General features: G+C 45.5%; 1 protein-coding gene and 2 long non-coding RNA genes across 3 annotated transcripts; 2 read left to right on the plus strand and 1 right to left on the minus strand.

Moving 5' to 3' along the window:
• Positions 1 to 9,355: 9,355 nt before the first annotated feature.
• Positions 9,356 to 14,584, minus strand: LOC135318889 (GDP-fucose protein O-fucosyltransferase 2-like). The gene is made up of 3 exons (XM_064477377.1): positions 14,354 to 14,584; positions 12,729 to 12,965; positions 9,356 to 9,840 (listed from the first exon to the last, which is right to left on the minus strand). The coding sequence occupies exons 1-3, from the start codon at positions 14,544 to 14,546 to the stop codon at positions 9,827 to 9,829; spliced, it is 444 nt and encodes a 147-aa protein (XP_064333447.1). The 5' UTR covers positions 14,547 to 14,584; the 3' UTR covers positions 9,356 to 9,826.
• Positions 14,585 to 19,325: 4,741 nt separating this feature from the next.
• On the plus strand, positions 19,326 to 23,521 carry LOC135318839 (uncharacterized). Its single transcript, XR_010377222.1, has 3 exons — positions 19,326 to 20,029; positions 20,377 to 20,537; positions 23,416 to 23,521. It is a non-coding gene; the product is annotated as an uncharacterized LOC135318839 (long non-coding RNA).
• Positions 23,522 to 28,621: 5,100 nt separating this feature from the next.
• Positions 28,622 to 41,982, plus strand: LOC135318840 (uncharacterized). The gene is made up of 3 exons (XR_010377223.1): positions 28,622 to 28,743; positions 31,828 to 31,952; positions 41,881 to 41,982. It is a non-coding gene; the product is annotated as an uncharacterized LOC135318840 (long non-coding RNA).
• Positions 41,983 to 71,564: the final 29,582 nt, after the last annotated feature.

Below are 71,564 nucleotides of genomic sequence, written 5' to 3' on the forward strand. Positions count from 1 at the left end.
ACCCTTGCCGAATGGTGTAAGATCAGAGATCATGTAGTCTGTCTTACGTCGCAAAGGTAACAATTCTTCTTGATGAGTCAGCAGACTGTTTCCGATGGCCCGGGGTCTGTGCCAGACATTAGCTGTCTAGACAAATACCACACAGCCCCCATCCCTCAAGGAGATCACAGTGTGTCATGGAAGAGACAAATTTAAATAGGTTTTCAAAACAATGTGTTAAGATTCACTTGGCATCATGTTTACTGTATGTTCAGAGGGGCTTTTGCACTGCCTGGGGCAGGGTTCTAGAAGGTAGGGAAGGTGTCAGAGAGGAAATGCTTTCTGCACTGACATCTGAAAGATTCCAGCAAATCTGTAGACCAGGAGAGTGCGTGGTGGGGACGGGATTCTCAGCAGCTTGCGTGTCTCGTGCAGAGGTCTGGTCGTGTCTAACAGCACTTTGCAATTAGGGAAGGAAGGTCAGTGAGGCTAGAGGCTGTGAGGAACTAACGGAAGCTGAGGCTGAAAAAAAGCAGCAACTAGGTTATGAGAAGGTGTGACGTTAAATCAGGGAGCTTGGACTTCCTCACTTATGCAGCGGGGAATTCTTTGGGGTTTTAAGGAGGAGAGTGACACAGATTAGCCATTAAAAGTGAGCAAAGTGGATTGTTCACTCTAAAGAACAGCACTGGGGAGAGTAGCAAGGGGTGGGAATTAATGCACTGGGGAGTGAGGGGCGTGGACTTAGTTGGGGGATATTAAGGAATAGAATTGTAGTACTGACGGGGGTGAGGGATTGGAAAAGTAAAGGAAAACTCCCAGATGTATGGCACGGAAAACAGATGGGATAGTGATGCCATTGTTTGAAGAAGTAAACCTACTACTGAGCGAGTGTAAATTCAAACACACAGAGCTTGAGATTTTTATGGGCTAATCAATTGGGAATGTCTACTTGTCAATTATAAGTATATTTCTGGGACTGAACTGAGATGTCCTTGCTGGAAAAGATTTGACAGTTAATCAGTGGACAGAGAGGAGTTGAAGCCATGGGAATAAATGCCACCCACTGACATTTTATCAAAGAAAAGGGAAGGAGGGCACTTCTGGTTCAGAAAATATGGCAGACCGGAAACTTGAAGACCCACTCACTAAAGACACATAAAAACGTAGGACACAATGCCGCCAATCTTTTATTTATTTATTTATTTTTTTACAGGCACCTTTATTGTGGTATGATTCCTGTAAATTAAATTACACATATTTCACATGTACTATTTGATGAATTTGGTAGATGTCTACACCCAGAAAACCATCACCACAATCAAGATAGCTAACATTTCCGTAACTCCCCAAGAGGGACACTTTTCCAATTCCCATAATTATCCCTTCCCATCCACTTCTCTCCCTGGTAACCGTAAGTTTGTTTCTCTATGTCTGTGGGTCTGTTTCTCTTTTGTAGTTAAGTTCATTTGTGTCTTTTTTGATTCCACATATAATTGAAATCATATGGCATTTTTCTCTTTTTCTGGCTTACTTCACTTAGAATGACTATCTCTACGTCCATCCATGTTGCTGCAAATGGCATTATTTTGTTCTTTTTAATGGCTGAGCAGTATACCTTTGTATAAATATACTACTATATCTTTATCCAGTCAGCTGTCGATGGACATTTGGGTTGTTGCCATGTCCTGGCTATTATAAATAGTGCTGCAGTAAGCATTGAGGTGCATGTGACTTTTTGAATTAGAGTTTTCTTCTGACATATGCCCTGGAGTGGGAAGGCTGGATCATGAGTTAAGTCTATTTTCAGCTTTTAAAGGAAATTCCACACTGTCTTCTCTAGTGAAAATGCAGCCCATTTTGTGAAAGCAGACCATGCTCAGAAAGTAACTGGTATTTCTAGGGGCCAGACATGAAGTGCAGTGAGTGTGGCCTGTTCAAGAATAAGAGGGCAGTCTGCCAGGTCTGGAGGAGAGTGACAAGGGAAGTGTGGTACAGGTAGGATTCAGACCACGTGGGGACATGACAGGCTGGGATAAGGAGCCTGGACTTCCAGTCATCCCTTGGTAATCATGGGGCACTTGTTCCAGGACTCCCCCCAGACGTCAACATCCATGGATGTTGACACCTCTTGTATAAAATGACATAGGACTTGCATGGGACTCATGTACATCCTCCCATCTACTTTTTCAATATATATACAAACTTTTTTTATTGAGATATAGTCATTTTACAACATTGTATCAAATTCCAGCATACAGCAGAAGTTTTCAGTTATACATGAATATACACGTATATTTGTTGTCACTTTCTCTTTTGCTGTGTCCTCCTGTGCACTTTAAATCATCTCTAGATTACTCACGGTATCTAATACAACATGAAAGCTATGTAAGTAGTTGTCAGTGTATGGCAAATTCAAGTGATGCTTTTTGAAACTTTCTGTTTTTCCACGAATATTTTCAAACCACTGTTAATTGAATCTGCTGGATAGGGAGCCCCTAGATATGGAGAACCCCCAAGCTCTTCCTTTCCACCACCTAAATTTCCACTGCAAGCACTTAAGGGGTCCAAACTTAGAAGAGCACCATCTACCTGCTGGAAACCCTGAGGAATTCCTTCAGCTTATGTAGCACAGGAGAGAATGTATAGGGACAACTAGTCAGAAAGGACGGCCTGCCTGGAGAGGAAGGAGGAAAGACCGCAGTGGAAGCCAGCTCGCACCCTTACTGGAGCTAGCTGATAGCAGTGAGGGACGCCGAGGAACTGGAGGCACGTCACATGGGGGGCGATCCTGGCCACCATGTGCAGGGTTCGCATAGCTGGGACCCAGTTTGCAAGATTAAAATAAAAAGGGGGGAGAGGGGCTGCCTCAGCCCCGGGATCCTGACAACGGCCACAGCGCCGTGACCCCAGCTAATGCAGCTCCCCTAGTAAGCCAGAAAAAGGAAACTCTGAGCCAAGATATTGCAGATTCCACCGCAGCCACACGGATAACTAGATCTCTAAGCTGACAAAATGTAACCAATGGAAACAGGAATCTTTCCTTTTCTCTTCATTTGGACCTTTGGTCAGGGAGCCACAAATCTCGGATGGGAACCATCTTTAATCCAATAGAGAGCTCACTTTTTCAGGAATAAGCATGGAGAAAAAGAGTGGGGTGATGGTTTAAAGCGGAAGTCAAAGTGGAAGCCCATCTGAGAAATGGTAAAAACATGCATCTCAATGAATCCGAGTTATGGCGAAAAGAAGGAGGAAGGTTAAGGAAATCTCTATCCAGCAGACAAGACTAGCCAGTCATAAAAAGACAGCACTTTAAATCAAGAAAACTGTTTTTGTTTTTTGGTGATGAAAAACAATGCCATAATTTAAAACAAGGCTTGGGCCATCAACAACACCCTGAGAGTTGTTGAGGAGGAGAACATAAAGCTTCATATAGACATGAAAGTGTTCCAAGTCCATTTTTCAAAAAAACTTAGCCAATCATGTGTCCAGTTGATTTGAAAATCCCGATAAGTAAATAACTCAAAAGTGGGAAAGACATGGTATTAAATAGTGATAGTGAGCAATGAAATCCAAGAAGTTTATACTTATATTTTCATTGTTAATATAACAAACTGAAAGCAACTCTCAAAATGTAGTAACTGGAGGACACTTACACACACACACACACACACAAACGCACACACACACAATCTGGAACAGCAGAGAGGTAAAATATGCTAAATTTATCATTATTGTGGAACAGGATCTAATAATTATTTCATTTTTGATAGTGTTATAGGAATACTGGTCCAATTACATAGAAAGTTATGAACTTAGAGATATTTATAAAAATTTAGAGAGAATTTTCATTAAAAGGCAATATAGCTTCCAAATCATTGAAGAGAAAATTAACAATAAAAAAATTAATCAATCCAGCTAATATGGAGTAACAGAGACCATATTTACCATCCTAAATTAAACCACAAAATGGATACAATATATGAAGCAATGATTTTTAAGAGAGGTGAAACGATCATCCACTAGGACCCTGTCCTGCCACCCCCATAACAAGGCTGCTAGGCCTCCTACTGCCATCACCAATAATGTCCACCAAGAAACGGCATTTCCTTCCTCTGCTCCTACTGCAGAGCCAGTCCTGAGCAGTCCTTTTCCAGATTTTGGCAGACAGCTCCCAGAAGTGCTCTCTTGGGTCTTGTTCCCTTTTGGCCACCAGCAAAGGGATCAAGGATGAGCAGTAAGCCTCCTTACTCATCCAAGACCTAGGAACCTATCTGATTTCTGAGCAGGGCTTCACTCTTGTCTGCTGTCTGGTACTCTCTGCCCGGCTTCCCGAGTCCCTGGATTGGGCAGCCTGCACGCTGGCCACAGCCCATCAAAATCTGTTCCCCCGCCATGAGGCCACGCGTGATCATGAGCAGGGCTCCAGGCCTCTGCAGCAGCGTGGCTTGGACTGCGTCCTGGCCCTTGGCGCGCGAGTTCCATGCCCTTGGTTGAGTCAGTTAACATCTCTAAGCTAAGTTTCCTCATCAGTAAAATGAAAACATATCAATATGGTAAAAAAAAAAAAAATCAGAATCGGGGCGGAATAAATTTCTGATGACTGAAGATTTTTTAAATTTTGAATTATACAGCAAAAGACATCATACAAATTTTACTACTTCAGAATTCTAAAGGACAGCTTCTACTGTTAAAACTAATGCATGAACGTACACACAAACACACGTGCAGACACACTGACTCTGATCCACATACATCCCTACACACACACGTACATGGACTCATGTACCACACACACACATAGCATGCACACAACCACATATATCCCCAGGGGCGCCTGTGCACAGCCACACACACACTCACAGTCATGTACCACAAAATTCCCCAGGTGCGTTCGTGCGCACACACACGTCATAACCACCTTTGGCATTATTCTAAATCAATTTACAATTGAGGGTCTCAGTGTCCATTGTTTTATCCTCTCAGAAGATCCTGACTTCGGAGCGTGAAGCAGGAGCCCTTCGTCGCTGGAGACGGTCTTTGCCACTTACAGTCTCAGTAGAGCCAACATAAATGCTCTGGACCTTTGGAAGTGCAGTTCCAGAGCATACCTGGGAGCTCACATCCTATATATCTCAACATTTTAAGTGCAGTAGGTTCTAAAGTCCTGCCTTTACAAATATATATTTATTATAAGCAGGAAGGCCAGGTTCAAAATTAGAATTCCCAGACACAGGGGAGTCCTGCAAAGAAAGTGAGCGTGTGGGGAGAGCTGATTCCCAGACTCTGATCACTAGCCTGACCCTTTTCTTCCCAATGCTGGGTCCATCCCTTGCCATAAGGGGCCTTGGATGTGCACAGGGGGACACTCAGATTTCACGTCCGGGCTCTGCCTATAACCTCCATGCAAACAGCTGCCCTTTAGTCTCTCTGTGAGTCCTGGGTATCTGAAATCCGGGGAGAGCCAGTGCAGGCACTAGAAATGGGTCAGGGGCTGCTGAGGCAGGGCATTCGGGGTCCTGGGTTTCTAGAGCACGGGGTGGAGCCAACGACCATGTCCCCTTGGTCCTGCTGACGCCACCCGATGGAGGGGGTGGCCAGAGGAAGTGTCAAGGCCAGGGGGACAGTCTACAATGCAGGACCGAGGGCAGCGTGTCCCCTTGCAGGGGTCTAAGGCGAGAAGCCCTAAGGAAAGTTCTGAGGAGGCTGTAATGTATCATCATTCCCATTAATTAAAAAAAAACAAAAGCTTACCACAGGCGTGCGTGGGAAGGGTTTTGTTCTAACAAGGGAATGCACTTGCCAACGTCTGGCCATAGAGGGCTGGTGGGCTTGCCAGGTTGACGAGGAACCGAGAGGCCATTATTCTCCACTGGGTCTAAACACTGCCTGAATTCCTCCAGGTGACACTTAAATGCAGTGAGACATGGAACCCTCTCAAGTTGTTAAAATATTCATGGTGAGCCATGCAACTCTCTCCTCATTCTTGGCTACGAAAGCACGATAAACACAGGTGGGAATATCATCAGCCTGTTGGTTGGTTCACTGTCCATCTGGTGCCCCCTCTTGTAGGAGGCTTTATCACATCACCCAGGGCTGATCCATCTCACGATCACAGCTGATTTTCTGCAGGTGGCATCACTTGCTGGTGACACGAAGGAGACATGTTAGCCACCTCCCAAACACTGAGGCTTCTCCTGGGAGGAGCCTGCAGACCACCAGTCCAGCCTCTGCACAATGATGCTCCTCAGTGTCACTCCCGGCTTGCTGCCCTGGCCTCTAACTCTGGCCAGGACCTCGCTGGATTGTCGATAAATGTCACCCATGCACCACGTCTAAGCTTCGCGTCCAGATGTGACCATGGTTCTTCTTTTCTTCCCATCGATGGATTGTTTGATCTTTGTGTAATCGTGTCGGCAGGAAGGCCAGTACCGCCCTCTTGAGGTCTCCCAGAACCGCCTCTCTCTGTAACTGTCCTAGCGCCCCAGGGGATCGGGTCTGAAGCCTGGCACTCAGACACGAGGATGACAGCTGGAGAGATAGGAATCCACTCCTGCTGTGGCTTCTACTGAGGCTCGATGTGGCCATAGAAACGGATCCCACAGGCCCTGACTTCACTTGACTCACTGCAGGGATGCTCCCAAACTGCCCCATTCCCCCCAGAGACCGAGGGCTTTCGGCTTGTTCCCGAAAGCCCCACCCCCGAGGGGGCACTGGGTCCAGTGGAGCGTCCAGCCTGGTTCCCCGCCAGCCCTTAGGGCTTTTGTGGGGCCTGGAACATCAACTACCCTCCCCTTAGGGGCCCGTTTGTCCTTTCCAGCCAACAGACCTAGGTCATAAGCACTTTAACTCACCTGAGGGTGTTTTCCTCACTTCAGGGGCAGTGAAGACGGGGCTTCTTCACACTCCAAGTGCCCCCGGTCTGGATGCAGACAGTCTGGCTCTCCACCCAGTCCTGCAGTTCCCGGCCACACCTGCTGCTGGTCACTGAGTCTGTGCTGTGTTCTCTTCCAGGACAAGAGGTGCACTCTGCCCCCAACCCCGCCCCCACCAGCGGTGGCAGAGGCGGCGGACAGGCAGGTGAGATGGGGCCTGAGACAGTGCCCACAAATCAGTGCCCCAGAGGCCGCTGGTGACTAGAGGGACCACGCGGCAGAAGCCAGCATGGGAAGGGAGGAGGAAGAAGGTTCAGGATAAGGAGATGAAAGGGGGAATGGATAGCACCGTGAGTACCTCGACCATGAAAGGGAAGAGAAAAGACAGTGACAGCTGGAGCGGTGTTGGTGTTAAAAGCTGAGGGCTTTTTTTAAAAATTTTATTAATTACCAATATATATTGACAGATTTCTTATTTTATTAAAGATTATGTGCCATGTCATATAACAAGATATAGTATGTTATTATTTATTAAATAATACATAATAGAAGATATACTAGCATATTATGTTCTGTTTATTTATTAGCAGATAGTATATAATATATATGTAGGTGTTTATATACATAACATATAATTCATGCATCTATGTAATATATAACCCATAACAAATAATGTAAGATTATCATTAATATATAATATAACAAGATTACATAACAATAATGATGTAATATTACCCATTGTATGTCTTGGTTCATGACACATTCTCATCATAGATGCCTGTCAGAGGTATTTATGTATTAAAATTAATATTAAAAGACACAGTTATGAACATATCACCCAGCATCATAACAGGAATATTGACAGAGACATACTGTGTCCTCTTTCCCTATCCTGTTCTTGGCCTCTTCTCATAGGAAATAACCATCATCCTGACTCCTGGCTTACCCTTCTCTTGTGTTATTTTCACACACACAATATTTAAGATCAGTTAAAACAAATGCACTGCAGGTACATGCAATGAAATGGATGAATCATACACTCTATGTTAAATTGAAAAAGTAAGCCCTAGAAGGTGGCCTATAGTTTGCTATGCTTTTAACTGTGTATATATATGACAACTAAACTCACTAAATTAAGAACAACTACAGCTAGAGTCCAGGTGGGAGAGAGACAGATAAAATTTGATGTGAGCAGGTTTGCTGCAGGTGAGCGAGATCCTTTCCAGTAACATTTCATTCTCTCTGAAGCAGGAGGCAAGGCCATCTGCTGGGAGTCAGGGAAGAGACAGAGGGAAGCTTCAAGGTGTGCAGAGAGCAGAGAACGTTAACACCACTGAGTGATAAGTGGGGAAATGTGCTCACTAGAGAAATCCTGGAGGATTGCCTGGCAGCGCAACATGGTGGGAATTGATTTGTAGTCTTAGAAACCTGTGCTGGGAGAGCCTGCTGCCTGCAGGCTCAGAACAAGTAGAGCTGGGTGAACCGAGATGGAAGTCGGCCTGGTGAGGAACTGAAAAAGTCAAGGCTCAAGGGGGTTTTGTCTCTCATAAAGAGAGTGCTGACTGTGGATGCAGAGCTGGAAGGTGGGGAAGTGGAAGTAAGAGGAACGAGGACAGGCAGGAAAGCAGAGTCAGTGCATGATGCCCCAGTGAGGGTGAAGGAGTGCCAGGGAGGCTGGTGGAGAAGCAGCTTGACGGCTAGAGGTGGGCACTTAAAGGAGAGGGCATGGAACTTGGGTGGAGACACGCCCGGGTATGAGCCCGGGGGTAGGGTGAATGGGGGGTGGCTGGCTCAGGCTGACGGAGAAGAAGACCCTAAAATGACCACACTGGGTGGAGGAGGGAGAATGAATTTTGACGTCTTGATGGTAGGAGGGGAGGCAATACAGAGCTGGTGGTCCAGGTGCTCCTGACTGAGGCAGATGAGCAGGGAGGCCAGGGTGGCAGGCACTGATAGGAAAGGATCCGTGTTTTCCAGGTGCTCCCACGAGGGGAGGAGCAATCATCTGAAGGTGGAAAGTGAGCACAAGGAGGCCAACCCAGGCTCCTGATCAAACGGGGGGTGTGAAGGTGCAAATCGTCAACTCCAGAGATGGTGGCCCAGGAAGCAGGGACCACGGGTGAAGTGAGGGGGCACTCAGAGAAGAGAGGGAGAAGAGTCTTCTGGGTGTAGGGGGAAGAGAGGCCCCAGGACAAAGGCGCACAGGGGCACAGTGATGAGGATGGACTGGCTCTATGGTGACACTGAAGGGATGGCTGTATCTTTGTCCTGAGGGCTTAGGTTGGGGGGACTACTGGCCTCATGAGGATCCCCTCTCAGCAGCCTGGACAGACGCTCCCGCTCCTGAGGTCTGTGTGGCCACCACTGTTCCCGGAGGGGCCCTGCCTCCATCTTTTCTTATCAGACTTTCCTGCCCAGCCCCCGACTGCCAGCGAGGGAGCCTGGGCCTCGAAGCTGCTTCCCGTGGAGGGACACAGGCTCCTCGGAGAAGCAGGCTGATCTTACTTTTCTCCATAACCCAGAGCCTAGCAAAGCGCCAGCCCATGTGTGGGCCATGTAGGGGCTCGGATACTTACCAAACTAACTCAAAGCAGTAGAATAGCAGAGCCAGAGGAAGTGATCACTGAGCCCACAGAGTTCACTGCCCACACCCCCATTCTACAGATGAGGAATCCGAGACCAAGCGGTGAAGCAGCCTTGGCCAAGGTCACGCTGCTCTTAAATGCTGGCCTGTGTCGGGCATGCCAAGTGATGTGCTGCAGTGAAGGGGCTGAGAGGGGGCTCTGGGGCCAGACATCTTGGGTTCAATTCCCAGCTCTGCCATTTATTAGCCGTGTGATTAATTAATGTCCTTACCTTTAAAGTGGAACTCATAGTGGTGCGAACTCATTGGGTTGTCATGAACACAGCGTTCATGGAACAGCAGGACAGAGTTCTGTAAGGGTTTGCTATTGCTTTGGTTACTATTATTATCACCAATTGAACCCTGAAATGAAGAACAAAGGCAGCAAGAATTTTTATTTTAAAGGATTTTAAAATCCTCTGATGAATGCTTCATTTCATCTATTCAAGTTTGCATTTGACACTTATTAACAACTACACAATGGATGACTTTTGAGGCACTCTTGCTTCATGTCTTTAATTCTCACTAATGACACAGGCTATTTAACAGGCAGCAGTTTCTTTTCCAGGAAGAGGGACAAAAGGTTAAAATGTCTCAGTGCCTCTCGGTCCCCAGTGAGTTGGTTGTGACCTGTCAACCCAGCTTTGGGGAAGTGCCCGCTCCCTCAGGGCTCACTGCGCTGCCCCGCGGCCTCCAGGGGGCGCTGTACCCCCACACGAATCCAGTCTCTTTGTTCCTATCTTTGTTTCATATCCCTCAAGGACTGCCCATGCCCCAGGGCCCCATCTGCCCCGCCAGCCTCGCCTGCTGGAATCCAGGACACTATCCTGGGTCTCAACCATCCTCTGTTCATATGACCGCCCCACTACTCTACATTTTGTCCTACAAGTGTGGGCTCCTGTGGCTCGCCACACAGCAGGGGTCTCCCAGTCCTCCACCTTGGGTAACTGCATTGTCCTGCACAGTGCCTAGCGAACCCGTGTGGTGGCAGGAAGAATACAGAACAACAGGTGCTCAGAGGGGCTGCCTTTCCCACTGCAGGGGCCCTAGAGAGCTTCCTCCCGGCAGGTTATTCACAGGCGCTGAAGCTGTGGAATCTCGATCTCACCAATTTAAAGGGCACCATCACTAATTACACAAGCAATCATTTCTTCAGTAGCAAAAGGAGAAAAGACTTTGTTCCCCACCTCCAACTTTTTTCCTCCACCTTCAGATGTTTCTCATCTCTGGACTAGGGTAGAAAGCAACTCACAGAATATTATTTTTCAATGTTTTTTCCCACTCTGAAGATTGCTTTCCCAGAACCGATGAAGGCTAGAATGGACTTAGCTTTCCTGGACTGAGTATTCAGAGGCCTGGGGTGGGAAGGGGAGGGGAGAGGGGAGATAACTCAGCAATATTGAACCTAACAGAGACATTACAATGTTCTATTCTAAACAGAAAGGAAGCAGGGTGCTGTAGAAACAGGAAAACCATAGTTGGAAATGCAATAACGAGTTACAAGAGAATAAACATAAAGATGTAAAAATGAAAAAGGACATCAAAATAAAAAAAGGTGGGAATGGGAAAGGGGAACAAGAAAATATAGATTTTTTTCTTTCTTTTTTTTCTTCATTATTCTTAGGATGTGTTGGAGCCTAAGCGATTATCAGTCTAAAGAAAATAGATATAGTAATGGGTTGATATATTTGAAGAATAAGGTAACCACAAATCAAAAGCATACAATACAGTCACAAAAAAACCAAAAAGAAACAAACTCAAAATGGCTTAAAGACTTAAATATTAGACAAGACACTACAAACTTCTCTCAAGAAAACATAGGCAAAACATTATTTGACATACATCTCAGCAATGGTTTCCTAGGGCAACCTAAGCAACCCAAGCAACAGAAATAAAAGCCAAAATAAATAAATGAGACCTAATTAAACTTATAAACTTTTGCACAGCAATAGAAACCATAAGTAAAACAAAAAGACAACTTATGGAATGGGAGAAAATATTTGCAAAAGATGAGACTGACATTGGCTTAATTTCTAGACTATATAAATTGTTCATACAACTTAATAAGAAAAAAATAAACAACCAAATCCAAAAATGGGCAGAACAGCTAAACAAGCAATTCTCCAATGAAGACACACAAATGGCCAATAGGCATATAAAAAAATGCTCAGTATCGCTCAATTATCAGAGAATTGCAGCTCAAAACTACAATGTTATCATCTCACACCAGTCAGAATGGCCATCATTCAAAAGTCCACAAACCATAAATGCCGGAGAGGCTGTGGAGAAAAGGAAACCCTCCTACATTGTTGGTGGGAATGTAGTTTGGTGCAGCCACTGTGGAAAACAGTATGGAGAGTCCTCAAAAGACAAAAAAAAAAAAAAAAAAAAAAAAAAGACTTATCACCTAGTCCAGCAATCCTGCTCCTGGGCATATATCCAGAGGGAACCTTCATTCCAAAAGATACCTTCACCCCAATGTTCACAGGAGCACTCTTTACAATGGCCAAGACATAGAAGCAAACTAAACGTCCACTGACAGATGACTGGATAAAGATGTGGTATTTAGATATAACAGAATATTACTCAGTCATAACAAAGAAGGAAATAAGGCCATTTACAGCAACATGGATGGAACTGGAGATTATCTCACTAAGTGAAATAAGTCAGACAAAGTCAGATATCATATGATATCATTTATATGTGGAATTTTAAAAAAAATGATACAAATGAACTTATTTATAAAACAAAAACAGACTCACAGACTTGTAAAACAAACTTAGGAGTTTGGGATTAACAGATACAAATTACTATATGTAAAACAGACAAACGACAAGGATTCACTGTAGAACACAGGGAACAGTATTCAGTATCTTGCAAGCTATAATGGAAAAGAACCTGAAAAATAATAGACTATGTATATTTACAACTTAATCACTATGCTGTATACCTGAAACTAACAAAACAGCACAGGGAGTGAGTCCTTCTGGGACAAGGCCTCTGTGGCAGTGGCCTCCTTGTCACCGCTCCATCTCACCAGGAGGCCAGGGTTTTCAGAGGTGAGCGGACATAGAGCTCATACACTTCAAATTGATTTCCCGAAAAAACTATGGAAAAACCAAATTCACCTGCAGTGTGGGAAACATGAGCAGGGCCCCTAAGCAGACCGACAAACCCAAAGTAAGATGGCCCGTTGTTCAGATCGGAACCAGAACAACGACCACCTGGCCCCAGTTAAATTACCACCTCACCTGCAATGAACTGCTCGTACTCAATGTCAGGGATGTTTCTGTTGAGACTTGGGAGGTCAAAGGAGTCGGACCAGGGATCGGGGCTCTGCCAGTGGTAGAGGTGGCCCCAAGGGAATAGCACCAGTACCGGCTCCTCCATCTTCAGCAGGGTCTTCAGGAGGAAGGCAATGTGGATGCAGACGTTCCTACGGAGGCTGAATCCCTCTGGAGGGTTGACGTCACACAGAAGGTACCTGGCTGGGAGCAAAGGAGAGCGGGTCATCAGGGCCAGGCCTCTGCACAGGAATCCCGGCTTAGATAGAACAGATACAACGGGAATCCCTGCACAGCCCATGGCCTACAATCCAGACACATTCAGCAGCTTCTGGTTTGTAAAGTGGAGGCACTGCCCACCCATCTCCATGTGGCCAATTACTTCAAGTCCGGGAGCAGTTGTGGAAGACATCTTGGCATCCGTCTAACACCAAGCACCTGACTAGCACCTGAGCACCCGTTCTCCAGGGGCTCTCAAACTTCTTGTTCTACAGAACCCTATACACTCTTAACAATTACTGAGAACTCCAAAAGGCTGCTATTTATGTGAGTTAAATCTATCAATATTTCCTGTGTTAGAAGTTAAATAAGAAGTTAGAAAAAGTGTATGAATTCACTTAAAAATATTAACAATCTACTGTATGTTACCATTAATACTCTTAAACAAAATATAATTCTATTTTTCAAAAGAAAAATCATTAGTGAGAAGAATAGCAGTGATTTTAATTTCTGCAAATCTCTTTTGGACTGGTGAGAGCTGAATTCTCCTATCTGCCTCTGCGTTCCCTGTTTTGTGATATCACAGGCCAGGTTTTCCCTGGAAAACCCCACAGGAACTCGGGAGAGCAAGAGTGTGCAAAAGGCAGGTGACATCCCGGCGTTTCTATGAAAATGGTTTTGCACCTCAGGGGCCTTGGATACACTTTGATAACTGCTGCCCTATCCAAGGCGAGACTCTTCTACACAAGAGCAAGGCAAGGGTCCTGGATTCTGTAATGAGTTACCGCCACCACACCCCTCCCTTTTCTGTGTGTTTCTCACAAACTCCATTACTGCAGATGAGGATGTAATCCTCAGCTGGGGCCTCTAATCCCAGAAGGCTGCTAACTTCAAGAGAGAGGGTCCCATCTACCATCCCTACACCCCGCATAGTTTATTTTGAGTCAAGCCCTAGATAACTACTTATCGGCACAGACCCTTGTGTCTTATTCCTGAGGTTGACTGAAGGAACCAACATCTGGATGGAACTGAAATTTCCCTGCAGATAAACAAGGCTGATAAACCACATCATTCCAACATCTGACTCTGGGGCTCTTCAAAACCCGGGTAAGGACCCGCTTCATCTAAGAGGGGTCCTCCGCCTGCCCGTCCCGGTGGGTTCTGGGAGGCCGCGGCCACCAAGGGCTACCCAGACTTGCGGCCCCAGCCCCAGGGCCTGAGGGGGAGGAAAGCTTGAGTCTGTGCCCAAGCCCTGTCCCGCCCCGCCCCAACACACTCCCCGGCACCACAGCCCTCCCCGGCCACCACCCCAACACCGATCCCACCCTGGTTCATGTCCACCGGCCCCGCCGACGGCGCGGATGTACGTTTACCATCTGTGAGACGCCGCCCCAGACAAGATGTCGGCCGCCTACTGACCAGGCCAGAACTAGTCGCCTGGCCGAGCAAGCCGCCATCCCCAGCAGCAAGCACCGCCATGGTCCCGGGCAGCTGCACACTTCCGGAGCCCGCTGCCCGCCCCAGAAGCTCAGGCCGGCCCGCGCGGAGCGCGGCGCCTGTAACCATGGCAACGCCGCAGGGCCATCCTCTAGCGCTTGCGTCGAGTGTCTTCCCGAGTCTAGATGTGCTAAGGCAGAATTTGCGGAGCCAATGGGAGCCAGGGCGCGGCCAGGACGGAGGTGGGGGAGGCTTATGGGGCAGCCGGGCGGGGCCGCTCGGAAGTCCTGACCTGCAGGTGGCGCCGGGCGGAGGCTGGGGCGGTGCTGCCAGCAGTGGGCGGGGCAGTGGGGCAGCGGGGCAGCGAGATGGGGACACCCTCACCTGTCCCTGTGTGGGGATCAGCCTGGGCTCCGTGGCCTCCGCTTGCACCGGACGTGGACCCAGGCTACCAGTGGGCAAGATAGAGGACTGAGCCCAGGCACGCACGGCTGGCCAGGTAGGGCACCTGAAGTGCAGATCCGCCAGGCCCGCTGCCGGCCTTGAATACTCGCTGCTAGGCAGTTTCCAAGAAGACGGGATCTGTCATAAGAGGGGAGGTAGGGCTGGGGTGCCAGATGCCGGTTAGGTGCAGTCTGACAGGAGAGCCATGGTGAGAGGACTCAGAGCGGCCCCTGTGTAGGCGGGGCTAAGAGTTTGGGGTATAGGGTGGGGGTGGTGTGTGCCTTTCTCTGTGGTCTCCTCACTCCAGAGCAAGGGGCTCTGCTCCCCCCACCCCTCACTGCACTCCCTGCCTTCCCCAGCACCATCTGGGGTGTGGTCATGTCGGGGCAGGGAAGGCCCAGGCAAGGGGCTCATTCAGGGGCAGGGGCCACTCTGCAGGGATGCTGGACCTGACAGCGATGTGGTGCTTCGGAACTCCCCTGGGCTGGGTTTCTAACCAGTGGGATGGAAGGGCCTTTCCTTCCTGGGGTGCAGTTGGGGGAAATAGATCCATCATGAATGTCAGCCCTGAAAATGGAGGCTGCGTTACATCCATTCCTGGAAAGAAAAATCAGGCCCCTCCAGTCCAGGTGACTCAGAAAGTCATTCAGCAATGTTTGGGGTCCCCAGTTTACGTTTTCAACTAGAGCTGAGCTGCTCAGGAATCCAGATCTCTGTCCGTGGCTCCAGGAGTAGGCTTTCTGTTGGGCGACAGGATCCTCACAAACACGTGTGTCTTTGTGGGTCACTCCCCTCTGACAAGCTGGGAGGCAGGGTGCAGTTGTGGGAAATCGTGTTTCCATGAGGAGAGGGCCACCAAGTGGTGGGGGCACAGGAGACAGTGAGAAAGAGTCCCGCAGCCTTTCTGGAATCAAAAAACTGGCAAATGTGAAGAAGTGCATAATTTGTTTTATTGAACAGGCTGCTTATGTACGTTTGGAGGGCCAGGTTCAAGGACTCTGCATCCCTCCAGGACAATAGCCTCAAGAGAAGAACAGAGCAGGAGGAGATATGGGGTTTCTCCCAGGAATGAGGCAGAACAGGGATTTCTGCAGATTTGCAAGGAGACCCCGACCACTGAGCACGGGGTTACAACCCCACATGACCCCTGTCGTGTTTGGCTTGGGCTCTGGGTCTGGCCTGATCATGTATTCTTCCAGCTGAGTTCCAGAAACTCAGAGGGTAGATTTAGAGAGGCTGCGTTTGGAACCCGGTGTGGAGACGGAGGGTCGTTTATCCTGAGTCCCTTCAGCCTATTCACTGTAGCTCAGTTCCAACACCACCCAGGCCCCCAGGGTGGCCGTGGAGGGAGAGCAAGCCTGGCAGGTGACCCAGGGGTCCCACTGCTGTTCCCCTCCTTTATCTTTGTTCCCTTTCATCCCGGAAGGTGTGATTGTCTCATGTCATGGTGACAAGCCATCTCTCCTCTGTCAGGTGGGGTCCCCACCCCCACTCAGCCTTCTCTCTGCATGGATGATGAAGGACCAGGCTCACTTGAAGTTCTGAGCTTGAGCAGTAAGGTGGAACCAAAGAAACCAATGGAAACAAAGAAACAAATCATTGTGGCAAATCTCCCCACCACAGAGAAGCTGCCCTGAGTGGAAGGGTGGGTGTGGGCATGCCCATTTGTTTCCTGTCTCCCAGTGCTCTTCGCTTTCTTATTGCAGACCTGCATGGTTACAACAAAATGATCTGCAAAACTGAAAATATTTACTCTCTGGCTTTTACAGAAAAGGCTGACCAGCCTCTGGTTCCCGTACCGGTCAAGTGATAGGAGTACCTTTCCAGTTTGGAAACATCTGGGCAGGCCCAGGTTTGCAAAATTCTTTAAGAGTAGTTATGGAGTTTTGCTTCTAAACATTTTTACGGCTGTATACTTAACTGTGGTTGTGCTGTGTAATTCTGAGCCAGGATGTTCTCAAACTGTTTCTCATTTCTTATACCAGACACCCCTAAATTCCAAGGGGAATGGGATGTTAAGGAAGCCATGGAGTTTAGGAAAAAGATACAGATTTCATTTCCATTTAAGCATCGATGTATCTCCATCCTAGGCAGTATCGGTTCTGTGGTATTGATAGGGGAACTAAATAGCAACCAATTTTATAGAAAATAGTGGGTCATTGGGTACACAAGTTCTTCTTTTCAACGTTTTTGTAATGTTTGCAGTTTAAGATGACCACTCCTGAGAAACAGGCAGCCTCTTAGAATGAAATAGCATTTTCCCTGAACCATACTAAATTTTTATTTCGTAGACAGCAGGAAGGACAATCACACATTGAACAATTGGGGACCTCAAAGATAAATGTAACTTTCTGAGAGCACACTCCCCCCGTCTCCCTCTGTTCTTTTCACTGTCCCATTGTCCCTGAAGGCTCTTTCGTATCTTCTGCTCATGACTCCAGTAACTCTTCCTCCTCTTTCCTCAGCTGGTAAGTTTACTTTTCTACTTTAACCAAGCAAACTGAAGCCAACAGAAGAGAACATTCACCAGCAACTCCTAGCACATCCGCTCACCTTCTGATGTCTGTGACCTCACTCTCGCTTCCCCACCTCTTATTACAGGTGACATCAAAAGCCATATCATCCAAAAGTCGCCAGGGGGCCCATCCATCCAATCTTCTCCGGGCTGTCTCTCCCACATCCATCCTCTCTGTCACTACCTCATCTATTTTGTTCTCCTGCTAGTTGGCTCCCATCAGTATATAAAAGTCCATCCTCTTAAAAGAAACAAACAGCACTCCTTGACCCTAATTCGCCCCCACCAATTGCCACCCCATGTCTTTGCAGCAAATCTTTAATGAGTAGTTTAAACTCACTGTCTAAATATTTTCTTGAGCCATCCGCTTTTGCACCCACTCTGGCTTTTCCCCTGATCCCTCGCTCTATGGAAACTTCTCTGTCAAGGCCATCAGTGACCCCACGTAGCTAAATATAGTGGTCAGTTTTTAGTCTTCGTCATGCTTGGCCCTTTGGCAGCATTTGACCCAGCTCTTCCATCCCTCCTCCCCCGTGTTCCTGCTTTACTTGACCTCCAGCCTATCGCTCTGCTTTCGATCTTCTGGCTGGTCTTTTGCCAACGTCTCCTCTTTTTTCCAAACATTTACTGCTAATGTGCCCCGGAGTTGGGTCCTGGGTCTCTCCTCAATCTCTCTGCTATAACTTTGGTGGAAGCAACCAGACTTGGAAATTGACATGCCATCAATTTCTCGATTTGTCCAAACTTCCTGATTTGCCCTTTCCATTTGGAACTCTCTCCCTGATACTCATATTCTTTTTCTTTCACTCATCTTGCTTTCACATTCATACATATGTTCTACTGTGTAAATTACTTTTCCAAATTTTGAATCAGTCCATACATATCATGTAAAATGCTCAGATCTCTATTATTTCCACTAAGATGCTTATTCTATCTTAGAACTTTTCTGCATTTCTGTATTTATGTCAATAAAGTGAATAGTATTTCTACAAGCCTCATAGTTAAACAGTGTGTTTGTTTGGGGCTATTATGTAACATGAAATAATGATACATCAACATAGTCCTTTTTCATTTAATTTTATGTAACACCAAGATGAGGTTTTTGCATGAAGACTGGTTTTATTGAAATTTTACCTACGTTATGGACAGTCAGTTTATGTGAAAGCCCTCATTTCTCCTCTTTTCTGATATATTTTCCATTTGGCTATTATAACATATACATTGGCATGAAATAAAATTCCAAAATCATTCACATAATAAAATCAATACATTTAAATTATATTTTTTAATGTTAATAAGAAAGAAAAAGAAACCCAAACTCCTCTACTTATTAGGCATTTCTGTGGCAATATCTAATAGACTCCTTAACCATGACATTGAAGAACTGAGCTGATTCCTACCCCTTTCCACCTGCTCAGCCCCATCTTGTCCCATCCCCTGTGGATGGAGAGGACATCCATCCCATTTTCCAGGTCCAGATATTGGAACCATGTTCTTTCTCTCTCTTTCACTTACACACACACACACACACACACACACAGCAAATACAGCTTGTTAGAAAATCCTGGCTACTCTGAATTCATTAACCACCTACTCCCTGTTCCCCACCCTCCTAGGAGCCACCTTCAACCCCTTGTTGGACAACAAATAGCCTCCTTCTTCCATCTTTGCTTTTCTACAATCTCATCCACACAGAGTCAGAGGGAGCCTATAAAAGCATACATTGAGGGGGTGGGTGTAGCTCAGTGATACAGTGCATGCTTAGCATGCATGAGATCCTGGGTTCAAACCACAGCACCTTCACTAAAATAAATAAATTAACCTCCTCCCAAGAAAACCCAAAACAAAAGCATAAATTGGACATCACCCATCCCATCAAAACTCACTAAAAGGATCACCATTCCATTAGGAGCCAAAGTCGTCCCAAAGTCTTCCAGGACCCTGCCTGCTCTGCCTCTCCGCCCACACTCTCCCCATCACTCTGGGGGCCTCTGGCTCCGGCTCTTCCTTCTTCCTCCGGATCTATTCTGCTTCAAGTTCATTACTCCGTGAGATCTGCCAGGATTGTCTTATTCCCTCCTGCCTGCCTCCCACCCCACCACCATCACCTGAGTTTGCTCATATCACTCTTATTTTTCCCCAAGCTCTTGCTACCCCCATCATGTTGCCTGTTTTCTCTGCTAAAACTCTGAGCCCCCAGTGATGGGGAGTCGTGTCTATTTTGTTGACTAATAAAGCCCAAGAGCCTTGGGAATGGGTATAGTTACTAGATTCCCATAAGTAGTAGGAGCTTATACAGATTTGCTGAATGAATGCAGAGGTCCTGGTCCAATTCGATGGAGCACTTCTGTGTCCTGCTCAAAGATTAACTCTCCTTTCCTCCTGAGAGGGGGTGACCACTTCCTTGGTGATCAAAGGCAAGATCTATTTTCTTTATGCTGTTAACCTTAGGCGGGGAGACTGGGGGATCTTCATTTATATTTTAAAATTTGATTCACTCTGCAGTTTGTCTCCTGTCTATGTATCCTTTTGAGAAACCGTTTATGAGTGATCATTCTTCCATCAGATTGAACAGGATCCAGGGGGAAGTACCAAGCCTGTCCCATCGGCCATCCTGTGTGTCATGTCCTGTGACCCAGTGGATGCTCAGCATGTATGTGAACCAACAGGAGTGAGTGAAGAGATGGGAACATCTCATTATTGTGGTGGCTGCACTCTGTCCGATGCCTTGAGATTTGGGGAAGGGTTTACAACTGCGGAGGCGAGATGTCAGGTCCTGTGTGCTCTTCCTGAGTGCCCTGGCCTTACCCATTCCCCCAGGCCCCTCTGGGCAGCCAAGCCCAGGAGCTGGGCCACCGGCAAATGTGCTGATCAATAATCCACCTCACCCAAAGTCCGGGGGTAAGAGCGGCCAGCACAACTGGTTGTAGACTCTGAAGTCAGGTCCTTGGAGGAATTCCTCACTGAACAATGTTTTGGACCTTTTATTTTTCTCTATAGCCTCCAGCTGAAGAAACAGATTGCCTTAGGTACATGAAAGGTGAGGACACCTACTATCCCCATGGAGCCCAGTTGGGCCTGGGAGTCTGCTGTTTGTACAGCCGGTGGGCTCGTGTTGCTTTGGGCATCCCTGTGCCTGAATTCCTGCAGTACACTCGGTGGTAAGAACGGGGGTGCCTGGCAGGGAGGGAAGCGGGTCGGGAGACTACACAGCTGGGGAGACGTTAACCTGGGGTGAGCGGGAGCCGGCTGATGCATGGAATCTCGGTGCAAGGAACTCTCCAAACTCAGAGAGGTTCCCACTCCCGCAGGGTCCCTTTGATCAGGGTGCTAGGCTGTCAGCACTGCAGGGTCCCTGTGAGGATCACGGTGCCTTCAGGCAGTGGGAATTAAGGGGTCCAGTGGCAATTAAATTGACTGTGCACCCAAAGCCAACCCCTCTCTGTTTCAGCCTGATTCCTAATCTGCAAAACTGGAATGATGTTAACCATCCCGCAGGTTTGTTGATGGGCTGGGACACACTAGACAGCCAGGAGCTGGAATTCCTCTGTGCCCTGATTGTTATCCTTCCTTCACACTATTTACTCTCACAAGTTCAGTCTCTCTGTCTCTCTCTCATTCACTTGTAACTTTCTCTCCTGCTCTGGTTTCATTTGATTCCCACCCTCCTCCCAATCCCCAGATGAGTGAAATTAATTTCTGTGTGTCAGTTCCAAATTCCTGGGAAAGATGCTCTGTCCTCTCTGGATTGGTTGTCCAACCCATCAGTTGCAGTCAGAGGAGTGAGTCCCTCTGTGACCAGAGGAGGGGCTCTGCCCAGCCCCCCAGCCACCAATGTGGGAGCACATAGCTCTCCGAGGAGGAGGTACTGGCTGTGACTTGGTGTCACTAAGTGTGAATTTATCTCTCCTCTTGCCCCACCTTCATCCTCCTAAACAAAGATGAAAATTATACACTCCCGAGATTTGTGTCATGGAACACTCAGGGTGGGGGCTAAGAGGGCTGCATTCCCTGCTGAGTGTAAGGGGCTACAGTGATTCCCCAACGAGAGCTTGTAAAGGAAACAGCACCAGCCCCACTGGACACTTAGTGTGCTGAGTCTGCGTGACATTGAGCCAGGCTTCTGACCACAGCTCAGGGGTCTGGTCCGACCGGTTAGTCTTTGAAACCAACCAGCTTTGGATTCCTCAATCCCTCCCTGAGGTTTTACCTGAACCACGAGCTTCTGTATCTCTGAAGACAGATGATGAGGACCCTTCACGTAAGGCATTTGCACAGCCCTGTGCGGGAATTTGTGCTGCACGGTCTGCCCGGCGAGCTGACCAAAGTTCGTATTTCACTGATCTTAGAAATAGTCTGGTTTCCTGATGCACTGTTTCACTGAACAAGCAACAGAAGCCACCTCTGGCTGATAAAAACCAAAAAGGGACTTAATGAAAAGATACTGGGAGGGTGCATGGAGTGGCCCAGACCAGAGCCGACCCTGGGGCCGTAGGAGATGTTGGGGAGCCCCAGGCACCAGGCTGCGCAGGGTGCTACCGGGCCCCCTGCTGCCCCAGCAGGGACCCCCCCTCCTCCTGACACTCCACCTCACTGCAGGTTCATGTCCCGGCAGGGCCAGGTCACACTGAAGCCACCAGCACACACCTCAATGGGGGAGTTGGCCCCTTCTCAGCTGAGGGCGTGCCTGGTGTGGGGAGAGGCCCAGTTAGAGGAAGACGGTTCCCCTACTGTTCCGAGTTAATGCGCAAGTCAGTGCCCATCACTCAGGAGAGCCGGGCTGGCCTGACCTCATTGTGGTGACTAGGCCGTCTGAGTTCACGTATTACTTTTTAGGTTGGAAGGCCCAAGAGGGAGAAAAAGTGGAGGTTCTAGTACTTATTTTATATTTCCCATGTACCAGGTGCGGTATGCAAGCCACTTCAGACAAGGCCCATAACAACCACATTAATAGGCCACGGAGAAAGTCGTGCATTCAGGCCTCTGCAGCCCCGAAACGCGTGTCCTCATCAGTTCCGTAGTTACCAGTGGAAGTTGTAGGGATTTATGGGACTGTGTGCTCCTGTGGGGCTGGGATGTGTGTGTTTAAATCCACATCTTCAGAAACTCGGCCAGAACCACAGCCACTGATTGTCTGCATGGAGGCGGAGGAGGGGAGGCTTCCAGCCTCTGGTCCAGCTCGTGTGGAGCTCAGAAATTGCTCCTTCTGTCCTGAAAACAACACCAGAGCTGAGGGAGCTGAAAACCCACTGCTGTTCTTAGACCCACAAGAAAACTGAGGGGGAAAGCTGCTCCCAACCCAGAGAGGTAGCCGGGCAGGCTTGGAGAGTCACAGCTCCCAGGGCAGAACCCGCTATTGTAAGAAACTAGGGGGCAGGCAGATTTAACAGGTCCCTGAGGCCAGCTGGAAACAGCGTGGGGAAGTCTGAGTGTGACAACTTCAGGGGGCCAGTCAGAGGGGCCCCCTGCTCTTTTTCATGCATTTTACTTCGAGGACAGTACCCTGTTCTCAGAGTGAAAATCATAGGAAAACTCCTCATGCTTCCTGCCAGGAAAGGATAAAATAACTCTAATGAAATACACCCAGAACATTCTCTTCCATTGTGGGGGTTGTGTTTTTTTTTTAAATGAGAAATTATTTTACCAGAGCCTAACCAGCCTGGGGGAAGGGAAATCCCTTCTGTCTCACCCAAATTGGGGTGAGGGGAAAGAGACACACTTGTGGAGGTCACAGCTCAGGGCACAGGCTCAATGAGAACTAATCACAGGAGGATAGATGCCCTGCTCTGTTCCACTACCCCAACACCTTACCTCCATGTCAGTAGGGCCTCTGTGTAATAACAGGAATAAAATTAAAAGAAGTTAATGTCTCAGGAGTGTCTAGGGAAAACCCAAAGACAGCGGGCGGATGAAAACAAGGACACACAGGCAGCTTTAGCCTCTCACACCAATGGCTGTAGCAAACTACACACGGCCCATCCCAGTAGATAAACAGAAAACCTCACAGAAAAAACTATTTATTTTGGTTCTCTTACCCAGTGCATTCCATGGTGCATCCTCACCTAGAATTGAGTGGAAGCAAGTCCATTTCAGAAGGGACATAACTGAAGAGGAATGGCTTTCCAGACTCTGAAGGGCAAAGAAACACCAGCCTGGGTTAGAGAAAGGTGAGGGGTGGGGTATGGGGTGGGCTGCCTTCCCCAAATAAGGAACCTTCCTGAGGCCAGCACAGTGGGAGGGAGGGCCATGGGGTGGAAGCAGATAGACTTCTTCCTGAGAACTGATGGGATGCCTCAAAGGGACCATTCAGGTGCCCATTCAGGTGTCTTGACGGTGGGAGCCAGTTGGTCTGCCTCAGAGCCCAGGACTGAGGTGGGTGCATAGCAGGCAGGTCTTACTTAGCCGGATCCATTTCACTTCTCCGAAGCCCTGTGTAAAACATGAAGCGTGAACGGCCTGGTGAGCACAGCTCTGCCCTCAAGACCGGTTTCTACTCCTCTCTTCCCAGAGAACAGCATCTCTGAGCCCGTCCTGGGTGACCTCACAGAGATCACTCTAGTGGCCCAGGCTAGTGACCGGGAACATGTACCTTCCTGCAGCCAACCCCAGACGTCCACTGATGCATCATATACTGGCAAATATGTGAGTTCCTGTGCATTGGTCTAACAGCAGAGACTCTGCCACAGGCCCAAGAGGTGGTGTGTGGGACATACAGGGGTGCAGGACTGTAAGCAGTGCAAAGGTGTAAGTGGTGGCAGGGGTGCAGGGGCTGCGGAGGGTGAAGGCAGTTCAGGGGTTGTGGGGGTGCAGGCAGTGCAGGGAGTGTCAGGGGTGCAGAGGTACAGGGAGTGTAGGGGTGCAGGGAGGTGCTCAGGCAAGTGCACATCCTCGCAGTCAGCCTGACCACGGGAGGCTAGTGCAATGGTTTGGGGCGGCGGAAGCGGAGGCGGCGGCGGGTGGGAGGCTGCCCGGGCAAGCCGGTCGATTTCTTCTCTTCCCTGCAGCCTGGCCTGGGGGTGCCTTGGCCGCCGGAGATTCGCCAGATGTTGGACTCCAAGTAAGCTTGCTCCTGGGAGGTGGGGCGGTTAGGTCAGCAGGCGGCGGCAGCGGTAGGGGGGCGGAGCGGGGCTGCCCCTGGCGAACTGGTGGAATAGCTGCCTTCTCCCGGCTGCCGGGCCTGGGAGCAGCCTCTGCTGCCCCAGGTCGCCGGACACACCTGTCCCACTCAGCTTGCTGAGTGGGGAGTGGAGGCGGTGCCGTTAATGTGCGGGGACCACGGGGTTAGGGGGGCTGCCGCGGGGGAGCCGGTCAATTCTCTCCGCACTCCCCCGCGGCGGAGCCTGGGGGCGGCCTCCGCTGCCCTAGAGGCGGGACGCCGGTCTCCAGGTGAGCTTGGTCCTGGGAGGTGGGAGCAGCGGCGCCAGGGGGAGGGGGTCCTTTCCAGGGAGCTGCTCCATTTCTTCTCTCCCCCGCGGCCTGGCCTGTGGGCGACCTCTGCCGCCGGAGATTTCCCTGAGGTCCGACTCCAGGTAAGCTTGCTCCTGGGAGATGGGTGCGGTGCGGTCAGGGAGCTGGTAAGGTGGTGGCTGCGGGGATAGGGTGGCTGCCCCGGGGTAGTTTGTGTATTAGCTCCATGTCTGCACCGCATGGCCTGCAAACGGCCTCTTCTGCCCCAGGTCCCGGGACACCCCTGTCCCACTTAGTTAACTGGGGGCGGGAGGCAGGGTAGTCATGGTGCAGGGGTGGCGGGGTTCGGGGGCCTGCAGATGGGAAGCTGGCCCATTTGCTCCCATCTTCCCCGCGGCTTGTCCTGGGGGCGGTCTCTGTTGCCCTGGGTTACGGGACACGTGTATCCTAGTCGGCCTGACCCCGGGAGGCTGGCGTGGTACGTTGGGGGTGGTGGCAGCAGCGGTGGGTTTTCCCATGAAGCTGGTCCATTTGCTCCCATTTCCCCTCATGGTTTGCTCTGGGGGCGGTCACTGTTGCCCCAAGTTCACCGGACGTCCATCTCCAGGTCAGCCTGCTCCCTAGAGGCGGCCACCGAGAGGTCAGGGGGCAGGAGCGGTGGCTGATGCGGGGGGATGGGGATGCCTTGGGGAGTTGGTGGATTGGCTTCTGTCTCCCTGATGGCCTGGTGTGGGAGTCGTCTCTCCTGCCCTAGATCACCAGACACACCTGTCCCATTCAGCCTGCTGGGAAGGGTCGCCCTGGGCGGTGCCTTTAAGGTGCGAGGGTGGCAAAGGCGGAGGTAGAGGACCTGCAGCGCGGAGCTTGTCAATTTGCTCCCCTCTTCCCCGCGGCCAATCCTGGGGGTGTCCTCTGCTGCCCAAGAAGCTGGATGCCCGTCTCCAGGTCAGCTTGCTCCTGGGAGGCGGACGCGATGAGGTCGAGGGGCAGGGGCAGCCGGCCGTCGCAGCTTCCTAATGGGGCCACTTCTTCTCCTTTCCCCTGACCTGGCCTGGGGACGGCCTCTCCCGCCCAAGATTCGTCTGACACACCACACCAGGTCAGGTTGCTCCTGGGAGGTGGGCGCGGTGAGATCAGGGGGTGGGGAGGAGAGGGGTGCTGCTTATTGTGAGCTGGAGGATAACCTCCCATCTCTCTGGAGGCCTGACATGGGGGCGGCCTCTGCCGCCCCTCGTTCCCAGGTCACACTTCTCAGGGTCATATTGCCCCGGGGGTGCGTTAAGGTGCGGGGGTGGCGGGGTGATGTCGAAGGTATGGAGCCTGCCGTTTGGGAGCTGGTGGTTTAGCTCCCATCTCCCCAGCAGCTTGGCCTGGGGGTAGCCTCAGTTGCCCCAGGTTGCAAAGCACAGTTTCCCTGACAGCTTAGCCACCTGAGGTGGGCAGGATGTGCTGAGGGGGCAGAGGCAGCTGCCAAGGCAGCGACGGAGGGGGCTGTCCCAGGCCAGCTGGTCTATTTGTTCCCATCTCTACCTTTGCTGCCCTAGTTTCGCAGGACGTCCTTCTCCAGTATTTCCTTCTCCTGGGAGGTGGGCGAAGTGCATGCAGCCCAAGGTCTGGGCTCTCCCCTGGGGAGGGGCAGAACTCTATTGTTCTCATTTGTCTTTATTCTTCAGCGAAGGGGTTACTGGACCCAATTCTTAATTCTGAGAATGTGTAGCCTATGTTAAGGAAGAGCTGCTGGACAGTGTGGTTTCTAGGTGGGTTTTCACATCAGCTGATGCCCAAGGCAGGCAGGAAAGCTATTACTCAGAGCTCCTTAGTGTGGAGTTGGGGGGTGACCCTGCTGTCCTCACCATACTTTTTAAAAATGTGTCACTCCCCTTTTTTTCCTAGGTGACATTTTAGGTTATTGGGTCACAGATTCCTGGCACAATCATCCCTGTACTCAAACATCTTTTAAACTTGGATGAAGTGATAAGTAGGGGAAGAAGATGATTTGCTGAAAGGTAAGAATACTTAAATTTGCATTAAAGCTACATTCTGTCAATCTTTCTCAAATGATTTTTCTCGGATTCAAAATCCACGACCTAATGAATGTTGTACTCCTGTGTAAATCATTGATCTTCAGATCACATTTGTTAAATGGTCAATGAGATTTGTTAAGTAGATTATTCCTGAAAGGAAAAGCTCAGGCTTTTGAGAATTCCTTGTCTGATGTCACCCTGGCAGTCACAGTAGAAGACAGAACTGATATAAAAATCCCTCAGCTGCCTGAACTGCAAAGCTTCTGGGATTACTGATCCCTGAAATGCAGGTGACTCTTGATGATATTCTGGGGCTTGGTTTACATGATCAGATTCTTCCAGTCCTGTAAATGGGTTCCGTGGCCCCAGCCCCGGGAGAGCTGGTCATAAGGTCCATATCGTGAGGGGTGGGATGGGAAGGCAAGGTCTAAGAGCTGGAATCACTGAGATTCCACACTCGCTAAACACAGACTCCAGAGCCTAATTGTTGGCAGGTTCTGTTCTGGATTTGAGAGTGTGTTCAGACATGATTCTTGCCCTTCAGGGGTCACTGCCTGGGTGGAAGTAACCTTTACACAAATCTGGGAAGGATGGCAATTAAGTAGATGGGCTGTTATGGTCCTCAGTATGCCCAGGCTCACTCTTCCAGGCACTCTTGGGACTAATGAGAGTCACGTTATTCACTCATTCACTGATTTATTACCCTTGAATTGATCATTTGTCCCATAGTAAGTGAAACAAGGGATCAGGAACATGAATTTTGTCCCCTCTCCCATCACTGATTGTATCTGTCAGCCGGGCGCCCTGTGTATGCATTGTGAAATAGTGGTATTTTTTGCCCAATGGGGCAGCACTGACAGTTCTGAGAATCAGGGGAGTCTCGTGGGTAGGACAGAACCGTGACACACAAGGCAACACGCCACCATGTGAGACAGCATTGTCGATGCTCAGGTGACCCGATGTAGACCGCGGTGCTAAACCTGAGCGTGTTCAGTGATCTTGGCTGCTCTAAAAATACAGACTACAGGTCCCAAACTCTGGAGACGCTGAGGGTCTGCACCTCAGAATTCTGCATTTTAAGAAGCACTTTAACTAATTCTGATGAAGATGATCTGAGTGTCCCAATGAGAAACACTGGGGTGCGATTCAGCAATACTGAGGATTCTCAGGGAACGATGTCTTTTCAGGTTGGTCCAAGGTCCCTCACTTGAGACTTTTGCCTTGGGTTTAATTGTATGTGTTCAGAAGTGATGTCTCTCATTTCCAGTGCTTGTCAGCATGCTCTGTGCAGGGACTTGCACTCAGTAGATGGCAAAAACTATGATTCTTCAGGTCACCGAGCTAGAGTGTGAGTGATCTTTTATTTTGGTTTTCTTTATAGCAATGCAGAGTCTCCCGAGAAGAGATTCAGTCTGAACAGCTTTGTGTCAGACTTTGGAAGACCGCTGGTGCCCAAGGTGTTCTCTGGCAGGGCAATGACGAATCTAGGTCCCTCTTTCACTGCTACATCAATCATGTGGGCCACTTGGACAAGGCCAAATTTGCTATCCCAACCATAGCCCTTGACAGAGATATTCAGCTCCAGGAAGCCATCAGATGCAGCAGGTGGCCAGAGGAAGAGGCGAACGGGCTCATAAAATGTGACATCCCCAACTTCATCAATACGGACCAGAACTCTTCCTTTGGGGAAGATGATCTCCTGATTTTGGAACCACCAATTGTTCTAGAAGATAAGCCAGTTGCTCAGACCTCACACATAGACTTGAATTGAGAAACGTGCTTTGTCAAGTGTCTTTCTGAAGATGTGAATTTTGTCTTTGTATGGCAGGAATTCCCCTTTCACAAAATTGTATGTGTTTGTGTCTGAGAGAGAGAAATGGAGACAGACAGAAAGACGGAGACAGAAGAGCACCCCCTCAGAAGAGAGCTAGTTAAGGTGAGTTTTGTGCCTTTAAAAACATTTGGGGTTTTGGTGGGAACAAAGTATTTACATTGTCTCATTCTCCTAGTTGGAAACCTTGGCCCCATACTCAGTGTTAGCGGCCTTGAATGGGGATTGGCACGGTGCATTTCATCTGGCGCTGCCACATCCATGCTCTGCCTTTAGCACGTTGCTTTGCCTCTCAGGGCTGCCACCCTTTTAACTGTAAGGAGAGGAGTCTGGAGTAGGTGATCCATCCCAGCTCTGCTGTTTTGCAAATTTCTGATTTCGTATTCGGATGAGGCTGGGATACACCCAGAGCAGTATAAACCAGGCCCTACCTCCTGTCTCTTGCTGGGGCATCCCTTAGGCCTGTGCCTTCTACCCAACCCTTTACTGAGCCCAGCTTTTGTCAGGAGCCCAAGAGCCTACCGAGATGGCAGGGGACGTCTCTCGTGGTCACGGTGGCCATCATTTCTATTGGTTGTGCTGAAACAGCTCTTCTGAGATCCTCCGGCCACCCTTGCTCCAACCTGAGGACAGCCCTACCGTTTCTTTCCTAGGAGGAGGATCAATCCATGGTGCATTTTATGACAATCCTGTCCCCAGGAATGCACGGAAGGTTATCAGCTGAGTGAGGTGAGGTGCCTCTGTTTCTCTGCGTCCCTGTATCTCTGTCTGCTCACAGTGCCCTGCCTCCGGCTACTGAGCAAGAAAAGTGCTATTCACCATGATGGGTGTTTTGCAGATGTGTAGGTGTTGGTCGTGTAGCTCATGTGTGGGCTTTGAGCTGGGATGGTGAAGAGCTTATAAATACCTCATCAACATTTATTCGAGGTGGCCTGGTGCCACACAGACTTGATTAATGAAGGCATCAAGCCTACACACTGGTTTGGAAACAACTTGGTTTTGATCAGTCACACTGCATGCATGACTCACTGCTGATCTCTGGGTGGTTTTTTCATTTTAGATTTATTCACCCAGTGTCTTGCTTAAGCTGAAAAATACTTTTATTTCACCAGAATATTCTCTGATTCTTTGTTTTCACTCATCCAGTTTTTTAATTCCTTTAAAAATGTTGTGTTTATAATGCCTCCTTATTTCTATCATCTCTAGGTTCCCAGTGGCCTGAGCCATGGAGCAGACTTTATGTAGGAACTGTACCACCAAAAGAAATCCCCTCGCCATAATATCTTTTGAGGAAAATATTATTCTTTAAAACTCTAACACTAAATCGTAGAAGAAAGCATGGAACATTTCTTGTAGTTAATACATGTTCATGCAAAAAGAAATTTGATATTTTCATTGAAAAATGTTGACTTTAATAACTTTTACTAATGTGAATATTATTATTCATTATTTAATTAACCAAATAATACCACAGTTATTTATTATTAAGATTGAAAACTATTTACACAGTCTCTCAATTAGAAGACTGAAGTGTATTTAAAAGATGGAAAAATACCCATGATGACACCAACTTTTTTATTAACTAAATATCAAGAACTGTGCAGGGTTAAGATTTGACCCCCTGCAAGCTGCCAGGTTAGCATGAGGTAGTCTGTGGATGCTGCCAGAACACAGGACACTCCCCCAGGATCAGAGACAAAGGACTTCCTGCCGGCACAGCAGGCAGCCTGGGGTTCATGTTCATGTTGCTTCCTGAGCTCTTTTCCTATTGCTGTTGTAACTAAGGACCACAGACTCAGTGGCTTAAAGTAACACACATCCATTGTCTCACTGTTCTAGGGTGCAGAAATGCAAAGTCAATGTCAGTGGGCTAAAACCAACGTGTGGCCAAGGCTACGTTCCACACTGAGGCTCTTGGGAGGGATTCATCTTACTACCTTTCCAAGCTTGCAGAGGTGCTCACACTCCTTGGCCCAGAGCCCTGTGTCACTGTGACTTCTGCTGCCACATCACATCTCTGTCTCTGACCAATCTGCCTCTCTCCTCTAAGGACCTCCTTGATGACGTTTGCTTCCCACAGTGATCTGCCATCCCAAGGTCCTTGACAGTCACACCTGCAGAGTCCCTTTTGCCATGCACAGTGACATTCCTAGGTTCTAGGGATCAGACCTTGGACATATTGGGGGCCATTATTCTACCGAGTTCTTCCCTTTGGCCCCACTGATTCTTGTCCATCCCACATGAAAAATGCATCCACCTCATCCCAACACCCACCAGAGTCTCATTTACTACACCATCAACTCAAAGTCCAACATGTAGTCTAACTATTATCAGCTCAAAAGCCTAAGTATTTTCATCCTCAACACCTAAGTCAGGCATGATTGAGACCCTGGGTGTGATCTTCTCTGTTCAAATTCCTGCAATGGCTTCTCATTTCACTCAGTGAAGAAGCGAGTGTCCTTATGGTGACCTTACAGCTTTCCTCCCCCTCCCGAAGCTGAGCTCATCTCCGGTTTTCTCCCTGGCTCACTCCGCTCCAGCCACACTGGCCTCCCTGCTGTCCCTTGGGAATATCAGACATGCACCCACAGGCCTGTTGCCCTGGCCGGTCTCTGTCCAACTCATATGCTGAAGTCCTGAACCCCAGGACTACAGAACATGACCCCACTTGGAAATAGGGTTGTTGCAGATGTCATTGGTTAAGAAGAGGTCATTAAGTTGGGCCGTAATCCAGTATGACTTGGGTCCGGATAAATAGGGGCAATGTGGACAGAGAGACACGTGTACATGGGAGATGACGTGATGAGATGTGGAGAGAAGACGGTTGTCTCCAAGCCAAGGAGAGAGGCCTGGACCAGCCTCTCCCTCCCAGCCCTCAGGAGGAGCCTGCCCTGCTGACACCCTGCCTGCAGACTCCCCGCCCCCAGGGCTGTGAGACAGTGAGCCTCTGTGGTTCATGTCACCCAGTGTGCGGTGCTGTGTTAGAGGGAGCTCAGCAACTAGCACCGCGTTCTCAAGGTCCTCAGTGAGCCCAGCTCTGGCCATCTCATTTTAACCTGGAAACTGCCTTCCCCTTGTCTCTGCCCCAGAAACCCCCTCTCCCTGATCATATTATTTCTATCACCTTCTAGAATACCATATATTTCACATGACTGTCAAGACTGTAGTTTATGTTCTGCTCCTCCTCAGTCCTACAGGGACAAGGATCCTTATTTGTTCACTGACGGACCTCAGGTGGCTTGACCTGTACCCGTGGCACAGCAGTCAATACAAATTGGCCGGATGGAAGGAGGGATCGTTCCTTACATTCACAGGTGAGTGAACGAAGATTCCGGGGGACTGAGAGTTTCGCTCAGGCACAGAGCTGGTAAGTGTCAGGCCAAGGTGGGTTTCAGGTACCTATGAACCTGAGGGAGGCTTGAGTGATTCTCTTTCCATTGATTAGTATTTCTCAGGTGTCTCTTTTTCTGGCTCTAACTTTTGACTTCTTTCTGTTATTCTTCTAAGCTTTCAACCAGTTTTAAGTTTTAATTCTGCTTTGTCTCAGGTAAACAAATAAAATCTGTAAATCTTTCAACTCATTATATATTTCATCTAAATACATTGTGATTAGTGATGATGTTTTATTTCTGGCATCTTGTTTTGTGATTTCTATTTGCTTTGCTCTGCTTTTCTCCTGCCTGTTATATACCTTGCAGTCATGGTTAAGAGCATGGCGTCTAGAGACAGCCTATCCGGGCTTGGTTCCCTCCCTTGCTAACCATGTAACCAGTATATGTAATCCCTTTGAGACTCACTTTCTTCATGTACAAAAAGTGGTACTATCCGCCTCAAAGACTGTGAGCATTAAGTGATAAAATAGATGAAGAACTTAGAATAGTGACCGGCCTATTTTGCGTTCTTCATTTTGACTTCTTTATTTTTATTCTCTTTTTAAACAATTACTTTAGAGATTACTGTTGAATTTTAATGAACACCCTAGATATTGAAGATTAAAATGTTACTTAACCCATTCATTGAATTTTATATACCAAATGATATCTGTGTTTTATTTCCATAAGTTCTGTTTGGTTCTTTAAAAAATTGATCTGTTTTCTTTTTCATGATGTCCTGATTGTTCATTATGTTATATAAGATTCATTTTATCTTTTAATGATTCAGTCATACTTCTTTTATGCTCTCTCTTAGATTGTTTCATAATTTTAGGCTCTGGAATATTAATCATCTTGTGTTTTACGGTTAGATCTTTCTTCCCAGTGGCACTGATTTCCTTCTGTTTTTAGTTGTGTGTCTGTGTGTGTGTAGAGTTGTGGGAGCTTCTCTATAGTGAGTACATATTTTTTCCTATGATTGTCCCTTACATCTTGGTTTTTAAAGTTTCCCTAGAGAACAATTTTGTGTTGCTTATCCTAAGGCTCCAGGTGATATGATCAACCTTGAATTATTATATTTTTGGTTTGGGAATTCCGGAATCTTCAGTGGAGTATCAATTTGGATTCCACATTCATATAAAGCAGGGGCGTGGAGATTAGATTTTTTAAGGGAGACTTTGTTTTTCCCTAGAGAACCGGTTGTTACACCCCTTTCCTGTGTGCACATGTGGAGAACTTTGAGTCTCCCTTTCAGTGAAGAGGCAAGTCTTCCAATACGTCTTATGCAGAGGTTTCTATAAAGGAAGACTCTTCTACATCTGGTATGGACCCTGTTTCCTAAATGGACATTGTATCCCTATTTATGTGCAGATGAAAACCCCTTCCCTCCAGGGTGCGGTGGCATCAGCTCACAAGATTACCATTTTGGCGTTAAGTGTCCTCTTTGTATTGTCACCTGGGAACTTCTCTTTCCATAGTTAGCTCTGTGTTACTTTTGTTGTATTTTATCCGGCATTACTGAAAGTTTTACTTAAAAGGGATCCTAATTAGCTCTGTTTACCTGTTTCCAGAGCTGAAAGCTTCAGTTCTAGAGTATCTGTTTGATTTTTCTTAAAAATACATTCCAGTATATTTCTCTGGTGAAAGTCTTGACCCTGTTATATATTCTCCCATCATTTCCTTATTTTCTTGAATGTGTTAAAAGTATTTTATAGCCTTTATTTTTAACTCTGATGCCTACATCACCTGGGGTTTGCATCCTTTGTCTAATATTTCTTATTCTCATTTTATCCATCATATAGTCTTGACATGTTGCATGTCTAGAAATTCTTTATTACATGGAAGATATTGCAAATGAAAAATCCATATCTTATCTTCCGTAAGAGGTTTTCTACCTTCCCGTTAGGCAGACAGGGTGAGGGACTGATCATCTCACTCCAATCAGGCCCTGAGTTGTGTCAGGACAGAAGTGCCGTTTTTCTTAAGACAGCTTTGAGGTATACTTGGCAAAATAATTTTCACACATTTAAAGTGTACAACTTAATACATTTTGACATGTGTATCCCCAAGAAACCATGACCACATTCAAGAGAGTGAACATACCCATCACCCACAAAACTCTTCTCCTACATTTTGTTGTCCCTCCCTCCCTCCCCATCTATTCCCCTGAAAACCATTGATCTGCTTTCTATCACAACATACTGGTTTGCATTTTCAAGATCGTTGTATGAATGGATTCATGCAGTATCTACTCTATGTTGTCTGACTTCTTTCATTCAGTGTAATTATTTTCAGAGTCATCTGTGTTCCTGTATTAATAGCTTATTTTTCTTATAGCAGAGTATTGCTTAGTGCTGAGTTTTTCCTGAATAGTTTATTGTGAGCAGTGTTTGGATAGAACATCCTTTGTTTCTTCATTTACTTCTTGATGGATGCATGGGTTGTTTACAACTTGAGCTATTATAAATAATATTGAAGTGAATATTTAGTTACAAGTCTTTGTATGGACATATGCTTTTATTTTCTAAAGCATCAGATGAGGAATATCTGGCTTATATGGCAGATTGGTGTTTACCATTTTTAAAGAAACTGTTAAACAGTTTTCCAAAATGGTTGTGCTATTGTAAATTCCTCGTGGTGTGTATCAGTTCTGGTTGCTCTATTTCCTTGCCAGCACTTTGTAAGGTCGGTCTTTCTAATCGTATACATTCTAGTAGGTATGTGTACTACTATCTCACTGTGGTTTTTAAAAGCATTTCTCTAATGACTAATGGCATCTTTAATCAGCATCTTTTCATATGCTTATTATCCATCTGGATATCTTTACTGAAGTGTGTTTTCTGGCCTCATTCATTCATTCAGGTGTTTGCATTATTATTGAGTTTTGAAAACTTTTTATTCTGGATCAGACACAAAGAAAGACCTTTACCAGATATATGATTTGCAAATAGCTTCTGTCTATGGCTTGTCTTTTCATTTGCTTTGCAGTGTTTAGAAGAGCTTTGAAGAGTCTTCATTTTTGTAAAGTTCACTCTATCAGTTACTTTTTTTAAAATAGATTATACTTTTGGTGTCATAGCAAAGAAATATTTGCCAAACCCAAGATAATAAAGCTTAAGCCTATGCTTTTTCTCCTAGCTGTTTTATAGTTTTAGATTTCCTATTAAGATCTATGATCCACTTAGAGTTAATTTTTGTATATTTTGTGAAGTGTGGATCAAAGTTCATTTTTTTTTTTTTGCATAACACTATCTAACAATTCCAGCACTACTTGTAGAAAAGATCCTTTTCTCCACTGCAACCTTTTGAGAATCAATTGTCTATATAAGTGTTCGTTTAGTTCTGAACTTTCTATTCTGCTCCATTATTCTACTTCCCTGTTTTACACCAACACCATACTTTCTGATTACTGTAGCTTTATAAAAAAAGTCTGAAAATCAGATAGTGTAAGTCTTCCAAATTTGTTTTTCTTGTTCAAAGTTGTTTTGGATATTTGGGATCCTTTGCATTTTCATGTGAATTTTAGAATCAGTTTTTAAATTCCTTACATCCTCTTCTGCCAAAATTCCACCCATGTCTTTGGCCATCTCCAAAGCCACATTTTCTGAAGAGGTCTCTCTAGATCCTAGGTGAAAGTAATTCCTCTTTCATCTGTGCTCCATTCACATTTCTTAATATTTGATTACATTTATTCATATTTGGCTTTATGCACTTGTCTGATCTTTCCTGCCATATAGTAAACCTCTCAAGATTAGGAATCTTGACTTGGTTCCCTCTGTCTGCTGAGAAAACTAGTTCTATGCTTTGCAGGAGTGAGCCCTGCAGTAAGAGGTATCTGCAGCACACGTCTATCTCATTGTTTGCATATTGTCAAGGAATCCTGCAGATTTGGAATTGTTTATTGATTGTTGTCTCCAAGACGGCTAGGTCTTTTTTATTTCTATTACTACTGCTGCAGTTTCAAAGAACAATGGGCTAATTATTTTCCAAATATGAAAACATACTGTAATTGAGTTGTGATGCAAATTATGTGCTGCTGTGTCTTAAAAACCTGCTTAGTGTTCACAGGCCCCTTCACTCATGGAACTTTTGGGAGAATGACATATCCTTAGAGATAACACTGCTGACTTTGGCGACTTGAGCAGCAGTATCTGAACTCACTCCTGCTGTTTTTCCAGTGTCCCCTCTAGCCGTCCTCCAGCCCTCCATGCCCGAACCTGCAGTTCTGCCCTCGAAATGCCTATTACTTCTCAGGAAGACTTCCCTATGAAACATAATCATATCCTTCTTGTGGGGACATTCAGTCCAGTGACCTGACAGCAGAGGAAAATGTTTAGTCTGCTCTTGGTAGAGCCTAAACTCTTCCATACTTATTAGAAGCAAATCCAATGAGGAAACTGTGTTGGCATCTAACAAATCAGCATAAATGTCTGATGAGGAAGATCAGCTTCCCCATCCCACTCAGGCGTCATGTTGGTGTGACACTCACCATGGCTAACATTTTCTCCTGTGTGCAATGTAAGTTTCAAGACATTATGAATGGCTTTTTGTTTTTCTTCATTGGTCTTTTCACATTTACTGTGTCTGGTGAGATTATATGAATCCTGCTTATTTTCAGCCCAGCACTTACCCTTTTTAAAGGATCACGTGTTTAAAAGGCTAGTGGACAATTTGTTAGAAGATAGAAGTCCTTAGATTTTGGTCCTAGAGTTGAATCTTGGTTAGGGGTGAATGAAAATTCCCATTAAAATTTTAAATTCAGTGTTACAAAGTTTTAAAAATAGTTAAATATTAGCCAATTCCATTAAACACTTTAGCAGTTATTTACTTTTAATCCTGCTTCTGGGGCAATTTTGCAATGATTCCCTCCCTTTGTTGATTCCCTCTTTGTCAGAATCCTTGAGAGGCCCCTGTCATCACTGTCAGTATCATCATCATCATCATCACGGAACTGATTCCTCTGGAAAGTTCTAGGAAAATAAACAGATGTGTGGGGTTATGTGTAGGTCAATGTGTGCATATACAATAAGAACAGTTATCAGACATTAGATGCAAGATATCCATTTTATTTAGAGAAGAATGTGGTCATGAAATCCTGATGTGGTGAATGAAGGAGCAGTGGGAACAGGATAGTCAGTGGAAAGGAGGAGGAAGTGAGCGAAGCGGGGAGCATAGATCCTTGGTTAGCCGATCATCAAATTGGTGTGAATGAGGGGAGTGTGGTGGCAGAATCATGTTCCTCCCCTGCCACAGGTTAGCCAACAGTGACATGTTTCTGTACATGGCAAAAGGGATGACAGATATATTAGGAGAAATATCTTAGAGGATTTCGGTATTCTAAATTCTCTATTAGCCTTTTAAACCCATGATACATTATTAAAGTTTAGTGGAGGGCCACAAATAAAAAGGATTCATATAATCTCACCACACATACTGAAGGTAGAAAGACTAAGGAAGAAAAACAAAAAGTCATTCATAAGTGCCTTGAACCTTAAATTGCTCATGGGAGGAAATGTCACACAAGGTGAGTGTCACAGCCACATACATAATGCCTGAATGGGAGGGGAGAAGGGGATCCTGAGATGAGACAATAGGGTGAGTAGCCTGGATTGTCCAGGTGGGCCCAATGTAATCACAGGGGTCTTTAAAATTGAGGACGTAGCCCAGCTGAGTTTAAAATCAGAGGGAGGTGTAGCCATGGAGCAGTGTTCAGAAAGGCTGCTGGCCATGAAAATGGAGGAAGTCGTGGGACACAAGCTAAGGAAGGTGGGTGACCTCTGGAAACTGGAAAAAAAAAACAAAAACGAGGAAACTTTCTCTTCTAGATCCTCTAGAAGGAAGGAACTCTGCTGGCAACTTGAATTTAGCTCAATGAGAACTGTGTTGGATCTCTGACCTCCACAGCCATAAGCTGATAAATCTGTGCTGGTTTAAGCTGTTAAGCTTATGGAAGTTTGTTACAGTGGTAATAGAAAAATATCATAGTGAGCGGTAGTGTAAGGGATTAAAGTTCTAGGCTGGGGTGTGGAGAGGATTCTGACATTTACACCTAAAAAACAACCAAGTGCAGTGGAAAGGTGTTTTAAGGAAGACCTACCTGGCAGGGCTGTTAATAGGACTGTTTGGTGTGAGGAGAGCATTGGAGTAGGGGAATCAAATAAATCTCTACCAGAAAAATAAGGAATAAAATATAACAGTGCTTCAGTGTTAGTGGATGCAGGAATGGAAATGGGCAGAGAGATATAAACATTACTTTGAAATTAGCTACAGGTTTGATGATTGCATGTTGGGGAGAGTTAGCCGATGTGTGGACTGAATGTTTGCATCCCCTCAAAATCCATATGTCAAAACCCCATCTCCCAGGGTGATGGTATTGGGAGGCGGGGCCTTTGGGAAGTGATTACTAGGATAAAATAAGGTCATGAGAGTAGAGCCCTCATGAATGGGATTAGTGCCCTTATAAAGGGCCCCAGATTGCTTGCTTCTCTCTGGCCCATGAAGATAGTGGGAAGACAGCCATCTTCGAGTCATGAAGGCTATCATCTCCCAGATGCATTGACCTCAGCCTCCAAAACTTAAGGAACATGCTGGTTGTTTAAGCCACCTGGCCCATGGTAATTTGTTACAACATCCCAGACTGACGAAGACAGTGGAGAATGCCTCTGAGTTTGACACTGATTGCCTGGAGAATGCTGAAACCCAGGGAAGTGGGCAGCACAGACGTTTACTCATTTAATCCTGGCAACACGGTACGAGATAGAGTCTACATATTCCTCGCTATTTAAAAGGGAAGGAAAAAGAGGCACAAATAACAACAACAACAACAACAACAACAACAACAACAACAACAACAACAACAACAATTTTTCCAAGATTCACACAGAACCCCTGGAGGCAGAGTGAGAATTTATACTCAGGCAGGCTGACCCGAGAGCCCCTGCTCATAACTACTAAGTCAGATCACCTTGCTTATGTGGATCAATTTTTTTCAAGTGTGATATGAGGGTACTGTGTCCAGTAACTTATAATTTCAAAATAACTCACTGTAAGGGAAACATTAGTCGCAGGCATTGCAAACCACAGTAAGCTACACATACAAAAATAACTCGTTAGGGCAAGATAACCAATAATGTTTTTAAATATTATACTTTCTGTACCTTTGCAATAAAATGTGTATTTATAATTCTGTCTGCCTACAGAATAACTTCATAATCCTGAATGTGGCTGGTGGCTCCCATGGTGGACAGCACGGGCCTAGAAAATTTAAGTGACTTGTCCAGCCTCGCCCAGGAAGCTAGTGGTGGGATCAGAGATATAGGTTGTGACTTTTCCTTCCTATCCAACAAGTCCCTCATGGAGGCTTAGAAGCTTCTCCTTTGGTGCCCAGCTGTCTATTCGTACTTATGACATCTTGTCAGGTGTCCCAGCCTTCTCCTGAACATAAGCCAGTAACAACATCTGCTCTTTTCTGGCCAGGTAATACATTCTAGCAGCTTCCATTGACTTCTTGGCATCAGTTCTTACCTGGAAGGGTAGTGGCTAGAGATGCAAATGTGTCCACATGACAGGGTTTTCATAAACATAGCAGGAGTTGTCAAGAGAAGAAAACGTCAGGAAGACAAGTGGAAGCAGGTCATTTAATATACCAAATGGGTACTTTCAATGAATGTTTGTGTTTCCAAGTCCAGAGTTGTTCTGCTCGTGCATTACAGGCCAATAAATCGGGAGACCAGGTTTTGGGGGCAAGAAACAGCGACTTTAATTTGGAAACCCAGCTGAGAAGATGGAAGTCTAATGTCCTGGAAAACCATTCCCCAAAGTCAGAATTCAGGCTCTTTTTATATTAAAAAGGGGAAGCAGGAATGCTTGGTTGCTGCAAACTTGGTTTATGAATTCTTTGCTGTTAGAGCCTTTTGTTCTTGCAGCTCTTAGCCTGGGTCAGATCCGTGTAAACCTCCAACAAACAAATGTTATTTTCTATTCTGTAACATGTTACCTTATATGAATGGAAAAGTGTTAATATCCTTTAAAGTCAGAGCCTTGAGAATAGGGTCTCCTGTATATTTCAGGATCTAGGCAACATTGTTTTACAAAAGGTGCAGAACAAACAAGACTAAACCTAGGAAACAGGGCACAGGGTTAAACTCAAAAGAACAGATGTAACATGGAGTCAGATTTGTTCTTTCCTATTTCAGTAGTGCCATGGAGAAGGCACTTTGGGCAGCTTGTTGTAGGGTCCTGGAGGCTTTCTCTCTCAGCCTCTGGGCGCCTCTATTGCAAACCCTTCATAGCTGTTTGGCCTGCTGGAAAACCACTCCGACTGTTTTGCCCGTAAGATGCGTTCTGTTTATAACTCATCTCTACTCCTTGGAAAACAACTCAATAAAAACTCAGTTGGTTTTCCACCAGCCATGGGCAGGGGTGAGGAATAGCACTTTATTATTTTATAAAAAAAAAATAAAAGAAATCTTAAAACAGCACTGGGCACATAGGAGAGAGTCAATAAATGCTTCCTGGCTAAAATCAAAATTGATGGCTCAGTGATTCCATGGCTGCTGTATTTGCTGAGCTTGCTACTCCTTTGCTCCATTACACATTTTTTTTAACTGAAAAAGAAATACATGCATGTGGTTAAAAAAATTCAAACAGAGCACAAAAATACACAAGTGAAAGAAGTTTTCCCTCATCCTCTCTTCTTTCAGCCCTCCCTGGAGATGCCAATGTTTATTATCCTTTGTTTGCTTTTCCAGATAGGCTATGCACATTCCCACCTATGTATGTAAATTCCTTTAAACTTTTACTTATTTTTAACTTAAAGGGGTTTAAATCCTGAAGTGGCTTCTGCCTGGGTAATAGAACAGAACAAATCTGACTCCATACTAGATCTTTTCCTTTGAATTTAACCCTGTGCTCTGTCTCCTAGGCTTCATCTTGCTTGTGAAACAGTGTTGCCTAGAGCCTGAAATATACAGAAGAGCCTAATCTGAAGGCTCTGACCTTTAAGGATATTTAACACTTTTCCATCCATATAAAGATAACAAGTTGCAGAAAAGAAAATAACGTTTGTTTTGCTGGAGGTTTACAGAGATTTGACTCAGGCAGATAGCTGCAAGAACAAAGGATTCTAACAAAAAAGAATTCCTACACCAAGAAGTTTGCTACAACAAAGCACGTAGGAAAGGAGCCTGAATTCTGACTTGGGGAGATGGTTTTCCAGGACATTTGTTTGCCATCAAGGTCTACAGAAACTTGCTATTCCATGCCCCAACACCTGGTCTCTGAAATTATTGGCCTGTCCTGCACTGAGGAGAATGAATTTGGACCTTGTAACACTCCTATCTACCTAGCAAGCTGGGCACTGGATCTGAGGACAGCTCTCCCACACCCAGGGACCTACTGTGAGCCCTTGATGGTTCCACTAGGGTGGGGTGTGGTTTATTCAGGAGGGATGGGCACTATGCACCAACACTCAGGCAGTCTGCTCTGTCTGGGGCTCTGATCTTGTACCTCCCGCTCCCCACCAGCCCAACACCTGGAACAGTGGAGCTAAGACAGAGATCGTGCCTGCCTGTTTCCCAGCGTGTAAAAGGGGAATATGAACTCTTCCCAAGGTAGTTCTGAGCGACAACACCTTCGGGTGCTTGGTTCCCAGAGCAACAGGGAACCCAGCTCCGCGTGGGATCAACGGGTGTGATCCCGTAGGGGTTCTGCAGAGGCCTCGGCTGGAGGGCTGGACCAGGGAGGGAAAATTTGAGCTGCGGGCCTTGAAGTGTTAGTGAAGGCTACAGAGGCAGGACTGAATTCTGTTTCAGGATGCCACCAGAGGTAAACCTTTTTCTCTACATCTCTGCTACTCCCCTCCCCTGTCCAGATCCCTCCCTTCTCTCTGCACTTCCTGTCCATCTGTCTCCCTCCACTTTTCTCCTCCTCCCCTCCTCCTCCCATCTTCTCCCTCCCTCACTTCCGCAGCTTCTCTCACAGAAACCTGAGGATCGCTGGCCCTCCTGGGCATGCGCAGTCAGTGCCAGGTGGACAGCGGTTTGGAAGCTCCATCTCCGAGCCGGGGATCTGCCCCAAAATCTTCTCAGCTATGTCGCCCGGTAAGCCTTTAGCTCCTGCCCCGGGGCCGGGGCCTCCGGCTGTGGAAGTGCAAGGTGGGGGGCTCACGGGAAAGGTTCAGGCGGCTGCGGGAGGACGCTCCACGTGTCACAGCCCGCGAGGGCATGATTCAGCGTGTGTTCAGCTATATTGCTCGGGCCAGGCCCCTCTGCCCGCGCCACCTGCCCCGGCGCCCCGGCCACAGCTGCTCAGGGCCAGGTGTGCACCTGCCGCCTCTCGCCCCAGCTGGTCTCCCCTCAGTCTGCGGCTGGAGTCCTCTTCCCCTCTCCCGCCCGCGAGTCCTCTCTTCCCGGGCTTCCTCTCCTCAGCCGCCGGCCCGTCCCCGTCCCAGGGCGGGCTGTGTCCCGGGACGGCGGGGTCTGCGGACCCGGACGGGGCAGCTGGGACTGGGGCTGGCCTCCGAGCGGAGCTGCAGCCCGTGTCCCCAATCCCCCGCTTTCCCTGCCCCGTGACCCCTGGGCTGCCCTCCTCTCCCTTTCCCGCTCCCTCAGGACCAGCTCGGTGGCGTGGGCGCTGCTCCCCAGGCTGAGAGCCTCCGGCCGGCCGTAAAGCCCAGCTTGTCCTGGTGAAGTCTGCAAAAGGGAGCGTCAGTGCTGAGGGAGCTTCCGTCACCTCCCTCAGTGTTTCTGCCCCAAGTAAGTTCCTTGAACACTTTCAGGTGTCATGATGGCGGTGCTTGATGATGTCACGTGGTTTTATACTGAGAGGGATTACAGTGTTGAAAGCAGGACTTGGTTCAGTTAAAAATGAGCTGAAGGCATGAGTATGTGACATCCTCCAGGCTTCCCTCTCCCAGGCTGAAACGTGTGACCGTTGATTTTAGAAAGATAGTTACAGTCCCTAACTAGCCCAGCCCAGCTTGGGTGTGTTAACAGGAACAGCACCACCAGAGGCGTTGGAGACCTAGGGACATTGCAGTCCTAAAGAGCTCCTGGCACACAGTTTGGTTTGTTTTGGTTTTTTCTTTTTCTTAAATTGTGCGGCAGACTAGTTGTATAGAGGGGAAAATAATTGTCAAGAGATTATTTTTCATATAACAGCTTTATTGTGATATTGTTCACACACCGTGAAGTCCATCCATTTAAATGGTACAATTCAGCAGCTTTTAGCATATTCACAGTGCTGCAACCATTATTATTCCAGAACGTTTTCGTCACTTCAGAAAGAACAGTGGAAATCAATGACCTATTCACCCTTACCCAGTGGTGGTTCTAAAGAAGTTTCTTGGCTGTTCCTGACCATAAATTAACTTGCTATATTCCATGAAATATCTGGTAGTAATTCTAATCAGAATTGCATTGAATCTGTCTATCAAAACAGGAAGAATTAATGTCTTTACGGCATAAACTTCTTCTAACCATGAATATATCTGAGACCCTACATTTTCATCTGTCCAGAGCCTGGCCCATGGGAAGTCCTCACTAATTTTGGGGCTTGTGAATGATGAGATTCTATACATTGTTAGTTGCAAATGTAGCCTTTCACAGAAGAGAAAAGTAACCTCAGTGAAGCCAAGTGACTCTCTGATAGTCAGAAAGGGTGACAGTCAGTGCTGGAGTGATACAGTGGACTTGCTGCTTGCAGCCAGAATTTTCCACCACCTACAGCTACGGGGATTACAGTGTTCTTTTATTTTTTTAAAGACTTGCTTTTATTTTTCTAATAATTTTTTATTGAAGTGTAGTTAACTTACAATGTTAGTTTCAGGTGTACAGCAGAGATTCAGTTATAAACATATTCATATGTATATACATACGTTTTAGATTGTTTTTAGTACAACTCATTACAAGAACTTGAATATAGTTCCCTGTGCTATATAGCAGGTCCTTGTCATTTATTTTATATTTATTAATGTGTATCTGTTAATCCCCCTTTTCCTGCCTGCTAACCACAGTTGGCTTTCTATGCCCATGAGTCCATTTCTAGCAGCACCATTTTTCCTAGTTAATATATGCTGCTTGGCTGCTTTCAGTTTCAGTAATTCCATCTTATCTGTGGGCGTTTTTCTTCTGGTGGACCTGTATGTGGTTTGCACACGTGGTAATAGAGATCTGTATTTTGGAGAACTCCAGGCCTCGTGTAGTCCCTGGTAGAGAGCGCCCACTGAGCTGATGCTTGAACTGGGAAAAAAGCATAGTAAATGTTGGTATTTCCACTATAGTTGAGACTTCCAGGTTTCTATAACCTCTCTAGCCAACCTTAAGGTTGGCTGCACCCATACTGGGTAATTTGGTGGTACTCCATGGTATGGTGATGTAGAGACAGGGCTTTGTATGCTCCTTCTCTATCCTTTTTCTAACACTCATTCTCCTGGGCCTCCCAGATCCTCCCACAACAGTGCCCAGGGCTGGCTTGGTGCTGCACTCAGGCAATATTTGTTAATAAGGCCCTTTCCTCATCTCTTCTGAGCCTCCGTTTCCTTCTCTGCACAATGAGACCGTAGACTAGATAAGTCCTTTTCAGTTTCTTTTAAAGCCATGTTTCCTTTGAGAAACAGAAAATGCAAATCTCTCCTCTCATTCCAACCCTTTAGATTTTGATATGTCCTCCAAAGAGTGACATAGTTCTTTGTGGAAAGCTGATGTGATTGTGATTCCAGGTGGCACAGGAAAGACTCTTCAGAGATTTATTGCAGGGAAAGGGCAGGAAAGGAGCAGTATGTCACACTTTCTGGTGTGAGCAATGGAGCAGGGGATTGGGTTTAAATACGGTGTCTGATGTGGCCTCTCTCTAATCTTGCACAATGTGATAAACCTCTCTCCCTCAGTTTTTTCATGTATGAAGTTGGGGTGATAGTATTTTAGGGTTTTTGTGAAACATTATACACATAATCCATTTGTTTCTCGGTAGAAACAAGAGCTGCTAGGGAGTCAGTGATTTCTTTAAAAAAAAAAAAATCTTGTCCATAGCACTCTGTCTGTGTGTATTTTGAAGTTCCTGGAAGGTGAGTGTTGAAACTAAAGTCCATCATGGGACAGGTGGCCCATAGTCCTCTGTGCCCCAGATTGCCCCCTCCTCCCCAGTCCTCTTCCTCTCAGTCCAGAATGACGTTCCCTAGTAGATTTATACAGAGTTCTTGTGGAAATAGCTTTTCATTTTATTGTATCACCAAGAAAGGCTGCCATCATGATCTCTGTGGTCAGGTTTTGCTGACCTGAAGGCTATGCAATTGGGGGTTTCTATTTAATAAAAAGAAAAATAATTACAAATACAAACTTAGACCTAGGGTGGTGACAGGGGCTCTTGGAAGTGGGGGCCATTAGCTTTGTTAGCTTCAGGTGCAGTGGCCTTTGACCACGAGGACCCATCCTCGTGCTCTGAAATTGGAGGGACCAGTGGGTTCAGTGGGAAATTTGAGTGTATCTCATGGTCTAGGGATTGTACTATTTGTGCTGTGTGTTCCTTATTTGAGACAGTGAGCTCATTTAACCTCAATAGCCTCTTTAAAAATTAGACTTTTAATTTTGTGATGTAACTTAGATTCCCATGTAGTTGTAAGAGATAATATGGAGAGGGCCTATGGACAATTTGCCCAATTTTCCTTAACGGTTCAATCTTGCAAATTTCGGGTAAAATTCATTACTGACTCACTAACCCTTTGAGGTTTATGTTATTGCCCTCATTTCTATTCATGATTAAACTGGGGCTTAGAGAATCACACAGGCCTGCCCAGGTCACACACATGGTTAGTGTAGAGTCGGGTGAAAGTGGGCTTGGGATTTCCAGGCAGTACCATTATGATGGTCTGTGGCAGGGAGCAGCATTCACTTTGCTTGTTTATTCATTCAACAAACATTTATTGAATAAACTCTGTGTGTCAGATGCTTTAATAGGGTTATCAGATTCTTCAGCAGTACTGAAAATCAGGTAATGTTTTCTGTTTTTTAATCTGAGAAAATTAGCTCTGAGAGATTATAACCCCCCGAAAGGTAATATAGCTGATAAAGGAGGGATAGTAAATTTCTACAGTCCCCCCTTTTTATGCAGGTTGTAACCTAGGCATTTAACATTTGCAAACTTCAGTAATCCAGATAATTTCTTCTAAGGCAATGATTTTTTTTTTAATTGAAGTATAGTCAAGTTTACAATGTTGTGTCAATTTCAAGCTGTTTTTTGAATTTTGAATTAAAAAATATTTTTTGAGGAGGGTAATTAGGTTTTTTTATTTGTTTCATTTTTTAAAATGAGGTACTGGGGATTAAACACAGGACCTCATACTTGATAAGCACGTGCTCTACCACTGAACTGTACCCTCCTCCCCAAGGCAAGTTTTCTTATTCATTATTCTGCAGCTTAGGAGTTCAAATAAATTGGATAGAAATCCAGATATTTTGATCCCACTGTGGTTCTTTTCTTTATATTCTGCTTAAAGGGGTGTGGAAAGCAGTTCCTTTGTTCATTTCTTTATTCAGCAGTTTTGAGCACTGTCTTTGCATTAGGGTTTGGCTAGGTGCTTGGAACAGAAAACAAGAAATGACCCTGCTCTGCAGGGGCAGGAAGCCTAGACCAAAAGCTGGGTAATGTGATCCGACCTACAGTAGCCATGTGCAGGCACTGAGGACAAACTGTACCCCCGTCTTTGCTTGGGCTTCCCTTGCCTTCTGGCTGATACACACCAGCTCACCGCAATCCAGAGGGGCCCACAGCCCACAGCAGAGTAAGTATATCGATCTCCTCTCCCCTCTCGGCAGGGGCTGCAACATGAGCACCCCTGATTATGTGCAGTGCGCTGAGAACGACCAGATTCTCCCCGTGGTGGTCCAAGCCATTGGGATCATCTCAGAGGAGAATTTCTTTTGCATCTATAAGCGAATCACCTTGGTGAGCCAGATCAGCCTCTGTGGCTCCCATTGGGCACTCTGTATCCACTACAGGCACCACTATGCACCCGAGAATGGGTGGGGAATCTTCCAGACCCACAGCAAGGTAGTGGGCCTTGTCACCATTGCCGACTGCCTCTCGGCCAAGGCCTTCGATAAGCTCCACGTGCAGAGGAGCTGTATGGCACATCGTTAATGACTCTCAGTTCTTTGTGCTGCATAGGTAGGTAGCCGAGCAGAAGCGTACCGACGTGGCCTTCAATCTACGAGGACTGCAGGCTGGTGGAGAAGAGGATCGAGGACTTCACTGTCTCTCTCTTCATCATGCTCAAGTCCAAGTGGCTGGATAGGGCCCCCAACAAGTCTGGGGATAAGATCCCCCTCCTCTGCACCTTGTTTGAGAAGGAGGACTTCATGGGATTGGACACAGACAGCAGGTAAGTCTACTTGGAGGCCCGGCCACCCTCGATGTGTGCCAGATTGCTTCCCTATATCCAGGAAGGGATCATCAAGGAAGAGGGCTGTCTTGTAGCCAAGAGTGGATAGAGGTGCAGCCCGCTGGTTTACAGACATTTAAAAGTGAATCCGCCTTTGTTTCAGAGAGATCCTTTTAGGGATATTGTGGACACTTACTCCAGCTTTTCAGCCAGGACCCCTGGTGGGACCCCTGGAGTTGCTGTCCAATAGAGTAGCCACAGCCTCTGATGCTAGGAGAGCTGGGGAGGAGGCTGGTCTGAGCTGACATGTGCTGTAGGTCAAATGAACATCAGATGCTGAGACATCTAATAAAAGGAATGTAATCTACCTTGTTCCTTTCTATATTGATTACATGTCAAATTGATAGTATTCTACGTACAGTAGAATAAGTAAGATCTGTTCTTAAAATCACTTTCTAGTATTTGTTTTTTGTTTGTTTCTTTGTTTACTTTTTAAATGTGGCAACTGGGAAACTTTCTTTACATGGATCTCATTTCATTTCTGTTGGGCAGCCTGTCCTGCGACAGTCTCATCCCTTTGCTTAGATAAGAGATTCTGAATCCCGAGATGCAGAACGAGGCTCTGGTTGAGCTGGGGGTGGACCCGGTGTCTCCTGACTCCTAGGCCCAGTACCTGCACGGCTCATGTCCTCTCTTCATGCCCGACAGCCACCATGCCAGGTTAGGTCATCAGAAACACCGCCAGGGATTTACGAATGAACTCCTTACACAGGAAAAGGCGTGTCACGGAGTATGGGACAGAGCAGGGAAAGGTTCATCCTCACTATGTCCCTGTGATTAGGTCAAAGGCCTCACATTGCCTCGAAAGTGCAGATGAGCTCTTATGGGCTGCCTACCCACCACCCCCACTTTCTGCTCTGTTTCCCCGTGTGTCCATTGTGCCGTCCCTCGGGCAGAAGAGGTTGAGATGCCTTTGCCGAGAGGTGGTCCCCCTTTGCTGGGGAAAGTGAGGGAAGTTGTGTACCCCCGGCCTACGGCCTCAGGCCTTGAGTCTGGAGAGCACTTATGGCGGTCTCACAGGTGACGGTCGGAGAACCTAGCACGTGCAGCCGGGTCCGCTGTGGAGGCGGTGATCTGTGATTCTTGAACTTGCCCAAGATCAGATCCTACTTTCTGGTTGTTGGTCACTTGGAGGAGAAGGTGCCAGAGAATTGAAAAAAAGAATGTCCAGACCAGCCCTGTGAGTGAGAGGCACAGGGGACCTGAGTCCCACCTGCGTGGGGATGCCTGGCGAACTCTGCATGAATTTTCAGTTCCTCCCCGGATATTCCTCTATGGCTTAAGGAAGGGGCAAGGCATGTCGTGGCAATGATCTGTACTTGTCCTCACACGGCCCTGCGATCTACATGTCCGCATTCCCCTCCTGCTCCTTGGAGATGAGGTGGCAGGTTTAGGAGCCTGGGCACTGCTGAAGGCACAGCTGCCAGCACTGGGCTTCTCCCAGACTGGCTCCGTTCACCTCACCTGTCACCTCCTGCTGAGCCCCCAGGCATTAGTCCAGGTAGGTGCATCAGTGCAACGTAAGAAGGGACCAACTTCTCCCCCTGGACAGACTGTTCGGTGAGCAGTGGAAGCCTGGAGCCATGCCCCAGCCCAGTGGCCAGTGCTTCCTCTTTTGTCATAGGAGGCACTGGTGACATTTTTGCTCAGCAACTGCTTTGTTCTGAGTCTGTAGACCCACCAGAGAATGCCAGCTTGTTTTTGCCTTTTCAAGTCTGTCCTTGGGATTTGGCAGAGTAGATGGATGTGTGCTTAGCCCATAGCGGTTGACACTGTCACCATTGTTTACCCAGAATCTCGTGTACCAGGCATGGTTCTCGGCATCAAAATACAGCAGCGCATTAAACCTCCCTCCTGGTGGGTCTGTCTGTTGTGGTACAAAAAGCACCCAGCCAGCATCTGAACGTCAGTGAGATAACGCGGCCAGTGAGCTCGGGTCAAGCACGTTCTTCTCCAGTCACTTTTACTCCATTGTTCCTTTTACTATTCTACAGTCATTAATTTATAAAACAACGCTTTAGTGCAGGAGCAGAGCCTAATCCTCTAATGCTACTCTTGGTGGGAGTGAGTAAAACTGTCCAGCCTGAAATGTGACCACAATTTGTAGCTCAAAAGCTGTCTAGACGCATGTAGGTGGAGTTTTGGTTTGGGGCTCTGACCACGTTGGTGTCCCCTGGCAGCGCTGCTCCACACAGGCCCCTGCCTTCCCGGGAGCAGGAGGTGAGGATGGGTCTCACTGTCCCTGCATCCCTGGCCTCACACACTCACGTAAATTCTTGTACAGGCTGTCAAATTCATTTTTGTTCTTGTGTGTTTCTAATTTTCGCTTGTTCCTCTTTTCCTTTTTCTTTATTCCTTTTTCTCTTGTACTGCCCTTTGAGTATGTTGTTGCATCTGAAAAGGTGGGCTGTGCACACCCTGCATTGGAAATAGCTGGATCGCCCTCCATGCTGTCTCCATCGCTTTAAAAACCAAAAACTTAACAGCTGCCTTGATCCATGTATTATCCTAGACAGCTTTTAATTTTCTAATTTTTTGGAATATTTGCTTTGTTAACACATCACCCACTGGTGTTTGATACCTGTTAAAATCCTTGCTTTGAGGAACCTGTTTAGTCCTCCTCATATTTGGTGACGAATGCGCACTTATTAAATTTGTTCGTTTGTTTTGAAGAAGTGAGATGGGAATTGATTTAGGCGGCTGCTGAAGGATTCTTTTCATGGAGTATTTAAACTTCTAAAGTCAAAGTCTGCAGCACCTTGCTCGATATCTGCTTTTACACAAAAGTGCTCAGCACGCGGTTCCTGGCTGTCGCTGTGTGACGTGCGTGATAGCCCTTCTTGGCCGGTGGTCACTGGTGAGGAAGTGGCATGCTCGGGGTTGAGCAGCTGCAGGGTACGCTGTTGGAGGAAGCAGTCACTTTTTTTTTTTGCATTCAAATTCCCCTATGTCATTTACTTTACTTTGCCTTCATAAAGGGGCAGTATCGGGTCCAAAATCCATGCCACTCTTTTGTTCCCTGTACGAGGCTGGTTTTTCTGAGTATCAGGACAACATGGTCTTCTCCGAAGAGGCTGGCTTACCTGGATCTGGTGGACACAGTGACCTCTAAAGGGGACCGTATGTTCCACTCTGCTTCATCCAGTGGGCATTCAGAACTGGGTCTGTGGTTTGCCTCAGCAGCCATGGAGGCCTCCCTGCACTGGCCTTTACTTTTAACCCACGTTGGCAGTAAATGGCTGATTCAGTGTCTCTTGCAGCTGACGTCCACCACTGACGGCCATGTCGTTACTTTTCGGTAGTGAGACCCCAATACCCTAGTCAGCCTTGAAGGAAGATGCTTTGGCCGACCAAACCTTGCATTCTCACCCCTACCATGGTTCATCTCACCCAGGGGAAGGGTTTGGCCACCACCATAATGCTGACCTTGAGGCTTTGTTTCTCCTTTCATGCTCTGGTCCAAATGTCGACACTGCGTTTTTCACTGACTTGGTCTTGCTTGAGACAGGCCAGAATTTATGAAAGAGTCCACCACATTCTGGGTGGGGAACAGAACAGAAATAAATGTCGCAAATAGAAGGAGTCTAGGCTGTCCGGGTTGGCAAATGCAGGCTGGGATCTGTGATGGCTGGGCTGTGCCCTGGACACAGGCCTTTCCCGTGGCTCCTGAGAGCCCAGGGGTCGGAGTGAGAACAGCCTTGCCTGGGTTCCTCCATTCTCTTCTGCTCACTGGCAGGTGTGTCTGCTAATTAGGAGCTCCCCCAGACCTCGGGTCCTTCAAAGCTCAGACCATGGACGAACCTTGAGTCCCTTCTCCTGGGCCTCCTGTGTGAGAATACAGTGCCTTCTGAGGTGACCAGTGGCAGGAGATGCCTCCTCCTCTAGGGAGCACCATTTGGAGGACTGTGACTCACTGCACCATGCTGTGAGCTTATGGGGTTACGGCCATGGTCCCTGCAGAACCAGACTTGAGATGGGCTTAGCAATGGAAATAACAGGACTGATTCCAGGGCAGGGCTGGTGGGAGGGAACAGGGGATATTGAATGTGACCTCAAACACCTAGGTGGGTGATGGTTCTGTTAGTTAAATGGGGAGCCTGGGAGGTACCTGCCAGGAATTGAATTCCAGAGTAAATGGTGGACATGAGGCATTTTTAAGATGCCATTTGTCATCCAAGTTAGGACTTCAAAGAGGCACTCGGGTCTATGAGCCTGGGGCTCAGGTGAAGGTGCCGGACTAGAGACACACGTTGGGATTTGTCCTTCTTAGCTGGAGTTCACAGCCTTACATGTGGGTTAGCTCTTCTCAAGAGGTGCAGACTGAGGCTGAGGGAGGGCAGGGCTGTGCCTCGGTTGGAGGAAAGCCCAGATAATGCAGCTTTGGTGTGTCAGTCAGTGGCATTTGGGATTTTCAGAGCAATGCCATTTATCCTTAAAGGGCCGGGTGGTGGGCAGGGCCAGCCAGGATGAAATATAAAGGGAGGGTCGTGGCCACATGTGCGTCTTGGGAAGATGCAGAGGCTTCAGGGTCCGGGAGGGGAGACTCCTCAGAAGCTGGAGTTGGATTGGGGAGTGGGGAGAAGGTAGTCACACTTACCTGTGACGGTGGGAAAGAGTCCTAGGGAGTCCCGACCCTACCGGACTCTCTTTCCCATGAACAGAAGGCAATTAGACAGAGGATCTGAGATGAAAAGGGATGGGTGCTGTCAGGGGAGCCAACCTGGAGAATGGTGCTTGGACAGTTCTGGAATAGTCTTCCTGCAAAATAGAGTTAAAAAAACACAGACCCTAAAGAATATTGACAGTAACTGAGGAGGAGGCAGTTTTTCTGGCCTCCTAAGAGTAAGTCATGTATACGGGGATACACAGAAGAATCGGGCAGTCTCTTGCGGGGGCTTGATCCTTACCAGAGGCAACAGTGCAAGTTTAAAGGGGGAGAAGGGCAGCGGAGGTAAACTAGCCAGGCCTTGTGTCAGGTACCAGTTGGCCGCCCTAATTGCGTGTTCCATTCACATCCCTCCCTCCCATGTGGGCGGTGGCAGCCCCCTTTTGCGGATTGACAAGACTTCTCAGAGGGGTTAAGGTATCGGTCCATTTAGCGGCTAGTAAATGCTGTAGCAGGATTCAAGCTGGGCCTTGTCAGACTTAAAGGGCATGTTTTATCTACTAATTCCGGTACCTCCCTGTTGTACCTGGAATGGTGAAGTGGGTCAGTTTTGGAGCCTTTCAGAAAAAGTGCGATTTAAGTGCCTCAGGACTGTTTCACAAAGCTCAGTGTTCTTTGATTGTTCGGAAACAAAGCAGTGCTTTAAGCCCCACCGATGTAAGGTCTTACTCCTTTGACGATGACGTGGTTGCAAATGACATACAGGTGCAAAACCAGACTTAGCAGCTTCTGAAGGGAAACTCTCCAGTTCTTCCTTGATCCGCTGTCTTCTGCGGGATGTAACTCTGCTGCAGCGTAAGCCTGAGTTTTCCGTATGGATTGAGGGTTTGATAACCAATGTTAACATAAAACGATCAGATGGAGAAAATCGACGTTGGCAATTTATTTTTGGGTATCATTAGACAAGATGCACTATCGGTTAATGGCCCATATAACGTATGAAATTGAGTACAGAACATTGCATTTCTTACTTTCTACTTAGAACTGTGTTCCATTGTAAGGTTGTCTGCTTTGAAAATTCAGCTCAGCCACTAGGGCGCCTGTCAGTGTGTTGGTGTGATTGCATTTACACAGTGCATGTAATCTGGGCTTCCTCAACCCCAAACACTCCAGTGCAGAATCATGGGCTGTAGCAATCACTTAGTTATACAAATACTTCTGAAACTATGATTCCAAAAAAAAAAAAAAAAAAAGGAGAGAGAGATTGCCTTTATCATAGTTCCTTTGGAATTAAACTGCAAACTGTTGTTGAGCAGTTCTGGCTTGCTTTATATATGAATATATACATTTCTTTGCATGTAACTTGGTTTTTGGACTAGAACACCAAGCTCTTGTTTTCCATGAGCCACAAAAATCGTAGCCAAATGACACACGTATGAAACATTTTATTCCTTTTTTCTGAGAAAGGATACTTAAATTTTGAACTTAGTCTCTGATTTTGGTTTTAGCTCTTCCCTACCCTCTTGTCATCTCACTCCTATTTCCCACGTGGCCTCCAAGATGTCATGGTCTCAAAGGAGTGGGTGGACAAACACCATTTGGTCACCATGCACTGCTGCTCTAGATGAAGCCCAGCCCAGAACTAAAGGACATTATCAGAGAGGACTTCCTGGAAGAAATGGGCTCTACATACAGTTCTGAGGACAGAGTAAGAGTCAGCCAGGAGAAGGAGTCAAGAAGGTGGCTCAGGTGGCAGGTGAAGCCCGGGCAGAGACATGGAGGCTTGTGGGGTGGGGACCCGGGGAAAGTGCCCTCTGTGGTCCAGGGTGAATGGTGCCCTTACTGGGGAGGACAATGGAGAGGACCTGGGAGGAGGGCTTTGGAGGAGCTTGGGTTTTACTAAAACTGACCAAGGAGGCAGTGAAGGGTGTCAGCAGTAAGTGACTCTCAGGAAAGGTACTTCTGGTTTTGCTTCTGATATTCTACAGAAAGAAGGGCAGGGATGGGCGAGAGCAGGTAAGTCTCTCCCTTTGAGACCCATCCCGTCATTCATTTATTCATAACATGCGCAGTTCTAAGTGTCTAGGGGAGAGTGAGCCCACATTAATAAGCAAAATTTATTATCTTCTTGGGAGCTTAGAAGTGTCAGAAGTTGACTTAGCCTAGAATGTTCTAGGAACAGAGGAACAAAGTGCCGAGTTTGGAGGGAGGGAAGGCTTCCTTGAGAAATAGTCAAGATGAGCCTGGAGGCAAGTGGAAAGTAGGAGCAATTCAGGGGTCCCCTGAGGTCACTGGGGACCATGGTGCTGAGGTGAGGCTTGGCGAGCAGGGTCAGGGTCAGGGTCAGGGGTGGGGCTAGAACTCTACCAGGGAGCCTCTGAAGTGTTTGAAGTGGGGGTTGATGTAATCAAATTTGTGCTTTGGGAAGGCTGCCCTGGCTATGTGTGTGTGTGTGTGTGTGTGTAGCGGGGAAGAGGGGGAGGGTGCCACCAACTGGGGGGGGCATTAGAAGACCATTCTCAGGCTGGGAGGCGACCAGTGGGAGAGGGACGTCGGGGTTGCTTGAGGAAGTCAGGGGCAGTATGGATGCCGGATTTCCTTTTGGGGAGGGCTTGTTAGCGGGGCCGCCCTAGCGGCACCTTGTGGCTGGAAGGAAACAGATGGAGGTCGCCAGGTGGACTTTCCACTTCTCTCCTTCCCTGCCTTGCCTGATGATCTTAGCTCAGCCAACATTTGGAACAGAAGAGGTAAGTTCTAGGGTAGCCCAGTACTTTGTTCCGCTGGTTCGAGTGAGATCTGATAGGACATAAGTTTGTGTTCAGATCTGCATGTTCACTTAGCTAGAAACGTCCCGTCTTTTGGATTTCCATAGGGGTTTTTATTCTTGATAAAGATTGCTTTCTTGGTGAGAGGAAATTTAATACAGCTGTTGTTTTTCTCAAAAAGAAATCATATCTTTTAAGAAATTTAGCATTCAAAAGAATCAGAATATTTAAAAATGATAAAGTAAGGTTTTGGTGTAGTTTCTTTGGTTTCTGAGTTAATGTGGAGTTAGAGCCTTTGCATTACTTAATAGCACATCCTTGTCAGTATTTAAAGAGCAGTTAGTGAGCGCCACAGGCCCCACCTCTCAAAGCATCGTTAAAGTTTGCTCTGAAATAGTGAAGTCATACAGTTCTTGTTTGCAGAAGCCAAACAGTTGGTTTATAATATGCAGCATAGCTCCCTTTATAAAATAAACATAGGATCAACATTAAGAAAGTGGAAGATAATTGATTTTTTTTAAAGCTGAAACAAAAACTTTCTTGTTCTAATGTTGCAACTGGAAATTTTGAAAAGAAAAATCCTTCTGTAATATCATCTACTTGGAATACATATATACCTTTCACGTTTGAAAAGTAACTGCGCAGTGGTTTTTGAAGTCAGGAGAATTCCACATCAGATACTGGCAGTGATGGTTGCTGGTTTTCAATGGAAGAGCCCAAATTTGCCTTCTTAGCTTTTTATCTTTTTTTTTTTTTGTAGTGAGCGGGTTGAGTAGTTCTTTGCCAGCATGATTTTGGGGCAATTTGGGGGCAGATGTCATGCACCAGCAGTGAGATATTTCCATGCATTTTACTTTCTTGACATCAACAGGGTACATGTTGGGTTTATACCTGCAGGCTGGGATGCTGAAGTACTCCCTGATCCATCACCGTTATGTCCTGGAGCTGCTCCGGTCAGTGAATGATTTTCTGTGGCTTGGATGTAAGGTGGTCTGATGCAGATGATCAGATGTGTAGTTGAAGTGCTATTACTTGAAATAAGAGAAACCAAGTAACATGGCTCTAAAAATACAGGATGAGGGATGAGAATTACCTGAGCTGCTTGCAGTAGAGAGTCTTCTCAGATGACACCCTCACCGAGATTCCTGCCAATATCAGCCCCAGCCATGCACGGTAATCCTGCCGAAGCAAGCATGCACTTTGCTCAGAAACGCAGTGAATTTCCTTGTGCCTCCATTGGTTGGGTTTTTTTTTAAGGTACATCTTGCCCTTTGTTTAAATGCCATCCCTGTTTTTCACATTTTTCACTCATTGTTCTGGACCTCGTCCATACATAGCTGCTGAATGGATGAAAAGAATGTAGTATCTCCATGTAGTGGAATATTATTCAGACGTAAGAGTGACAAAAAAAGAAAAAATAAAAATAAAAGGGCAGATGAAAAAGGGCTCCTGTTCTGGGAAGTCCACCCTGTCTGCTCAACCCGACCTTTTATCTTTGAAACCCAATCCATTATATTCCACTATACTCTTTTTGACAGTACTTACCACCTTCTAATAAACTTTAACATTTTCAAAAAAAAAAAAAAAGAGGGAGATGTTGATACCACTTCAACATCTACGAGCCTTGATAACAGCATGTTAAGTGAAAGGAACCAGACACAAACGGCCACATATTGTTGATTTCAGTGATCTGAAATGCCCAGAAAAGGCACATGCAGAGGCAGAGAGCAGGTGATGGTTGAAAGGGGCTGGGTGGAGGGGTGTTAGGGAGTGACTGCTAGTGACAGGGGTGCTCTTCTCGGGTGATGAAGTGTTCTGGAGATAGATGGTGGTGAGGGCTCCACAACCGTGAGTGTGCAGAAGACTGCTGAGCGCTGTCTCTGGGAGTGCCTGTTGTTGAGGCAGCTTTATTTTGACCTCATCCTACAATGTGAAGAGTCATCTTCTGCTGTGGCCTTTCTACTCCTGTGAGTGGTGAGGGTCAGACACTTTGCAGAGTCATGTTTCTTTTTTCACCCTTGCTAAGTGTAGGCAAAAAAGGTTTAAGCCTGAGAAAGTGCTCCATCTGCAGAAATGTCTTTTAGTTTTGCATGGTGTAAAAATCTTGAGAGCATTTAATCGTTGAGGACAGTCTGTGGGGGGAAAGAGCCCGTGAAGCCTGGGTGAGACCTGGAAGAGCCGTTCTTCCCTTCCAGACACGGGTGGGGACTTCACCCCCGTTCAGGCAGTGAAGGGCCCAGACCCGTGAGCGGAGTTGACACTCGTGAATATTTACGTGTATCCGCTGCTTCATCTTGGATATTAATTTCAAGCTGAGTCAGTTTGTGGCGGCAGCCTCATCCTACATCAGGAATTTATAGTATCTGCTCTTTGAGGTGAAGACCAGACAGACTTGATTATTTAACAGTCTCTCTTGAATTGATATCTCAGATACCTTTGTCAAAAGCAAAACAGCAGAAATACAGACGTCCTTTAATGCCGATGTGACCTGGAACGGGTTTAGTCTCAGTGCCTCAGTAGCCTTGTCTGCGGGTGGAGAACATGATAACAATGCTTCCCTCAGAGGGGCTGGGGAGGCGGGAGTGAGAAGCACAAATGTAGGACTTACACGTGATGCTCATGAATGACCGAATTTAGTGCTCTCAGCCTGGTGAGGCCTCAGGGGCAGAGATGTCAGAACAGAGCAGTCCTAGCCGGAACTCGATCCGTGTTGGCAGCTGTTACGATCACTATCACCACTGTGGGTTATCAGGTAGTTTTAAGACTTGGTAATATGAATTCTTGAATAATGTTAAAAGACTAGACATCTCAGACCCAGTTTACATAGTTCTCAAGAATTCCTCTGAGAAATGGATGTTTTTTTCCCCATCTTAAATCTGAGTTGAGTCTCTAAAAAAATTCTGTATTCCTCCATCATTTTGCTTTAATTCTCCATTTCTTAAAAAATTTTTTTAAATGAAGTTACTGGGGACTGAACTGAGGGCCTCGTGCATGCTAAGCACAAACTCTCCCAAATGAGGTATAATCTCCTCCCTTTTTTTTTTAAACTTTAGTTTCTTAATATTCAGAGTTTAGAGGCCTCTAATTCTTTTTCTGGAGACTTGTCCATGAACCTGTAAATCTATAATTAATGGACAAAACTTGTTTTATTAAAAAAATCAATAGAATATTCTGCAATCCATCCAAAAGGAAATGCTCATTGACATAAAATGTTTCTCCTTTATGGTGATTTCTCCTTTTTGGTCTAGCTTAATTTATTAACAGCCATCCTCATCATCATAATGACCAAACTCTCTGTGATTGGACACTTACCTAAGGCTAAAATGCTTTCCTCATGTTTTACTTCATAGCAGGTGTTTGAGGGTAGGTATCAGTGTCTCCTTTTTTGCAGCTGAGTGATTGAGAGATGGGCCAGCTTGTCCCAAATCACACGCAGCTGGTGGTGTCTAGCTCGGTGCTGGAATCCAGGCTGCACAGGATGCAATCTCAATTGCTCCTCTAATCAGCCTCCCATTGAGTGGTTTCCCGAACTCCTCTGAGTCCATAAATGACCGATTTTAGCGATCTCAGCCTGATGAGGTCTTCAAAGGAGAGACACCAGTGAGAATGTGAGACAGACTGGCATAAATTAAAATTGTACATTTTCACAAATGTTTTATTCTCAGGTAATGACTTAAAAAGGTAATTATTTTTTATTTTAGTGCTTTGTAAGCACTAAAAACAAAACATTTAAAATAATTATTGTGCAAAAGAGAAGTGGGCTTTGAAAATCCAACCGGTGCTAATGATGTTACAGTTTTTCTCTAGGGGAGCTTATTGACTGAAAAATTTACACCGACTGAATTGTTTTTATGTAGCCTTAGTATGGAAGAAAAGATTGTCAGTGAGTATTGTAAGTAAAATCCTTACTCTTTTCTTTCCTGATGATGAATATGTTAGTTGTTTCCATGGCTGAAATACATTTCGTTATTTGTGAAATTTGAGTAATATCGTTTACCTTGTCTGACTGTGAGAGTTAGACTCCTTGTATACAAAGCACCGTAGAGGTGCTTAATAAAAACGTGCTGTCACAATGACTGATACTTTAGAAGTATCAACTCTGAATACTAAAAAGTGTAGCTTATTTCCGATGCATATTCAGTATGTATATATATGATATATATGAATATGGCTTAAAATAACGAGGATTCAGTTTTTTTTTTCCTTAGTGCAGTATGAAGTTTTAATGAAATCTGTATCATTCTTGTGAGACAGGGAATACATAAATTTCCTTAAGCAGACGACCTAGAAAATTATTTACACAGAATGTGTAGTGTTAAAGCTCAAAATTAATGTTGCCGTGTAAACATCCACTCAGACTTTTAAATTCGTGGGATTGTGACCAGAAACATTAAGTTTAGAAGAATCCGCATTGATCACTTTCAGGGAATAAGCTTCTCTCATTTGTGATTAAAGAAATTTTTGATAATTTTTCTGCACTCTTAACAGGTTTTAAAATATCAACATTTTGATTAGACATGTCACATTTTTAATAGAGAGAATAAAACTCAGGCTGTTTTAATATGTAAATAAATGTTTTTTTATTTCAACAAACTTGTATGATTTCCTGGCCCTTTGAGAAGTATTTTGCAAGATACTTTGATTACCTGCTGTTGGAATATTACAGACGTGACTTTTATGAATATAGGCCTATTACAGATCTGTTGGTTTTTGCTACAGTGCAAGACATGAGGCCTAGGAGAGCTTTGCTGAGGATTGCCAGGAGGACATATCCAAGGTCTCAGTCTCCCCTCCTGTAAAATGAAGTGGCTGGACTGGATTCTTTCCTCTTCTAAGATGAGTTTCCATGAGCCTATGTCTTTTGTTTATATTCAGGAGTATTAGCAATATCAGATTAAATACTGACTACCCCTCCCTTCCCCCAAAGCAAAGTGCAGTATGTGGTACACAAGCTTTTAGTTACCTGATTCTCTTTTCTGATCTTACAGGCAATTTTTGTGTTGCATGTTTCCCGGGAACCTGGAAGGTATTTTTAGCCGTAGGTGGCGCTGTTGCACCTTCTTAGAGTCTTAATTTTCCTGTTTATAAAAGAAGGTTTAAAAAACATGATTTTATTTTGATTTCTTCGCTTAATGCTTCAGAATAGCACAATGTCCATTGTGTCTGTCTACCTGGAAAAATTATTCTGCTTATAACTTAGTTTTATTCTGTCATCTCGCTGTGAACATTTCAGACTTGCTGTGCAAACAATGGCAAAATCGGACTTTTCTTCCAGTGTTAGAAATCAGTGGGCCGGGATTTTATAAAAGAGCAAGAAGCGGCCTCTGGAGCAACTTAAAGCTAAAAAGTGTGTTGAGTTCCCTGAGAATTGACCCCACCGATGTGTGTTAATTGGTGGGAGATGACTTGGTACATATACAAAGGGGTGTAGTTTTTTGACTTGGATTTGTGTGTACGTGCTGCCACTGAACCACGTGAGCCTGAGTCAGTTCGTTCTGAGTTTTTCCCTCGTCTGTGAGATGGGGACGCTCATATCTGCTTTGTAGAATTGTGTGAATTAGAAGTTATGTGAAGTGTTTACCACAGTGGGTATGTCAGGAGGGCTCATAAACTTTAGCTGCTGTTTTGTGTGAAGCATTCATTTGATGGTCTTTGGCAATTACTAAGAAACAGGAAAATAAGAAAAGCTGGCTTTATGACGAAACATATTTGAGGAGGTTCCATAGTTCCTATACCCATAATTTAGCATCAGCAGAGTCAGAACTGTTACACAGTCGCCCTGAAACAATGTTAAGCCTCAGAATTTTTTGTTACTTCATATATGTTGGGGCCTAAGGGGATCCAATAATATACATATGTTGTCTCCAGCACCAACTGAGAGATGACACAAAACAGTAGACAGGCGATAAATGTCTTATTTTTTACTGATGAAGCCAAGTTCTCCATGAACTTCAGGGCTGTGGGTAAATGAGTGTCGTGATACAGTGTCCCAGAAGTAGAGACTTACCCTGTCCCAGGTATCTCTGGGCCACAGCGAGCCTTCCCTTGAGAGGATCTGCCCCATCATGCACAGGGATGTCCTGCCATGGAGCGGAGCATCCAAGGTGCTTCCCAAGGGTGGCCAACCCTGGAGGGAAAGGAAGGGTTTCACATGCCCTGCTTGTCTCCCTGGAATCACACCTCACTCTGTTAGTATGAGGAGGGCTAGCTGTGTGGAAAGGGGTCAGGGGTGTGAAGGGAGATGCACTCTCCATGGCCCAGAGGAGTGGGGAGGAGGTATCACCTCCCTCAGTTTAAAGACGTGGTGGGATGGAACAGAACGGTGAACCCCAAGATTTTATAAAAGGAGAAATAAGGGTTTTCTTTGGGACTTAGACTAGCCAGGAAACACAGAAGATGATTAGAAGGGAGACTTGTAAACCACTGTAATATTAATTTGACATTTGTTGAGCACCAAAAAAGTGCTACATTCTTTTCTGAGCGTTTTACAGAAATGTATCCTTCAATCTTCTCAACAAGCGAGTAAGAAAAGTTTGATTTTTATCCCAGCTTTACAGTGTGGAAATTGAGGCACACAGAGGGTAAGTTGGCCAAGGTCACAGAGCTAGTAAGTGGTAGAGCTGGTATTTAAACCCTGGCTGTCTGGTTTTGAGGCTCACAGAGACGGGCTTTGGGTGTTTAGATGTATCTGCATCCCTGGATTTCTGTACATCTGTGCATCAGTTAGCCCAGAAAGGACAGAGAAAAGAGTCACACAGTTGCTCACATTCGTGTCTCGGCCACTGTCCACGAAGAGTGCACCGTGATTAGCGTTGTTTTCCAGGCAGTAGATCTGTTGGTATAACAGAAATTCAGTCCATTGAATTAATCTAGAAATCCTTACTGCTCTGCTTCTGTCCACGCTTGCCATGTGACTGCCTGCCCGTGATTGGGCCATGGAGGAGAACATGTACTCATGGTTGAACTCTGATATTGCAGTCTGGTTCATATTTTCACGTCTTCTGTTACATTAATAAGTTAAATTTATGGTTTTCTTGCATCAGTGTCTCATGAGTTTGGTTAATGTGAAACCAGTCCATGGGAGCCCAGGGGTAAAGACAGTATAATTTCTTAGCACGTTGTGGCACTTCTAGCAGTGCACACCTGACTGGAGGATGTTCGCGTTCCTCAATGATTTCTCCCAACTGCAGGGTCCTCTCCCATCCCTGGATGTGACGCTGGGAGCTCTCTGAGTAGGCCAGTCAGAGGCCATGTCCACCAATCAGAAAATGATGAAGTACCTGGAAGTGGGTGTAATAGAAGAAAAGGGCTTCCAGGTAGTCCGAAGGGCTGTTCGAGTAATTTAGTGAAAAGCTGTCCACTGTCTGTGGTTGAGCTGCTTCTTTGCTGTTGAAAAGTCTGGATTAGATGAAGGGATTTTAAAAAGCAGAAAGGAATGATTTCAGGTGGTATATCCACACCGGGGAGAATTGATGGATGACCGCCTGTGTGAGGCATAGACAGAGTCTTACAAACTTAATAAAACAGCTTTAAAAGCTCTGCCATCTGAGTGCACTTCATAAGGGGTCCAGATCATCACTGGTCTTGCTGAGAGGGCAAGTAACTGATGATGGCAGAAAGGACACGGAGGCATCTAAAAGGTCTCAGTCACGTTCCCTTTTTAAAGAATGTGGCACAGTGTAATATATTTGAGCTGGTATTCCACTGAAAAATTTTTAGTGTTTTCTGGGACTCCCCAGTTCCCCAAGGTTCCATGCAGCTGGGTGTCCCCTCAGTACAGCTCTGTCAGCTCTTGCCCTGGGCTGACGTGTTGTCACGGGGAGCAGGACGGTCAGCGTCCCCGGCTCCTCCGAGCTTCGTCTCCTCATCCTCAGTGCCGGGTTTCTCATCTGTGTCTACTTAGTAGGGTTGCTGAGAATCACACGTGATGGTTGTCAAGGGTGATTTGTGGTTGTCACTGTGATTGGCATAAAGTCAATATTTGATAGAAACACTTGGTTTTTTTATTCCAATTGTGGCTCCTAGATTGAAGTGGTTTTTATTTGAATTTTTTTATAACTTTACTCATTTTTAAATAAGCACTTATTTTTATTTATTTTTTTGGAGGTACTGGTGACTGAAGCCAGGATATTTTGCATGCTAAGCAGGTGGCCTACAACTGAGTAACACCCACCCTCCTTGTCTGCACTTAAAAATAAATATTGCAATACACAAAAGAACTCTTAACACCATCATGGGACATAGTCTCTGTATAGGCATTTGAACATGTATACTATATCAAGAAGAATAAATGTTGTTGGGACAAACCTTTCTGAATCTGTTAATGTGCTTAAAAACGATCATAGCTAGTGATAAACACGAGACTTGGATCCAGTACTTCTTAGGGTCTGTTTTGCCATCATGGGAAATTACATTCTACAGAGAAGGCTAATTGGGTCTCTTTGATAATTGGATGGTTTAGCAGATGATCAAGGCTTTCAAAAGCTGACAGTTTTGTATTTTAAACTAACTACAAATTTATCTTCTAGAAGTTGGAAGTCCTAAGCTTGTGAAGTGCCCAGTAATCCAGGGGGAATATGTCTGTGTCCCTGTGAACGATTGTGTGTGTTATTTCAGGAATGTAGAAAGAAGTTCCATATAGACTTCTGATATATTACTCTTCTAGTTTAAGCTGTAGGCATATATTTACACAAATAAATTGATATTCTTTTGTCATTTGGCATATTGGTGGGAATAAGTTGTTCTCATACTTGTTTCAGAAGGGTTGGGGAGCATGAGCTTAGAAAACGGGAGGAGAAAGAGGCAGGGAGGCACTTCACACACTGCAGGATGTGAGAAACAGTAGCTTTTGTTTTCTCTTTTATTCTAAAGCAAACTGGCACTGAATCGTAACATACTATTACTCAGAATTTCTTTTCTAATCAGATACAAGTGCCTCAGATTTTTCAAGGCAACATGAATGATGAAATGTGTTTTAGCATTTATCTTTAAAAGTAGTTTTATTTTTCAAGGAAAAGGGTATAGTTTGTTCTTTCTTCCAGCGGTACATGAAGTTCTCATTGATCCAGGTACATGATCTATGTGCTTAGTTTCTTTGGGTTTTTTGTTTTTTTTTTTAAGTGCTTGTTTCATTGTGGTGTGAATGAATGTTTAAAATTTCTGGATTTTAATCTTTACAACATGCTGATTTATCAGAACTGTTAAAAAACTGATTGTTCTTTGGTCCTTGTTTGGTGGGGCACCCTATTGATTACTGTTGTCTGATAAAGAGAAAAATTCTTCCTCTAGCCTGCAGATCATTAAGTGAATGGTTTTCAGTGTGCCTTTAAATTTCCTTGAATGCATTGAACATGATTGTCCAGTGAATTTTGAATTGACTCATAATAATGACTTTGCTTTGTTTCTGTGGCTTTTGCTCCTCTCCACAAGAGTTTGAATTCTCTGTTGCATTTTGTATACGTGTTCTTAACAGTGGAAGAAATTTTGAATATTTTACAGAGGTGGGTTTTCCTAACCCCTCTGAATGCCTTCTGTAATTGATACAACAAAAATCTGTTATTGCACTGCTTCATTATTTCATACACTAGTTTTTGGCTTAATCAGAAACAATGACAGAGTGATAATAAAAATAGGAAAACCTTGCTTCCTTTGAATAATAGAAATCAGGTGGTCAGGCCCACCCATGCTTTACTCTCATGCCATTGTGTATCATGATTCGGAGATGGAGTTACTTCAGGTTTATAGATTTTTGTTTAAACATTTGTGTTGAATTCTTTCTCCAGGCTGATGTATCCTGTTGGGTATGTTGAAAGTGTAGAAGGGAAACAAATGCTTTTTTTTTTTTGGTTTCCGGAGGCCTGAGTTGCTGATGATAAAGAGTTGAGGGTGAGCTGAGGAAAAAATTGACACTCCCTATACTCCCAGCTGAAACTGATGAACAATGAAATCAATTAAGTGTATCGGTATTTGACCAATAGAATTCAGCGAGACCAAACTGGCTAGTTATGCCCAAAGAAAGTACTGAATTCACCTGCAGAATTAGTTGCTTTTCCAAGAAGAAGCAGCTTAGAGCAATCAGAAAAATCAGTCCTATGATGAGATATAAAATGAATATAATACCTTTTATTTCTGAAACTTTTCTACGTTAAGTTGTGTAGAGCTAAAATTAAGTTTCAAGCACCAGGAGTTAAGAGTGTGGGTGGTTCTGTAGGATCGTTATTCAGGGATCTGCCTAGACCCTGCTAAAGAGGCTGAAGCTGGCAGGAAAAGGCCCAGAGCCAGGATTTGTCACCCAAGGGTGTCCTCCATAATGGTTCCATGTGGGAGCCCATGATTGGATTAACAAATTGAAACAGACCCCAGCCGCCTGTCAACTTTAAGGAGAAAAAAAAAAAGCTTAGTAACTGCTTTGCAAGCAAGCGCCTGTGCATCCTCACTCCTGTCTTCTTGCCTTAAAATGCAGAGACAATGTTTTGCTTGCATAGTTGAGATTTTAGATAGCACTCTGCTCATTGCAAACCAAGGACCCAGGCCCTCAGCTATAAACGCTGGGCTTGTGTGCAGTTAGATAGTCTGTTATCCCCAAAACAAGGACTTAGCTGTTCTGGTGGTCTGCTTTGTAATTCACATATCAAAGAATGTATCTTATTCCCCTCAACCCATGACTTCCCTAAAGATACAGTAAGACTTTGTACTCATGGTGGATTCTACAATCTCTTTCTCATCCCTTCTTTCCCCAAGTTTCTGCTTAGTATCACACAACTGTTAATGACTTTTTCCTTTGATTATACACAATAAATATGGGAGCATTTGATAGGCTCGTGGAGTTGGCTCCCTACTCCCTATCGATTTCTGGGTTTTTTCCACAGAGTCTTGAGTAATCATTTACTGTAGCTAAGACTTCTGCAAGCAAGAAACCACAGTTCCAGGTGAGAAGGATGCAGATTTATCTCTCCTACCCGAGGGAGAGAGAGTAGAGAATTGAGATCTGCTCCTTCATGGTCCCTTCCTGCCCCAGGGCAACTCCAGTTCACCTGCAGCCTTCTGGCCTCTGCTCACAGGGCCTCTGTCCCAGGACTGACTGCAGCCTTTTCTTCCCTGGTCAACATTTCCTGTGCCTTTCAGTACTTGGTCTCTTGTCTGCAATACAACCCTGGCAGATATGATGGTGGTCAGTGTGCTGGTGGGCAGTCACTTGGGGACTGCCAGGAACCATGCTGATTCTCCTGAGTCTCTCATTCGGGGTTACAGAACTGTCGAGCACCAGAGAAAGCCCATTCACGTGAGGCCAGCACAGCATTGCGTCACTTTCATTTTATTTTTGAAATTTCAGTGGAGAAATTATTTGTAGCTAACTGTTCCAGAATTTCGGCCACCTGCTTTCCTCACCACCATTTCCTTGTTGGCTCTGGTGCTTGTTTTAAGAACCAGGTTTCTTCTCTGGTCATTTTTAGCAGCTGGGCTTGCCGAATCCTTGATCTTCATTTGAAGCAGTATGCTTCTTCGTGATGTCAGACTGATTTTCCTATTTCTGAATATTTCGTGTACACTCAGCAAGTGTTTCAAATGAAATGCTCTTGTCCAATTTCAGTTTACCCACATTTGAAGATCTCCTGCTTTCATGCTGAGGGCAGTTTCTTCTTCCTGTGATAAAAGTTAGCAATTTGCATCTACTATTTGAAAGTACTGGCCCTAGGTGCTTTTGTCCTTAACAGTTTTAATACAATTCACCCATTAAAATGTACAGCGGTTTTTACTCTATGCCATAATTGTGCATTGCAGTCAATCTTAGAAAATTTTCATCCCACAACAGGAAGCCCCGTACGCACAAGCAGTCATTCCCATCTTCCCCATCCTCCCCCAGCCCCAGGCAGCCATTGTTCTCTCTCTGTGGATTTGCCTGTGTTGGACATTTCATGTAAAACGAGTCATTTCATGTAAAAGGAACCGTCTATTATGACTGACTTCTTTCACACTGAGTAATCTTTTAAATGTTTGTCCATGTTGTTGCCTGGGTCAGTACTCTATGCTTTGCTATTGCTGAATAATATTCCACTGCATGGCTGGGCCCCACTGTTTACCCATTCATTAGGTGATAGTCATTTGTGTTGTTTCTGCTTTTTGGCTGTGATGAGTAATGGCGCCGTGAATATTCCTGTAGGAGTTTTTATGTGGACATTGGTTTTCAGTTCTCTTACGTGTGTGCCCAGAGAGCAGAAAGGCTGGGTCATTCATAAACCAAATGTTCAAATCTCTGAGGACCTGCCAGGCTGTTTTCCAAAGTGGCCACACAGCGTTACATCCTCACCAGCAAGGGCTGCGAGTTCCGCTTCCTCTGTGTCCTCATTAGAGCTTGTTACACTTTTTGTTATTATAACCTATTGTAGTGAGTGTGAAGCCGTTTCTCCTAGTGGTTTTGACTTGATTTCCATTACAGCTAATAATATTGAACATCGTTTGATTGTGCTTATTGGCCATTTGTATATTTTCTTTGAAAAATACATTTCCAGATCCTTTATTCACTTTTTAATTGAGTTCCCTTTTTATTGTTGAGTTATAGGAGTTATTTTTTTTTTAATTTGAAGATAAAAATTCCTAATCAGATAAATGATTTTAAAAAATTTTCTCCTGTTGCTTTTTCACTTTCTGGATGGTGTCCTTTGAAGAAAAGATTTACATTTTGATGAATTCAAATTTATCATTGTTTCCTTTGTTCCTTGTGTTTTGGGGTAATATTTATAATCTGAGGTATTTTATTTAAACATTTATATATAAAATAACTTAATTCTTAGGACCGTTCTAGGAGACGGGTTCTGTTGTTGTCCTCAGTCTATGGATAGGAGACTGAGATGCAGAAAATTTCACTGACATATCAGTGTCAAAGCTACCAAGTGCTGAGGGAGTTCAGACACTCATGTTTGTCCCAAGCATCTGTGCTCTTCACCACCATGCTCCACTCCTTCCTGGAATTGTTATGGAAAATGTCTTTCCTTTTTTGATTTCTTGTTAGTTTGTTTTCTCATTGGGGACCTCAACTCCTCATTTTCCTTGCAGAGATCAGTGTAGGTTTATTTTAGGTCTCATGTAGGCAGAAGCATTGCTATCAGTTTACTTCTTTATTACTCACTTTCCAGTGATGATTGTTGCTAGTTGAACTAATCAAGTCATGCTTAACTCTTTCCTGCTCATGACACTAAAAACACAGTCATTACTTACAGAATGCTCAAAGAAGAAAGTACTTGAGTGATTTTATTTTTCTAACAAATCAAACCAATCAAATAAAAACCCCTATGTTGGAATAGATTATAAGCCCTCCAGAATAGGGTCACTGTCATCCTTGTGTTTCATTTGTTTAGTCACAGTGTCTGGATAGTGCCTTGTTGTCCAGCAGTTTTGTTAGGATACGGTGCTCGTGAATCATTGTAAGGACAGAATTTTGACAACAGACTGTGTTGTTCATTTCACGAGGGAAAAGATCATATAGAAATACTGCTCAGATCTATTTTAAAATTAAGCTTGGAATTTTGAGAAGAGTTCAAGAAAGCATATAAAGATCTTTTTCACTAATTTTAGATCTATCTTACACACATTATGTTTACATAGCAGAGTAAATTATCAACAAGATTTGACAAGAGTAGTGTATTATTGATTATTTGTTTTAGTTGAAATATTCTACCTGGGATAAAGTAATCAGTGCCCATAAATGAACATATATATATGTATTTCTATGCAACATGGGAGCAGACTTCATATATTTCTGTATAATATATATGACTGTGTGTTTTAATCTGTCTGTCAGTGTTTTTAGTTTTTCAGCAATGTTGTAGCCTTAGAATTCTTCTAAGAAAATCACCCCCTATTCTAGTGCAGTTTGTACTGTGTATCCTGTCTTATGCATGGGATTCCACTCTTCCCTCAGTGAGGAATTTCCTCTCCTACTGAGGTAGTAGCAGAGTTAAAGGAACTGTGATTTCTAGGACTTTGCTCTCCATGTGTTTGCAGTTGGCTGTCAATCACGATTTTCCCTTTCTTGAGTTTTCATTCTTCAATTAGAATTTTTGAAAATAACTATTAATATGTTGCATCAGTCTCCCTAGAAACTTGATGTGTTTGTACTTTTCAGTTTTCAATTTATGAAAAATATAAATGCACTCTTGTTTTAAGTAGTCCTTTTTCACTAGATATTTGTTTACCTCTTTATAGTTAAAATATTACTTTCCCAATGAATGAATCTGTGTGCATGTTTTAAAAGATACCTTACTTTTTATTTTTCTTATTGTAACAGTTATATTCATTGTAGAGAATTTAGAAAATAAGGATAAACACAATAATAACTTAAAAATGGCCTCTAGCCTCACCTAGAGATACAGTTGTAAGGTTTGAAATTGAGAATTACAAGTCCTCTCACGTTGTTCTTTTTCAAGCACATTTTGGTTACTGAGACCCTCGAATTCCCATATGAATTGTAGCAGCAGCTAGTCAGTTTCTGCAGTGGAACCCGCTGGGATTGTGATCAAAACCACGTTGCATGTATGGATTGCTCTGGGGAGCACTGCCATTCCAAGAGCGCTGTCTTCTGATCCAGGAATGTGCGTGCTTTGTCTGTCCAGGAATTTAGGTCTTCTTTAATTTTTTTCAAAAATGCTTTGAGTTTACAGAGAATTATTTTACTTTTTTTTCTTTGCCTTTATACTGAGGACAAGTGTGCCAGTTCCGGGATCAGAAGTGTATTTGAGCCCCGCCACTTGCTGCCACCATGGACGCTGCACTCTTGCTTTGCCCTGTGTAAAATCTTGCACAAAATAGGACCTCAGTAACTCTCTTTTGAATGAATGATAATATGATTGTTGAATGATGCTTGAGAGTCCTTGTAATGATGTATTTTTCCCAGCCTTTCCCCTATTCATAATGAAGCCCTTTCCCTTCCTTTCCTCCAGCCTGGTTTTCAGCCTGCCTGTGGCATTGATTTTCCCTGTCTGTAGACTCTTCTTTTCACTGGTTCACGATAATCTTACATGTGCCCTTTGGAAACTTGCTAAATGACAAGAAAGAGCAAATCCATTGCATGCTAGTATTTTTAGAGTGTGTTATTCTTTTATCGATTGAAATTAAATCAGGCTTACCCCCTGAGCCCTCCCATGAGCTTTTTCTGCCTTCCTACAGGTGATACTGCTCTGGTTGCTGCATGTCCCTGCCCCCAGCCTTGGTTTTGGAGTTGAGTAAGTCACCATCAGTGGAGTACTCTCTTTAAAATTTGAAGACATTAGCTCCTTCTCCCTTGTTGGGGACTTGGATGAGATGAGGTACCAGATAAAGAATGGAGCCCCACCTCATTCTGACCCCTGCTCTTTCCGTTCCTTTCTCCAGGGGAAAAGAGTACAATTCAACAGTATAAAGATTGATTGTGAGCTAATGAGATAGACAAGACAACCGAACATTTATTAAATATACTTTCATGCCAGAAAAAAATGTATTATACACACAAAAATCACACAGAGCACGTTAGTACCGTGCTTACAAATGTGGGTCCGAGTTCGAGTCCTGCTCTGGAGTGACCAGTCCTGTGAGATGGAGAAATGTTAGGTCAGCTTAGCCTCTCCCGGACTTGTTTCCTGTCCTGCAAAGACGGACTCGCTAGGCGTCCCACCCCCATAGAGGTGCTGTTTGGTGTAAATGACGTGCATGGGCAGACCAAGCACAGCTTCTCGTTCCTCGTAAGTGCAGGATAGAATGGATTTGCGGAGACGGCGTTATGGCCGCACCGTGTAGACTCTCAGTGCTCCAAAGGGAAGACTTGTGGTTTGGAGATGGGATTCTCAATTCGGTAAATACCCAATGATTGTGTTATTGGGCTCTTCTGATTTGAATCTATTCTTTGGAAAGTACATATTGTAGATATATTTTTTCAAGCATGCGTGCTTTTTTTCTTTTATTATTTACAGTTCTTCTCTCTCATCTCTTGGTGTGACTTTTCATGGAATCCAGGAAACAGCCCTAAGCCACCTGCCTCTTCACACTTCTCCGTGGTGGTTTTCTTCCCTGACTAGAAGAGGGTTTTGCATAGGAAATTTTCTTTGTTCCCCTTTTCTTGCAGTCTCTCTCTCTGTCTGCCCATCTCTCACCTGTCCATCTGTCCATTTATCTACCCACTCATTCTTCTGACATGTTCCAAGAAGCACTTCAGGCAGCTTACAGAAAAATAGATACCAAATAAACAGGTGAGAAAATGGGGCCAAGTTCAGACAGTGAGGCTAGGAAGCGAGCTTGTGTGATGTTTGCAGGCGTGAGACACACGCCTCTGCCCTGTGACTTATCAGATCGACAACAAGAGTGTGCCTGAAGCTCCCAGCAGACACAGGGAAATAGGGTTTGTGGGAGATGCTCACTGGCTGTGAAATAAATAAGTGGATGTGAAGAAGCCCAGCCTTTCCAGCTACTAAGGCTTAGGAGGATATTTTGAGTGTCTTCCAAAATCAGAGTATTTCATCTTTTATATTGTCAGAATTCTACATATTGTTGGTTACATTCTATACCTGGAAATTTCTCCAAAACTCCTTCCTACATGAGTCCCATGGCTCAGGAATGGGGTGGTCCTGCTCATTGACAGTGTTTGGACAAAAACAGAAAATGACAGCCTCAAAGGAGCCTAGGATTTGTCAGTTATGTTTTGTCAGTGCTGTAGATTTCAGAGAATGTTTTCACAGTTTCTCTCCATCTGAGGCGGCAGTGTGCTCTCTTAGCAGCATCAG

Source organism: Camelus dromedarius, chromosome 22 (assembly GCF_036321535.1).
Source record: "Camelus dromedarius isolate mCamDro1 chromosome 22, mCamDro1.pat, whole genome shotgun sequence".
NCBI classification, from domain to species: Eukaryota; Metazoa; Chordata; class Mammalia; order Artiodactyla; family Camelidae; genus Camelus; species Camelus dromedarius.

Excerpts from the sequence above, each read along its gene's own strand:
- LOC135318889 (XM_064477377.1), bottom strand. The coding sequence starts at position 14,546 with ATGGTTACAGGCGCCGCGCTCCGCGCGGGCCGGCCTGAGCTTCTGGGG. Across the intron at positions 12,966-14,353 it reads GGGGCGGCGTCTCACAGATG|CCAGGTACCTTCTGTGTGAC; the intron begins GTAAACGTACAT and ends CTTTGCTCCCAG.